Source organism: Rattus norvegicus, chromosome X (assembly GCF_036323735.1).
Source record: "Rattus norvegicus strain BN/NHsdMcwi chromosome X, GRCr8, whole genome shotgun sequence".
NCBI lineage: Eukaryota > Metazoa > Chordata > Mammalia > Rodentia > Muridae > Rattus > Rattus norvegicus.
Window position 1 is genome coordinate 3,898,710 of NC_086039.1, and position 72,089 is coordinate 3,970,798.

At 41.6% G+C, this 72,089-nt stretch overlaps 2 protein-coding genes and 1 pseudogene across 2 annotated transcripts; 1 reads left to right on the forward strand and 2 right to left on the reverse strand.

Moving 5' to 3' along the window:
- Positions 1 to 25,227: 25,227 nt before the first annotated feature.
- On the reverse strand, positions 25,228 to 46,170 carry LOC100911510 (zinc finger protein 157-like). The gene is given in 5 exon segments (XM_063280427.1): positions 25,228 to 34,714; positions 35,686 to 35,781; positions 36,063 to 36,189; positions 39,115 to 39,272; positions 44,759 to 46,170. Coding segments are annotated over 4 exon segments (1,500 nt in total). The 5' UTR covers positions 39,187 to 39,272; positions 44,759 to 46,170; the 3' UTR covers positions 25,228 to 33,509.
- On the forward strand, positions 41,004 to 41,673 carry LOC103690796 (60S ribosomal protein L9-like). The gene has a single exon (XM_039100279.2). It carries the CDS (start codon positions 41,004 to 41,006, stop codon positions 41,583 to 41,585), a length of 582 nt encoding a protein of 193 aa, XP_038956207.1. The 3' UTR covers positions 41,586 to 41,673.
- A 7,493-nt stretch (positions 46,171 to 53,663) lies between the features above and the next one.
- Positions 53,664 to 56,158, reverse strand: Gtpbp4-ps2 (GTP binding protein 4, pseudogene 2; annotated as a pseudogene).
- Between the last annotated feature and the right edge of the window lie 15,931 nt (positions 56,159 to 72,089).

The following is a 72,089-nucleotide window of genomic DNA, read 5'->3' on the forward strand; positions in this document are numbered from 1 at the left end:
AGGTAGATGAATGTTTGGGCATAAAGAATCTCCTTCTATTTACCACACTGCTGGCAGTAATTGTGAAGATCCCATAAAACTGAGGAATTTGTGAAACCATGTGGTTGATGAGGGCCTGTCTAAGTGATCCACGTGGCAAGAGCTGGCACTACGTGGTGAAACACAGAGGGCAGTGACTCATGCAGAAGACTGTATGTGCACCAGCTGCGTGGAAACTCACGTGGTGCAAGTCCTGAGTCTCACAGCAGCTAGCAGGTGGTGGTGTCCAATGGCACAATGGATGCTATGGATGTAACGGTGGGATGCGCAGCAGTGATCGGGCAGCACAGGGAGGCAGTGGCACGCATCTCCTCACCACAGCCCCACGCGAGCGACCTCGACCCTGCCGGCACCGGCACTGGCACCAGTGGATGATGCTGTCGGCTGCCACTGTGGCCTGCAGCACACAATGGCAGATTGGTGGGCTAGGTATTCACAGGGAGATAATAAACCCCGTCGGTATGGGCCACCAATGTTGGAGTTTAAATCTCGGCTCGCTTCCTGGACAGAACACACCAAACCAACATGGTTCCACATGGAGAGGTTTAATGAGAGGAGAAGAGTGGAAGAGGGGAGAAACAAAGGATGCCAGCCATGGGCATATGGAGGGAAGCAGGGGGATCAGGAGAGGAGGGACGGGGAAGAAGGCAAGAGACCAGAGAAGGGAGGAACAAAGAGCAAGAGAATGAGGAGGGGGCAAGCAGCCCCTTCTATAGTCAGGCACAGCTGACTGTTGCCAGTTAACTGTGGGGCAGAGCATACCTGGCTGTTGCCAGGTAGTTGTGGGGGTGGAGCTTAGACAGAATACCAACAAATGTGAGAAACAGTCTATCCCAAGGTGTCCATCACAATCCAATACAAGTAAAGACCAAACAACACATGAAACAGAATAGACAGGCACAAAATAGCTGTTCAGCCACTAAAAAACAAAAATGAATCCAAAGACTCAGACTCACAGACTCACAAATTTCCTGCTTCGGAAACTGAAAGTAACTGATGGTGGAGCTCTCTGTCCTCCACCAAAAATTCCTCCAACTGATGGTGTGTACTTCATCCACCTTGGAGCCAGGAACATCTTCCTGACTCCCCCAGCTGTGACCCTCCAGTACGTCCACTCTTAGCCACTCCTTGCTGCTTACACAGACATCTTGAGGCTTTTTTCAAAGAGAAAGAAAGAAAGGAAAGAAAGAAAGAAAGAAAGAAAGAAAGAAAGAAAGAAAGAAAGAAAGAAAGAAAGAAAGCGAGCAAAAACAGACACGGAAAATACACAAAGACAGATATTTACCCAATTGGTGCCAGACCCTCCAGGTTTGGGAGTCCTGGAAGTCTCTGGTTTCCCGGCCAATGCACCAAATGTGCCCAGATTGTAAAAACCCCAAAGAGACCACCATCTGAGGCATGGAAGCAACTAGTTTCCTATCACAACAACAGCAGAAGGAGAAAAGCTTTATTTTGGCTCATGGTTTCTGGCTATGGCTGTTTGTCCTATTTTTGGCCTGTGGTAAAGCAACACACCAGTAGGAGTATGTGGTAGAGGGGCTGCTCATCTCATGGCAGCCATGTAGCAAAGAGAATAATGGTGCTAGGGACCCGATGTTTCCTTCAAAGGCATGCCCACAATAGTCTAACTTCTTTCTACTAGTGCCCACCTCCTAAAGGCTCCACCTCCTCCAACTATCACAACTAGCCTGGTAGCAAACCTTTAACATGGTCCTTTTGAAAGACATCCAAAATCACAAACAAGACACAAGGAAGCTCGTGAAACTTCAATAAAACTAGAAGTAGCTGACATGGCTTGGAGTACCAGGTGCTCTGAAAAGTCTAGCATCACAGCTTCCTGAGACTGCCAAGTTGGGCCAGCAAAAGATCAGACAAAAAAAATCAGTACAGAGATATGGAAAAGGCAATAATGAGCATTGGTAAGCTCCCCTATATCTTAGGGAATGTGGAAGGCCTTGTGCATGATCACAAAATATTGAAGAGAGCCTGTTAGTGACTCATCTAGTGATAAGTTTCATGCCTTGTTATGGTTACTGTTGCTGTTATGAAACATCATGAGCAAAGAAAGTTGAAGAGAAAAGGGTTTATTTAGCTTATACCTCCATTTCACTGTTGATCATTAAAGGAAGTCAGGACAGGAACTCACACATGGTAGGGACCTGAAGGCAGGAGCTGATACATGGGTCATGCAGGGGTACTGCTCACTGGCTTGCTCGTCATGGTTTGCTCAGTCTGCTTTCTTAGAGCACCCAGGACTATCAGTCCAAAGATGGCATCACCCACAATGTGATAGGTACTCCCCCCACCACCTGTAAATCACTAATTAAGAAATGGCCTACAGATGAATCTTATGGAGACATTTTCTTAAGTGAAGCTCCCTCCTTTCAGATAACTCCAGCCTGTGTTGAGTTGACAAAAAACCAGCCAACACAGGCCTGTACAAGCTAAAATGAATACCAGTGCAGACATACTGGAACTTTCTCTTTTAGTGGAGGATATCCTGACTTGAGAATTATAGCCAAAACTTTGGGCCAATTATTGACTGATAATGAACTGTATTGACTCAAAGATGACCTCAAGGAAGCTAACTGGATGTTTTCTTTTTTCTTTTTCTCTTGACATGGTTTCTCTGTGTCCTGGCTGTACTTGAACTCACTATGTAGACCAGGCTGGTCTCGAACTTACAGAGATCTGCCTGCCTTTGTCTCCCTAGTACTGCCATCACCACCTGGCCTAGAATTTTTCAAAAAGAAAAGTGACATCAATTAAGGAGGGTTCCTTAGAAGGTAAGAGGAGACATCTGCAACAGGCTGGTCAGCAGCACTGTGCTATCTTATCACGTCTCATGCGTAACCAAATCTATCCCTCTCCCTTCTATATTTTACATGACTTGTAAATCCTGCTGCTTGGGGAAATTTTCCTCTTATGGGACAGTTCAACAAACTCTGGTAACAGGTTCAGAAAACCAATCAAATTATAAATTGTCTGTCAATACAAACAGAATCAGACAAATACTGTTTGATCATATATGAGACAGGGGACAATAAAAGTGGACATTTGGATGAGTTCAGCATTCGGCTTTTCAGACAGACTGTCTGATAAGCCTGTGTGTGTAAGGCATGCCCAATAAAATTTATTCCTGACCCTCAGCTTTGGTCTATAATCCCTTGGTACAATAAATGCACATGCTAAAGGGATGCTAAAATCCTACCAAATTAGCTCCTACAAATCCTTAAGCAAATGTACTACAGAAACCACAAAGCAACAGCAACAGCCACAAAGGAAGGATCATGACATAGAGTTGATAAAATATATTATATTATTTCTTTTTTTAATTGGATATTTTTAAATTTACACTTCAAATGTTATTCCCTTACCCAGTTCCCCAGACATAAATAAGCCCCTTGTCCCATCCCATTCTATAAGAGAGTTCCCCTCCCCAAACATCCCCCTCTGACATTCCCCTACTCTGGGGGGGGGGAGAGGGTCCAGCCTTGGCAGGAACAAGGGCTTCTCCTTCCACTGGTGCCCAACAAGGCCATCCTCTGCTACACATGGAGTTGGAGTCATGGGTCAGTCCATGTGTAGTCCTTGAGTAGTGGTTTAGTCCCTGGAAGCTCTGGTAGGTTGGCATTGTTGTTCTTATGGGGTTGCAAGCCCCTTCACCTGTTTCAATCCTTTCTCTAACTACTCCAACAGGAACCCCCTTCTCAGTTCAATGGTTGACTCTTAGCATTCACTTCTGTATTTGACATACTCTGGCTGTGCCCCTCAGGAGAGATCTATATCTGGCTCCTGAGCATGCACTTCTAAGCTTCATCAATCTTACCTAGTTTTGGTGGCTGTATATATATATGAGCTGTATACCCATGTCGGGCAGGCTCTGAATGGCCATACCTTCAGTCTCTGCTTGAAACTTGGCCACCATTTTTCCTCTTTTTTTTTTATTAACTTGAGTATTTCTTATATACATTTCGAGTGTTATTCCCTTTCCCGGTTTCCGGGCAAACATCCCCCTCCCCCCTCCCCTTCCTTATGGGTGTTCCATTTTTCCTCTTATGAATAGTTTTGTTCCCCTTTATAAGAAGGAGTGAAGGATCTGCACTTTGGTTGCCCTTCTTCTTGAGCTTCATGTGGTCTATGGATTGTATCTTGGGAAGTTTGAGCTTTGGGGCTAATATCCACTTACCAGTAACTGCATACCATGTGAGATTTCCTGTGATTTGGTTACCTCACTCAGAATGATATTTTCCAGTTCCTACAATTTGCCTATGGATTTCATGAAGTCATTGATTTTGGTAGCTAAGCAGTGTTCCATTGTGTAGATGTACCACATTTTCTGTATCCATTCCTCTGTTGAAGGGCATCTGGGTTCTTTCCAGCTTCTGGCTATTATAAATAACACTGCTATAAACATAGTGGAGCATGTGTCTTTGTTATATGTTGGAGCATCTTTTGGGTATATGCCCAAGAGAGGTATAGCTGGGTCCTCAGGCAGTTCAATGTCCAATTTTTTGAGGAACCTCCAGACTGATTTCCAGAATGGTTGTACCAGTCTGCAATCCCACCAACAATGGAGGAGTGTTCCTCTTTCTCCACATCCTTGCCAGCATCTGCTGTCACCTGAGTTTTTGATCTTAACCATTCTCACTGGTGTGAGGTGAAATCTCAGGGTTGTTTTGATTTGCATTTCCCTTATGACTAAAGATGTTGAACATTTCTTTAGGTGTTTCTCAGCCATTCGGCATTCCTCAGCTGTGAATTCTTTGTTTAGCTTTGAACCCCATTTTTAATAGGGTTATTTGTCTCCCTGCGGACTAACTTCTTGAGTTCTTTGTATATTTTGGATATTAGCCCTCTGTCAGATGTAGGATTGTTAAAGGTATTTTCCCAACCTGTTGGTTGCCGATTTGTCCTAATGACAGTGTCTTTTGCAGTTTTATGAGGTCCCATTTGTCAATACTTGATCTTAGAGCATAAGCCATTGGTGTTTTGTTCAGGAAATTTTTTTCCAGTGTTTTCTTCTATTAGTTTGAGTGTATCTGGTTTGATGTGGAGGTCCGTAATCAACTTGGACTTAAGCTTTCTACAGGGTGACAAGATTGGATGAATTTGCATTCTTCTACATGCTGACCAGTGATGGTGGTGCTGAGGGTACCTGGAAGAGAATGGGGAAGAGACATGAAGAAGGATGCCAAGACAAGAGTCTGATCAAGGCTACAATTTTATTTTTCCCAAGGCTGAATTTATACCATAACAGGGGTAACAGAGGGAGGGGGAGAAGTATGAAACATTTACACAAGCCAAGGACACAGTATTTGTGTGGTCAGGGAATCGGCTGATATTGACAGGATGTTAGAAAGGTCACAGGTTTGTCAGATCTATTTGTCAACAGGATGTTGTTTTTTCAGAAAGGTCATCACATTGAGCATCTTGTTGTCAGATGTATTTCTCAGCAAGGTCGCAACTTTATCATATCATTATTCATCTTGACCACCAGATTTGTGTTAGTCTTCTGCAGCTGACTGGGGATTTTCCACGAACCCAATCATACTTAACTCTAATCATAATAATAACATCAATAATGGAGGGCTTCAAGGGCATCGCTCCCAACAGACCTCCAGCACCATTTGTTGAAAATGCTATCTTTTTTCCACTGGACGGTTTTGGCTCCTTTGTCAAAGATCAGGTGACCATAGGTCTGTGGGTTCATTTCTGGGTCTTCAATTCTGTTCCATTGGTCTATCTGTCTGTCTCTGTACCAATACCATACAGTTTTTATTACTATTGCTCTGTAATACTGCTTGAGTTCAGGGATGGTGATTCCCCCAGAAGTTCTTTTACTGTTGAGGATAGTTTTAGCTATCCTGGGCTTTTTGTTATTCCAAATTAATTTGCAAAATGCTCTTTTTAACTCTATGAAGAATTGAGTTGGAATTTTGATGGGGATTGAATTGAATCTGTAGATTGCTTTTCACAAAATGGTCATTTTTACTGTATTAATCTTGCCAATCCATGAGCATGAGGCATCTTTCCATCTTCTGAGTTCTTCAGTTTCTTTCTTCAGAGACTTGAAGTTCTTGTCATACAGACCTTTTACTTGCTTGGTTAAAGTCACACCAAGGTATTGTATATTATTTGTGTTCACTATTGTGAAAGGTGTCATTTCCCTAATTTCTTTCTCAGCCTGTTTATCCTTTGAGTAGAGGAAGGCTACTGATTTGTTTGGGTTAATTTTATACCCAGACACTTTGCTGAAGTTGTTTATCAGCTTTAGTAGTTCTCTGATGGAACTTTTGGGATCGCTTAAATATACTATCATATCATCTGCAAATAGTGATATTTTGACCTCTTCTTTTCCGATCTGTATCCCCTTGATCTCCTTTTGTTGTCTGATTGCTCTGGCTAGGACTTTGAGTACTATATTGAATAAGTAGGGAGACAGTGGGCAGCATTGTCTAGTCCCTGACTTTAATGGAATTGCTTCAAGTTTCTCTCCATTTATTTAGATTAATGTTGAATACTGGTTTGCTGTATATTGCTTTTACTATGTTTAGGTATGGGCCTTGGATTCCACATCTTTCCAGGACTTTTATCATGAAGAGGTGTTGAATTTTGTCAAATGCTTTCTCAGCATCTAATGAAATGATCATGTGGTTTTGTTCTTTGAGTTTTTTTTTTTCGGAGCTGGGGACCGAACCCAGGGCCTTGCGCTTCCTAGGTAAGCGCTCTACCACTGAGCTAAATCCCCAGCCCTGAGTTTGTTATATAGTGAATTACGTTGATGGATTTCCATATATTGAAACATCCCTACATACCTGGGATGAGGCCTACTTTATCATGATGGATGATCATTTTGGTGTGTTCTTGGATTCAGTTTGCGAGAATTTAATTGAATATTTTGCATCAATATTCATAAGGGAAATTGGTCTGAATTTCTCTTTCTTTGTTGGGTCTTTGTGTGGTTAAGGTATAAGACTAATTGTTGCTTTATAGAAGGAATTCGGTAGCGCTCCGTCTGTTTCTATTTCATGAAATAGTTTGGACAGTATTGGTATGAGGTCTTCTATGAAGGTCTGATAGAATCCTGCACTGAACCCGTCTGGACCTGGGCTCTTTTTGGTTGGGAGACTTTTAATAAATGCTTCTATTTCTTTAGGAGTTATGGGGTTGTTTAAATGGTTTATCTGTTCCTGATTTAACTTTGGTACCTGGTATCTGTCTAGGAAATTGTCCATTTCCTGCAGATTTTCAAGTTTTGTTGAATATAGGCTTTTGTAGTAGGATCTGATGATTTTTTGAATTTCCTCTGATTCTGTAGTTATGTCTCCCTTTTCATTTCTGATTTTGTTAATTTGGATACACTCTCTGTGTGCTCTGGTTAGTCTGGCTAAGGGTTTATCTATCTTGTTGATTTTCTCAAAGAACCAGCTCCTGGTTTTGTTGATTCCATGTATATGTGGGATTTCTGTTGTTATTTTTGTTATTGAAGACGAGCCTTAGTCCCTGGTGATCTGATAGAATGCATGGGATTATTTCAATCTTCTTGTATCTGTTGAGGCCTGCTTTGTGACCAATTATATCGTCAATTTTGGAGAAGGTACCATGAGGTACTGAGAAGAAGGTATTTTTGTTTTAGGATGGAATGTTCTATAAATATGTGTTAATTCCATTTGGTTCATAACTTCTGTTAGTCTGTCTATGTCTCTGTTTAATTTCTGTTTACCATGATCTGTCCATTGATGAGAGTGGGGTGTTGAAATCTCCTACTATTATTGTGTGAGGTACAATGTGTGCTTTGAACTTTAGAAGGTTTCTTTTAAGAATGTAGGTGCCCCTGTATTTGGAGCATAGATATTTAGGATTGAGAATTCATCTTGGTGGATTTTTCCGTTGATGAATATGAAGTGGTCTTCCTTATATTTTTTGATGACTTTTAGTTGAAAGTCAGTTTTATTTGATTTTAGAATGGCCACTCCAGCTTGTTTCTTGGGACCATTTGCTTGGAAAGTTGTTTTCCAGCCTTTTACTCTGAGATAGTATCTGTCTTTGTCTCTGAAGTATGTTTCATGTATGCAGCAGAATGGTGGGGCCTCTTTATGTATCCAGTCTGTTAGTCTATGTCTTTTTATTGGGGAATGAGTCCATTGATGTTAAGAGATATTAAGGAATAGCGATTGTTGGTTCCTGTTATTTTTTTTTTATTTTTTAATAAATGTAATTCTTGTATCCGGGCAAACATCCCCCTCCCCCCTCCCCTTCCTTATGGGTGTTCCCCTCCCGACCCTCCCCCCATTGCCGCGCTCCCCCTACCAGTCTAGTTCACTGGGCGTTCAGTCTTAGCAGGACCCAGGGTTTCTCCTTCCACTGGTGCTCTTACTAGGATATTCATTGCTACCTATGAGGTCAGAGTCCAGGGTCAGTCCATGTATAGTCTTTAGGTAGTGGCTTAGTCCCTGGAAGCTCTGGTTGCTTGGCATTGTTGTACATATGGGGTCTCGAGCCCCTTCAAGCTCTTCCACTTCTTTCTCTGATTCCTTCAACGGGGGTCCTATTCTCAGTTCAGAGGTTTGCTGCTGGCATTCGCCTCTGTATTTGCTGTATTCTGGCTGTGTCTCTCAGGAGCGATCTACATCCGGCTCCTGTCGGCCTGCACTTCTTTGCTTCATCCATCTTGTCTAATTGGGTGGCTGTATATGTATGGGCCACATGTGGGGCAGGCTCTGAATGGGTGTTCCTTCAGTCTCTGTTTTAATCTTTGCCTCTCTCTTCCCTGCCAAGGGTACTCTTGTTCCCCTTTTAAAGAAGGAGTGAAGCATTCACATTTTGATCATCCGTCTTGAGTTTCATTTGTTCTAGGCATCTAGGGTAATTCAAGCGTTTGGGCTAATAGCCACTTATCAATGAGTGCATACCATGTATGTCTTTCTGTGATTAGGTTAGCTCACTCAGGATGATGTTTTCCAGTTCCAACCATTTGCCTACGAATTTCATAAAGTCGTTGTTTTTGATAGCTGAGTAATATTCCATTGTGTATATGTACCACATTTTCTGTATCCATTCCTCTGTTGAAGGGCATCTGGGTTCTTTCCAGATTCTGGCTATTATAAATAAGGCTGCAATGAACATAGTGGAGCACGTCTCTTTTTTATATGTTAGGGCATATTTTGGGTATATGCCCAAGAGAGGTATAGCTGGATCCTCAGGCAGTTCAATGTCCAATTTTCTGAGGATCCTCCAGACTGATTTCCAGAATGGTTGTACCAGTTTGCAATCCCACCAACAATGGAGGAGTGTTCCTCTTTCTCCACATCCTCGCCAGCATCTGTTGTCCCCTGAGTTTTTGATCATAGCCATTCTCACTGGTGTGAGGTGAAATCTCAGGGTTGTTTTGATTTGCATTTCCCTTATGACTAAAGATGTTGAACATTTCTTTAGGTGTTTCTCAGCCATTTGGCATTCCCTAGCTGTGAATTCTTTGTTTAGCTCTGAACCCCATTTTTTAATAGGGTTATTTGTTTCCCTGCGGTCTAACTTCTTGAGTTCTTTGTATATTTTGGATATAAGGCCTCTATCTGTTGTAGGATTGGTAAAGATCTTTTCCCAATCTGTTGGTTGCCGTTTTGTCCTAACCACAGTGTCCTTTGCCTTACAGAAGCTTTGCAGTTTTATGAGATCCCATTTGTCGATTCTTTTTTTTTTTTTTAGTTGAGAATTCTTTATTTAGCTCTGTACTAATTTTTTTTAAAGAGTATTTATTTATTTTTTTTTATTATTAACTTGAGTATTTCTTATATACATTTCAAGTGTTATTCCCTTTCCCGGTTTCCGGACAAACATCACCCTCCCCCCTCCCCTTCCTTATGGGTGTTCCCCTCCCAAACCTCCCCCCATTGCCACCCTCCCCGCATAGTCTAGTTCACTGGGGGTTCAGTCTTAGCAGGACCCAGGGCTTCCCCTTCCACTGGTGCTCTTACTAGGATATTCATTGCTACCTATGGGGACAGAGTCCAGGGTCAGTCCATGTATAGTCTTTAGGTAGTGGCTTAGTCCCTGGAAGCTCTGGTTGCTTGACATTGTTGTACTTTTGGGGTCTCGAGCACCTTCAAGCTCTTCCAGTTCTTTCTCTGATTCCTTCAACGGGGGACCTATTCTCAGTTCAGTGGTTTGCTGCTGGCATTCGCCTCTGTATTTGCTGTATTCTGGCTGTGTCTCTCAGGAGCGATCTACATCCGGCTCCTGTCGGTCTGCACTTCTTTGCTTCATCCATCTTGTCTAATTGGGTGGCTGTATATGTATGGGCCACCTGTGGGGCAGGCTCTGAATGGGTGTTCCTTCAGTCTCTGTTTTAATCTTTGCCTCTCCCTTCCCTGCCAAGGGTATTCTTTTTCCTCATTTAAAGAAGGAGTGAAGCATTCACATTTTGATCATCCGTCTTGAGTTTCCTTTGTTCTAGGGATCTAGGGTAATTCAAGCATTTGGGCTAATAGCCACTTATCAATGAGTGCATACCATGTATGTCTTTCTGTGAGTGGGTTAGCTCACTCAGGATGATATTTTCCAGTTCCAACCATTTGCCTGCGAATTTCATAAACTCGTTGTTTTTGATAGCTGAGTAATATTCCATTGTGTAGATGTACCACATTTTCTGTATCCATTCCTCTGTTGAAGGGCATCTGGGTTCTTTCCAGTTTCTGGCTATTATAAATAAGGCTGCGATGAACAAAGTGGAGCACGTGTCTCTTTTATATGTTGAGGCATCTTTTGGGTATATGCCCAAGAGAGGTATGGCTGGATCCTCAGGCAGTTCAATGTCCAATTTTCTGAGGAACCTCCAGACTGATTTCCAGAATGGTTTTACCAGTCTGCAATCCCACCAACAATGGAGGAGTGTTCCTCTTTCTCCACATCCTTGCCAGCATCTGCTGTCACCTGAGTTTTTGATCTTAGCCATTCTCACTGGTGTGAGGTGAAATCTCAGGGTTGTTTTGATTTGCATTTCCCTTATGACTAAAGATGTTGAACATTTCTTTAGGTGTTTCTCAGCCATTCGGCATTCCTCAGCTGTGAATTCTTTGTTTAGCTCTGAACCCCATTTTTTAATAGGGTTATTTGTTTCCCTGCGGTCTAACTTCTTGAGTTCTTTGTATATTTTGGATATAAGGCCTCTATCTGTTGTAGGATTGGTAAAGATCTTTTCCCAATCTGTTGGTTGCCGTTTTGTCCTAACCACAGTGTCCTTTGCCTTACAGAAGCTTTGCAGTTTTATGAGATCCCATTTGTCGATTCTTGATCTTAGAGCATAAGCCATTGGTGTTTTGTTCAGGAAATTTTTTCCAGTGCCCATGTGTTCCAGATGCTTCCCTAGTTTTTCTTCTATTAGTTTGAGTGTGTCTGGTTTGATGTGGAGGTCCTTGATCCACTTGGACTTAAGCTTTGTACAGGGTGATAAGCATGGATCGATCTGCATTCTTCTACATGTTGCCCTCCAGTTGAACCAGCACCATTTGCTGAAAATGCTATCTTTTTTCCATTGGATGGTTTTGGCTCCTTTGTCAAAAATCAAGTGACCATAGGTGTGTGGGTTCATTTCTGGGTCTTCAATTCTATTCCATTGGTCTATCTGTCTGTCTCTGTACCAATACCATGCAGTTTTTATCACTATTGCTCTGTAATACTGCTTGAGTTCAGGGATAGTGATTCCCCCTGAAGTCCTCTTATTGTTGAGGATAGCTTTAGCTATCCTGGGTTTTTTGTTATTCCAGATGAATTTGCAAATTGTTCTGTCTAACTCTTTGAAGAATTGGATTGGTATTTTGATGGGGATTGCATTGAATCTGTAGATTGCTTTTGGTAAAATGGCCATTTTTACTATATTAATCCTGCCAATCCATGAGCATGGGAGATCTTTCCATCTTCTGAGGTCTTCTTCAATTTCCTTCTTCAGTGTCTTGAAGTTCTTATTGTACAGATCTTTTACTTGCTTTGTTAAAGTCACACCGAGGTACTTTATATTATTTGGGTCTATTATGAAGGGTGTCGTTTCCCTAATTTCTTTCTCGGCTTGTTTCTCTTTTGTATAGAGGAAGGCAACTGATTTATTTGAGTTAATTTTATACCCAGCCACTTTGCTGAAGTTGTCTATCAGCTTTAGTAGTTCTCTGGTGGAACTTTTGGGATCACTTAAATATACTATCATATCATCTGCAAATAGTGATATTTTGACTTCTTCTTTTCCGATCTGTATCCCCTTGACCTCCTTTTGTTGTCTGATTGCTCTGGCTAGAACTTCAAGAACTATATTGAATAAGTAGGGAGAGAGTGGGCAGCCTTGTCTAGTCCCTGATTTTAGTGGGATTGCTTCAAGTTTCTCTTCATTTAGTTTAATGTTAGCAACTGGTTTGCTGTATATGGCTTTTACTATGTTCAGGTATGGGCCTTGAATTCCTATTCTTTCCAGGACTTTTATCATGAAGGGGTGTTGAATTTTGTCAAATGCTTTCTCAGCATCTAATGAAATGATCATGTGGTTTTGTTCTTTCAGTTTGTTTATATAATGGATCACGTTGATGGTTTTCCGTATATTAAACTATCCCTGCATGCCTGGAATGAAGCCTACTTGATCATGGTGGATGATTGTTTTGATGTGCTCTAGAATTCGGTTTGCCAGAATTTTATTGAGTATTTTTGCGTCGATATTCATAAGGGAAATTGGTCTGAAGTTCTCTTTCTTTGTTGTGTCTTTGTGTGGTTTAGGTATAAGAGTAATTGTGGCTTCGTAGAAGGTATTCGGTAGTGCTCCATCTGTTTCAATTTTGTGGAATAGTTTGGATAATATTGGTATGAGGTCTTCTATGAAGGTTTGATAGAATTCTGCACTAAACCCATCTGGACCTGGGCTCTTTTTGGTTGGGAGACCTTTAATGACTGCTTCTATTTCCTTAGGAGTTATGGGGTTGTTTAACTGGTTTATCTGTTCCTGATTTAACTTCCGTACCTGGTATCTGTCTAGGAAATTGTCCATTTCCTGCAGATTTTCAAGTTTTGTTGAATATAGGTTTTTGTAGTAAGATCTGATGATTTTTTGAATTTCCTCTGAATCTGTTGTTATGTCTCCCTTTTCATTTCTGATTTTGTTAATTTGGACGCACTCTCTGTCATTAGTCTGGCTAAGGGTTTATCTATCTTGTTGATTTTCTCAAAGAACCAACTTTTGGTTCTGTTGATTCTTTCTATGGTCCTTTTTGTTTCTACTTGGTTGATTTCAGCTCTGAGTTTGATTATTTCCTGCCTTCTACTCCTCCTGAGTGTATTTGCTTCTTTTTGTTCTAGAGCTTTTAGGTGTGCTGTCAAGCTGCTGACATATGCTCTTTCCTGTTTCTTTCTGCAGGCACTCAGCGCTATGAGTTTTCCTCTTAGCACAGCTTTCATTGTGTCCCATAAGTTTGGGTATGTTGTACCTTTATTTTCATTAAATTCTAAAAAGTTTTTAATTTCTTTCTTTATTTCTTCCTTGACCAGGTTATCATTGAGTAGAGCATTGTTCAGTTTCCAAGTATATGTGGGCATTCTTCCTTGATTGTTATTGAAGACCAGTTTTAGGCCGTGGTGGTCCGATAGCACGCATGGGATTATTTCTATCTTTCTGTACCTGTTGAGGCCCGGTTTTTGACCAATTATATGGTCAATTTTGGAGAAAGTACCATGAGGAGCTGAGAAGAAGGTATATCCTTTTGCTTTAGGATAGAATGTTGTATAAATATCCGTTAAGTCCATTTGACTCATGACTTCTCTTAGTCTGTCTACATCTCTGTTTAATTTTTGTTTCCATGATCTGTCCATTGATGAGAGTGGGGTGTTGAAATCTCCCACTATTATTGTGTGAGGTGCAATGTGTGTTTTGAGCTTTAGTAAGGTTTCTTTTACATATGTAGGTGCCCTTGTATTTGGGGCATAGATATTTAGGATTGAGAGTTCATCTTGATGGATTTTTCCTTTGATGAATATGAAGTGTCCATCCTTATCTTTTTTGATGACTTTTAGTTGAAAATTGATTTTATTTGATATTAGAATGGCTACTCCAGCTTACTTCTTCTGACCATTTGCTTGGAAAGTTGTTTTCCAGCCTTTCACTCTGAGGTAGTGTCTGTCTTTGTCTCTGAGGTGTGTTTCCTGTAGGCAGCAGAATGCAGGGTCCTCGTTGTGTATCCAGTTTGTTAATCTATGTCTTTTTATTGGGGAGTTGAGGCCATTGATGTTGAGAGATATTAAGGAATAGTGATCATTGCTTCCTGTTATATTCATATTTGGATGTGAGGTTATGTTTGTGTGCTTTCATTCTCTTTGTTTTGTTGCCAAGACGATTAGTTTCTTGCTTCTTCTAGGGTATAGCTTGCCTCCTTGTGTTGGGCTTTACCATTTATTATCCTTTGTAGCACTGGATTTTTAAAAAGATATTGTGTAAATTTGGTTTTGTCAAGGAATATCTTGGTTTCTCCATCTATGTTAATTGAGAGTTTTGCAGGATATAGTAACCTGGGCTGGCATTTGTGTTCTCTTAGGGTCTGTATGACATCGGTCCAGGATCTTCTGGCCTTCATAGTTTCTGGCAAGAAGTCTGGTGTGATTCTGATAGGTCTGCCTTTATATGTTACTTGACCTTTTTCCCTTACCGCTTTTAATATTCTTTCTTTATTTTGTGCGTTTGGTGTTTTGACTATTATGTGACGGGATGTGTTTCTTTTCTGGTCCAATCTATTTGGAGTTCTGTAGGCTTCTTGTATGCCTATGGGTATCTCTTTTTTTAGGTTAGGGAAGTTTTCTTCTATGATTTTCTTGAAGATATTTACTGGTCCTTTGAGCTGGGAGTCTTCACTCTCTTCTATACCTATTATCCTTAGGTTTGATCTTCTCATCGAGTCCTGGATTTCCTGTATGTTTTGGACCAGTAGCTTTTTCTGCTTTACATTATCTTTGACAGTTGAGTCAATGATTTCTATGGAATCTTCTGCTCCTGAGATTCTCTCTTCCTTCTCTTGTATTCTGTTGGTGAAGCTTGTATCTACAGCTCCTTGTCTCTTCTTTTGGTTTTCTATATCCAGGGTTGTTTCCATGTTTTCTTTCTTGATTGCTTCTATTTCCATTTTTAATTCCTTCAACTGTTTGATTGTGTTTTCCTGGAATTCTTTCAGGGATTTTTGCGATTCCTCTCTGTAGGCTTCTACTTGTTCTCTAAGGGAGTTCTTCACGTCTTTCTTGAAGTCCTCCAGCATCATGATCAAATATGATTTTGAAACTAGATCTTGCTTTTCTGGTGTGTTTGGATATTCCATGTTTGTTTTGGTGGGAGAATTGGGCTCCGATGATGCCATGTAGTCTTGGTTTCTGTTGCTTGTGTTCCTGCACTTGCCTCTCGCCATCAGATTATCTCTAGTGTTACTTTGTTCTGCTATTTCTGACAGTGGCTAGACTGTCCTATAAGCCTGTGTGTCAGGAGTGCTGTAGACCTGTTTTCCTCTCTTTCAGTCAGTTATGGGGACAGAGTGCTCTGTTTTAGGGCGTGTAGTTTTCCCTCCCTACAGGTCTTCAGCTGTTCCTGTGGGCCTGTGTCTTGAGTTCACCAGGCAGCTTTCTTGCAGCAGAAAAGTTGGTCTTACCCGTGGTCCCGAGGCTCAAGTTCGCTCGTGGGGTGCTGCCCACGGGCTCTCTGCGGCGGCAGCAACCAGGAAGACCTGTGCCGCCCCTTCCGGGAGCTTCAGTGCACCAGGGTTCCAGATGGTCTTTGGCTTTTTCCTCTGGCATCTGTCCGAGATGTGTGTACAGAGAGCAGTCTCTTCTGGTTTCCCAGGCTTGTCTGCCTCTCTGAAGGTTTAGCTCTCCCTCCCACGGGATTTGGGTGCAGAGAACTGTTTATCTGGTCTGTTTCCCTCAGGTTCAGGCGGTGTCTCAGGCAGGGGTCCTGCCGCTCCTGGGCCCTCCCCCAGGGGAGCCCAGAGGCCTTATACAGTTTCCTCTTGGGCCAGGGATGTGGGCAGGGGTGGGCAGTGTTGGTGGTCTCTTCCGCTCTGCAGCCTCAGGAGTGCCCACCTGACCAGGCAGTGAGGCCTCTTTTCCAAGGGGTCTGGGAGCAGAGAGCTGCTGCCGGCTGGGATCCGCGGGCGTGGGACCTCCGGCAAACACAGGACGTTCCCGGTCCTAGATGAACTCTGCGTCTGTGTGTCCCGATCTCACCAGGCAGCTCTCTTGCAGCAGACAAGTTGGTCTTACCTGTGGTCCCGAGGCTCAAGTTTGCTCACGGGGTGCTGCCCACGGGCTCTCTGCGGCGGCAGCAACCAGGAAGACCCCTGTTATTTTTTCTGTTAGAGGTGGAAATATGTTTGTGTGTCTCTCTTCTTTTGGTTTTGTTGCAAGGAAATTACTTTCTTGCTTTTTCTAGGGTATAGTTCCCCTCCTTGTGTTGGAGTTTTCTATCTATTATCCTTTGTAGGGTTGGATTTGTAGAAAGATATTGTGTAAATTTGGTTTTGTCATGAAATATCTTGGTTTCTATATTAATTGAGAGTTTTGATGGATATAATAGACTGGTCTGGCATTTGTGTTCTCTTAGGGTCTATATGACATCTGTCTAGGATCTTCTGACTTCCATAGTCTCTGGTGAGAAATCTAGTATAAATGTGGTAGTTCTGCCTTTACATGTTACTTGACCTTTTTCCCTTACTGCTTTTAATATTCTTTCTTTATTTTGTGCATTTGGTGTTTTGACTATTATGTGATGGGAGGAGTTTCTTTTCTGGTCCAATCTATTTGGAGTTCTGTAAGCTTCTTGTATGTTTATGGGCATCTCTTTCTTTAGGTTAGGGAAGTTTTCTTCTATAATTTGGTTGTAGACATTTACTGGCCCTTTAAGTTGGGAGTCTTCGATCTGTTCTATACCTATTATCCTTAGGTTTGATCTTCTCATTGTGTCCTGGATTTTCTGAATGTTTTGGGGTAGGAGCTTTTTGTGTTTTACATTATCTTTGATGGTTGTGTCAATGTTTTCTATGGTATCTTCTGCCCCTGAGATTCTCCCTTCTGTCTCTTGTATTCTGTTAGTGATGCATCTATGACTCCTGATCTCTTCCCTAGGTTTTCTATCTCCAGTGTTGTCTCCCTTTGTACTTTCTTTATTGTTTCTATTTCCATTTTTAAATCCTGGATAACCGGTTTTGTTCAATTCCTTCACTTGTTTGGTTGTGTTTTCCTGTAATTCTTTAAGGGATTTTTGTGTTTCCGTCTTAAGGGCTTCTACTTGTTTACTTGTGTTGTCCTGTATTTCTTATACAGGGAGTTACAGGGAGTTATTTATGTCCTTCTTAAAGTCCTCTATCATCATCATCAGATGTGATTTCAAATCCAAATCTTGCTTTTCTGGTATGTTTGGATATCCAGTATTTACTTTGGTAGGAGAATTGGGCTCTGATGATGCCAAGTAGTCTTGGTTTCTGTTGCTTAGGTTCCTGCTCTTGTCTCTCACCATCAGGTTGTCTCTGGTGCTAGCTTATCTTGCTGGAAAGAACCCAGATGCCCTTCAACAGAGGAATGGATTCAGAAAATGTGATAAATCTACACAATGGAGTATTATTCAGTGATCAAAAACAATGACTTTATGAAATTCATAGGCAAATGGTTGGAACTGGAAAATATCATCCTGAGTGAGGTAACCCAATCACAGAAAAACACACATGGTATGCACTCCTTGATAAGTGGCTATTAGCCCAAATGCTTGAATTGCCCTAGATGCACAGAACACATGAAACTCAAGATGGATGATCAAAATGCAAATGCTTCACTCCTTCTTTAAAAGGAGGAACAAGAATACCCTTGGGAGGGAATAGGGAGGCAAAGTTTAAAACAGAGGCAGAAGGAACACCCATTCAGAGCCTGCCCCACATGTGGTCCATATATATACACATACATACGCACAACCACCAAGACTAGATAAGATTGATGGAGCTAAGAAGTGCTTATATTATTTGACAACCATAGCATGTCAAATACAGAGGCGAATACTAGCAGCAAACCACTGAACTGATAATGGTCCCCCTGTTGGACCAATTAGCAAAAGGATTAAAATAGCTGAAGGGACTTGCAACCACATAACAACAACAATTCCAACCAACCAGAGTTTCCAGGGACAAAACCACTATCCAAAGACTATACATGGCCTGACCCAGGGCTCCAATTGTATATGTAGCATATGTAACTGTACATGGCCTTGTTGGGCACCAATGGAAGGAGAAGCTCTTGGTCCTGCCAAGGTTGGACCCCCAATGTAGGGGAATGTCGTGGGGGGTGGTAAGAAGTGGTGGATTGGGGGGGAACACCCTTATGGGGGAGGGGATAGATGGCTTATGGACAGGAAACGGGGAAAGGGAATAAAATTTGAAATGTAAATAAAGAAATATATCCAATAAAAATTTTTTAAAAATAAATAAAATAATTCTATGTAATTTTGGTGTTCACATTTATTGTATTTTTCCATTTAATTTGTCATCTTTCTGATTTGTAGTAAGATACTATGATCTTTTTATTATCATTGCTTTAAAGAGGATACAAATATTGGTTTTTATGGCATTTTCACACATTACTACCATTGTATCTCCTAAGCACCTTCTCTCATAACTTCTGCCATGTCTGGTCCTCTTTCTTCCCTCAAACAGTCCCCCTCCTGCTTTCATGTTACACCAACACACACACACACACACACACACACACACACACACACACACACACCCTACATGTTTTTTAAGGTTGTCAAGGCCATAACAGTCATTTTAATTGAAAGGTACTGAGGAGGACTACAAAACAATCAAGCATTCAAAGAACAGCCAGAATACAAAACAAAAAGTTTCACAAACAAACAACAACAACAAAAACAGACAAACCAGTCAGGAATAGCATAATCCCAATATAGAACCAGGAGAATAAAACATGAAATCTGAGTGATGGTACATGCCTTTAATCCCAGCACTCAGGAAGCAGAGTCAGGTGGATCTCTGTGTTTAAGGCTAGCCTGGTCTGTAGAGTGATTTCCAGGACCTCCAACACTACACAGAGAAACCCTGTCTTGAAAAACAAAGAAAAAAAAAAAACAACCAAAAAGAAAGGAACACAATACAGATATTTTAATTAAGAAATATGAGACAACCAATATGTCAAGTCTAATAGGCAGTGGGAAGGTGTGAGGTGGGGAGCATGTTCCCTGCTAGGACACTATCTACTACATTTGTAATTGGGCTTATGAGAGTCAAAGACCTTTTATCTAATGGCTATTGGATGACCAGCTTGGTGAGGCTAATATGAACTCTACTATGGGGCTGAGAGATTGTGGAGATCAAAAATCTCTACTCTGAAGAATGGGGATGTAGCTCAGTTGGTAGTTTGCTAGCCTGGTAGGCACAAAGGCCTAGGTTTGATCTGCAGAATCACATGAAAACTGGGTGTGGTGACACATGCCTGTAATCCCAGCAATTACGAGGTAGAGGCAAAAGGAACTGAAGTTCAAGGTTGTCCTCAGCAAGTTTGAGGCCAGGAAACCCTGTCTCAAAAAAAAGTTGGGGAACCAGCCATATGGCTCAAAAGATAAAGGTGTTTGCTGCCAAGTCTAATAATATGAGTTCAAACCCTGGGACCCACACAGTGGCAAGGGAGAGCCAATTCTCTTTGTTCCCTAACCTGTGTCTTGTGGCATTCACTCCCTGTCGCGCGCCTAACATCTCGCCAGCAAGAACGACGCGCGGACACCAGGATCCTTCTGCAGCAAAGCGTTTATTGCATCTTAAAGAGGAAGAGAGCGAGCCCCAGAATGGCGCTGCTTATATACACCCTAATGTGGCGCCTGATTGGTCGCTTACCCATGATCTCATTGGCACGCCCCGGGATGGGCAAAGACTTGGCGCGAACACACTCTTGCACATGCGCACACAGCTAGTTTCCTGAAAGGAAGTCGGGCTGGCACAGTGGAAGCCAGCGCCATCTTGTAATGGCGAATGTTATCGCGGCTTTCCACGTGGGGTACAGCGGAAGCCGGCGCCATCTTGTAATGGCGAATGCTATCACGGCTTTCCACAACTCCCCAACACAATAAACAGATATTTGTTGGCTAGTACATCAGTAGAATGAAGTAGGAAATACAATAGCCTTAATAACTCTAAAATAGACCAAATCAGGGGCTAGAAAGATAATTCAGTGGTTTCTAGCATTAGCTGCTCTTCCAGAGGACCCAAGTTCAATTCTTTGCACTTTCATAGTGACTCACAGGTAGTCCCAGGGGATTTTTTTTTCTTTTTTCTTTTTTTTTTTCGGAGCTGGGGACCGAACCCAGGGCCTTGCGCTTGCTAGGCAAACGCTCTACCACTGAGCTAAATCCCCAATCCTAGTCCCAGGGGATTTGATGCCTTCTGGCCTCTGAAAACAATATGTGTTAAGACATAGAGATGCAGCTCCCAGGCAGGGTCAAGGAAAGACTGGTGACAGGTGCAAGTAGGGTCTGGAATGCCGCCCTTCAGAAGAAAATGTTTTTCTCACTTGGCCTTAAACTATGTTCTGCTGTGTCTTGTTTCTGTGGAAGCGGTTCTCACGCTGTCTTGGTAATGGCGAGTATATTTTGTTAATAAGAAGAGGGGTGATTTGTTATGTGAATATTTTGAGAAGAAACCTTTGTTTAGTCGTATTTCTTTGTTTATTCTTGCCTCAGTTGTTCCTGATATCGTGGGAATAGTGATCTTATGGTATCTTGCCAAAATGGAAATTGTGGTAATGTATATTTATATCTATATAAGGATTAATAAACCTTGCAACTGCGTGCAGTTGCTTCTGCCTTTGCTCTGTACCCTCTGTGTCCTGGTGGTGTGCGGCCATACCCAGGGTCCCCAATGCACTAGATGTTGACAAATATGCACTCATGTGTTATGTAGATACACATGAAAGCAAAGCCCTAATATACATGAAATTTAAAAAAACTCTTTTAATGAATCATTACTTTTGCAGAAAATCCATATTTAAATCATGAGGTAGCTACTATGGCTCACAACTAACCAATCATAAAGAATCCTGTCATCATGGGACTGGATAGCAGCAACCTCAAGCTTCACAAGGCTTGGAGACAACTGAAATGGACAGATATAGATTGAGATATAGCAAAGATAATATGAATACATTTGGAACAAACAGAAAGGTACCAGACATTTGGGGTGGTGTATTGTCATCTAACCAGACAGGTGCTGATGATAGTAACAGACAAAACTGTGACAATACAGATACCTACATATGCACAGCACTAAAATTTATAGGATTATTTGAGCACTGAAAACAACACATACCTCATTGAAACTTCATACTAAGGCCTATACATAAAATTATAAGGATCTTCCTTTGAAGAAAAGGGCAGGAATGGGCACTAAAAACACTAACGATTATGCCCATACCTAGCAAAACCTGCATTACTCAGCACCTAATGCCCAATTAAGATTAGAGATCATGGTTATGACACCTAGTCATTATGGAGCCCACATAAAATAATTATGTTCCACTAAGATTTTGAACAACTAAATTGCAATATGCAACCAAAATATGCCTTCTCAGAAAGTATGCTTGGCTAACCTATAAGATATGTGAGGGGTTGGGGATTTAGTTCAGTGGTAGAGCAAGGTCCTGGGCTCAGTCCTCAGCTCCGGAAAAAAGAGAGAGAGACAGAGACAGAGACAGAGAGAGAGAGAGAGAGAGAGAGAGAGAGAGAGATCCAAGATATGTGATGAGACTTATTACAATCAAGTGCATGCTACCTTTGTTTCCCTTGATAAAATTGAGTCCCAAACAACTGGCAGGAAGCCAAACGAGAAACCTGGCTACACACAAGGTACACTCAAAGCAGAAGCACTGGCTTTAAAAGCTAATCACACTCTGCATATAGGAGAGGCACAAGATGGAGGACGATTTGCTGATATTCATGCTAAAGGCAGAGTATATTCATGCCAGCTTTGGGAAATGCAGTCCTGCCTGGTCAAATAATCCACACAATGCCTGGTTCCCACATAAATCAGCCTCTGTGACCCAAAGAAAAACATAATGGAAAGCAGTGAGTGAATACCCTAGGACAACATGGTCCTCAACAACAAGGTACTTCATCATCTGATGAAAGGTACACGCTCACCTGAGCCCTATAAAAAGGACACAAAACACTGTGATGGCTCTGCCAATCCAATCTGACCAACTAGTGTGTCTATTAAAGCACTTACAGGTTTCTGCTCACCTTGGTCCCTATTGCTGATATGGATCACTCAAATTACCATTCACCTGTCCATCTTTCCAGACTCAATCCTACACCTAGCCTCTAGAGCTTGTCTCAACCTTGTACCCCTAACTGAAACCAGAGGCTCCAGCTTTGCACTGTGTATGCCTATTACTCTTCTTTAATCACCAGTAGTGAATTCCTTTGCATAAATGTCAACACTTAGCTGTCTCCAGTAAAGCCACTGTGGACTCTGTTGCAGACTCTTCAAACTTTCTATAGCCAACCTATAACCTACACACACACACACACACACACACACACACACACACACACACAAAACCTTTCTGTAGTCATTCTGCAACCTATACAAACATGCTTATCTATTGTATGCTCTAAGAATTAATATTAGTAATTAAAACCAGTAAAATGTAACTTTTATAGTCCTGATGTAATTGTCTAGGAGGTTTATTGCCTCCATTTGTGAACCTAGGTCTGATCCTGGAAGCTTCTAGCATCTACAATCTAATCTAGGCCTAAAATCTTTTCAGCTTCTGAGACTTACTACTGAGCAAGCTCACCCCTTTCTAGCTCTTTCTGAACTCTGGTTGGCTAGTCAATTTAGCTGTTCTGGCTCAAACTCCTCTCCAGACTGACTGATTCAATCTAGCTTCTTTCAGCTTCTGACTGAATTGCTCCTCTTGGCCTCTTAGTAACTCTGGCAATCTGTTCTAATCTTCTGGCTCCTACTCATTTTCTGGCTCATTCTGTCTTCACTTGTGTCTAGTTCATTCTCTCTCTCTGCAACCTGTCTCTGTACAACTGTCCCAGTAAAAAACTGCCTCCTTTTGTTCTTCTCTCTGCACTGCCTAAGTAGCTTCCCTTCCCTCTCTCTTCTCCTGAAAGTTAGCATATTCTATTCTGTCAAATCTTCCTCTGATCCATTTTAAGGGTCTGTGATTCACCAAAAAATGATACCCCAGACTCAAATAGTATCCAAAAGCAAAGAGCATTTATTCTTCAGAAATTGCCAGAATGCAGGGATCTTTATCCACCAAATGGAGATATTGAGTGAATTTTTAAAGCCTGTTAGGGGAATTCCAGGGAAGAGTGTGTGACCCTTTCTTTACCTTTCTCTACCTTGATTGGTTGGTTCTATTTCCAGGGGTATGGGTGCCCCCAGGATTGGCTAGGGCTCTGAGGAGTTTTAAGGAGTTCCAGAACCATTGCTGATTAACTATTCTTGGCTCAGGCTAGGTGGTGGGACAGCTGCTGGCAGCTCCTGATCAGCTGCCTGTGAGGGGTGACTTTTCCTAGAATTGACTTGTTTTGAACTTTTTCAGTTCTGGAAAACAGAAACTCAGGCTGGTCTTCCTAACTGCCAGTCTGTAGCCAGTCGTGGAGTCAGCCTGGATCTCTCTGACTCAGTCCTTGCATCATCACTGTGTCTGCCACTCAATTAGACATCACTTTCAAACATGGCGGCTTCCTTCTACAAACTAATTTTAACTTTACAGTTTGGTATTAAAGTTATGTAGCAAGGGCTTGTCTGTAGTCTAGCCAGAGGAATTAAAGGTGTGTGTTAAGGGCTGGGCTGCAACTAGAAGAAGGGTTTTTCAGTAAATAATATAATCTAAGGACTCACAGTGTGACCAAATATCCTGTAACAGTAAAAAAACTGTTTGCCACCTATAAAGAGGAATTGAGGCTATATAGTAAACTGCAGCATGCATAATGCATATGTATATATGTATGTATGTATGTATGTATGTATGTATGTATGTATACACACACACCATGAATTTATTATTACTCAAATTCAGGCATGGTAGAAAGACATGGATGTGTCTATGTCTCTGTTTCTGGTGTAGCACTCATGACAGTTTCTATATTAAAGCAAGGTCTGTATAATAATTTTTCAAGAAGAAAATGATTCTTGATGAAATGTAAAAAATAATGAAGAGGATCAAGATTGTGATTTTTGTATGTAAAAGCAAAGGAATATTGCTCACATAAATGGTTTCATGGGTCAGTGAGGTGGCTCAGCAGGTAAAAGTGTTTGCTGTACAAGCCTGGCATCCTGACTTCAAGTCCCAAAATCCACACACAAGTAGAAGAAAGGAGAGCCTCTACAAAGATGTCCTGACTTCCACATGATTTCTATGGCACATCTACCCACTCACCCATATAAACACACACACACACACACACACACACACACACACACACACACACACACACACAATTTTTGAAATGGAGTGTGCAAACACATACCATATCATGTCATTCTATTTTGAAATATCTATACACAGTCATGTAAATAAGAAAACATGTTTAAAATCTTAGAGGACTGACCAGACACCACCCGGATCTGAAGGGACCCAATCAAACAGCTCTCTGTACCCAAATCCCGTGGGAGGGAGAGCTAGACCTTCAGAGGGGCAGATATGCCTGGGAAGTCAGAGGACACTACTCTCTGCTCACATTTCTGACACTAGAGGAAAACGCCAAATGCCTAGCGCCATCTGGGCCCCCTGTGCACAGGGTCCCAAGCAAAGGCGGGGCAGGTGCTTCTGGTTGCTGGCCTCACTGAGAGCTGGAACCCGGATTTGAGAAGGGACTCCAGGCTTGAGACCAGAGGTAAGACCAAATTTCTTTTCTTTTTCTTTTTCTTTTCTTCTTCTCTTTCTTTCTTTCTTTCTTTTTTTTGTGGCACATACTAGTTTGTCATTCAAAACAAATCTTTTTTATTTTTTTTATCTTTATTAACTTGAGTATTTCTTATTTACATTGAGATTGTTATTCCCCTTCCCGGTTTCCGGACCAACATCCCCCTAGCCCTCCACCTCCCCTTCTATATGGGTGTTCACCTCCCCATCCTTCCCCCATTACCCCCGCCCAACAATCGTGTTCACTAGGTATTCAGTCTTGGCAGAACCAAGGGCTTTCCCTTCCACTGGTACTCTTACGAGGATATTCAATGCTGCCTATGAGGTTGGAGCCCAGGTCATTCCATGTATAGTCTTTGGGTAGTGGCTTAGTCCCTGGAAGCTCTGGTTGGTTGGCATTGTTGTTCATAAGGGGTCTCAAGCCCCTTCAAGCTCTTCCAGTCCTTTCTCTGATTCCTTCAACGGGGGTCCCGTTCTCAGTAAGACCAACTTTTCTGCTCCAAGTGACCTGCCTGGTGGACAGACACAGTACACACTCCCACAGGAACACTTGAAGACCAGTAGACAGGAACGACTACACACATGAAAGCAGAACACTCTGTTCCCATAACAGGCTGAAAGAAAACAGCAAAACAGGTCTACAGCACTCCTGACACACAGGCCTATAGGACACTCTAGCCACTGTCAGAAATAGCAGAACAAAGTAACACTAGAGATAATCTGATGGCGAGAGGCAAGCGCAGGAACCCAAGCAACAGAAGCCAAGACTACATGGCAACATAGGAGCCCAATTTTCCCACCAAAGCAAACACTGAATATCCAAATACACCAGAAAAGCAAGATCTAGATTTAAAATCACATTTGATCATGATGATGGAGGACTTCAAGAAAGACATAAAGAATTCCCTTAGAGAAATGCAAGAAAACACAAATAAACAAGCAGAGGCCTATAGAGAGGAAATGCAAAAATCCCTGAAAGAATTCCAGGAAAACACAATCAAACAGATGAAGGAATTAAAAATTGAAATAGAAGCAATAAAGAAAGGACACAGGGAAACAACCCTGGATATAGAAAACCAAAGGAAGAGACAAGGAGCCGTAGATACAAGCATCACCAACAGAATGCAAGAGATAGAAGAGAGAATATCAGGAGCAGAAGTTTCCATAGAAATCATTGATTGACACAATGGTCAAAGATAATGTAAAGCGGAAAAAGCTACTGGTTCAAAACATACAGGAAATCCAGGACAAAATGAGAAGATCAAACCTAAGGATAATAGGTATAGAAGAGGGTGAAGACTCCCAACTCAAAAGACCAGTAAATATCTTCAACAAAATCATACAAGAAAACTTCCCTAACCTAAAGAAAGAGATGCCCATAAACATACAAGAAGCCTACAGAACTCCATATAGACTGGACCAGGAAAAAAAACTCCTCCTGTCACATAATACTCAAAACACCAAATCTGCAAAACAAAGAATGAATATTAAAAGCAGTAAGGGAAAGAGGTCAAGTAACATATAAATGCAGACCTATCAGAATTACACGAGACTTCTCACCAGAGACTATGAAAACCAGAAGATCCTGGACCGATGTCATACAGACACTAAGAGAACACAAATGCCAGCCCAGGTTACTGTATCCAGCAAAGCTCTCAATTAACATAGATGGAGAAACCAAGATATTCCTTGACAAAACCAAATTTACACAATATCTTTTTAAAAATCCAGTGCTACAAAGGATAATAAATGGTAAAGCCCAACACAAGGAGGCAAGCTACGCCCTAGAAAAAGCAAGAAACTAATTGTTCTGCAACAAAACAAAGAGAAGACAAGCAGAAACATAATCTCACATTCAAATACGAATATAACAGGAAGCAACAATCACTATTACTTAATATCTCTCAACATCAATGGACTCAATTCCCCAATAAAAAGACACAGATTAACAAACTGGATACACAGTGAGTACCCAACATTTTGCTGCCTACAGGAAACACACCTCAGAGACAAAGACAGACTCTACTTCAGAGTGAAAGGCTGGAAAACAATTTTTCAAGCAAATGTTCTGAAGAAGCAAGCTGGAGTAGCCATTCTAATATCGAATAAAATCAATTTTCAACCAAAAGACATCAAAAAAGATAAGGAAAGACACTTCATATTCAAAGGAAAAAGCCACCAAGATGAACTCTCAATCCTAAATATCTATGCTGCAAATACAAGGGCACCTACATACATAAAAGAAACCTTACTAAAGCTCAACACACACATTGCACCTCAAACAATAATAGTAGGGGATTTCAACACTTCACTCTCATCAATGGACAGATCATGGAAACAGAAATTAAACAGAGACATAGAAAGACTAAGAGAAGTCATGAACCAAATGGATTTAACAGATATTTATAGAATATTCTATCCTAAAACAAAAGGATATGCCTTCTTCTCACCACCTCATGGTACTTTCTCCAAAATTGACCATATAATAAGTCATAAAACAGGCCTCAACAGATACAGAAAGATAGAAATAATTGCATGTGTCCTGTCAGACCACCACGGGATAAAGCTGGGCTTCAATAATAATAAGGAAAGAATGCCCGCATATACAGGGAAGTTGAATAATGCTCTATTCAATGATAACCTGGTCAAGGAAGAAATAAAGAAAGAAATTAAAGACTTCTTAGAATTTAATGAAAATGAAGATACAACATACCCAAACTTCGGGGACACAATGAAAGCTGTGCTAAGAGGAAAACTCATAGCTCTGAATGCCTGCAGAAAGAAACAGGAGAGAGCATATATCAGCAGCTTGACAGCACACCTAAAAGCTCTAGAACAAAAAGAAGCAAATACACCCAGGAAGAGTAGAAGGCAGGAAATAATCAAACTCAGAGCTGAAATCAACCAAGTAGAAACAAAAAGGACCATAGAAAGAATGAACAGAACCAAAAGCTGGTTCTTTGGGAAAATCAACAAGATAGATAAACCCTTAGCCAGACTAACCAGAGCACAAAGAGAGTGTCCAAATTAACAAAATCAGAAGTGAAAAGGGAGACATAACTACAGAATCTGAGGAAATTCAAAAAATCATCAGATCCTACTACAAAAGCCTACATTCAACAAAACTTGAAAATCTGCAGGGAATGAACAATTTCCTAGACAGATACCAGGTACCCAAGTTAAATCAGGAACAGATAAACCATTTAAACAACCCCATAACTCCAAAAGAAATAGAAGAAGTTATTAAAAGTCTCCCAACCATCTCATAAAACTGCAAAGCTTCTATAAGGCAAAGGACACTGTAGTTAGGACAAAACAGCAACCAACAGATTGGGAAAAGATCTTTATCAATCCTACAACAAATAGAGGGCTTATATCCAAAATTTACAAAGAGCTCAAGAAGTTAGACTGCAGGGAAACAAATAACCCTATTAAAAGTGGAGTTCAGAGCTAAACAAAGAATTTGCAGCTGAGGAATGACGAATGGCTGAGAAACACCTCAAGAAATGTTCAACATCTTTAGTCATCAGGGAAATGCAAATCAAAACAACCCTGAGACTTCACCTCACACCAGTGAGAATGGCTAAGATCAAAAACTCAGGTGACAGCAAATGTTGGCAAGGATGTGGAGAAAGAGGAACACTCCTCCATTGTTGGTGGGCTTGCAGACTGGTACAACCACTCTGGAAATCAGTCTGGAGGTTCCTCAGAAAATTGGACATTGAACTACCTGAGGACCCAGCTATACCTCTCTTGGGCATATACCCAAAACATGCCCCAACATATAACAAAGACACATGCTCCACTATGTTCATAGCAGCCTTATTTATAATAGTCAAGGAGCTGAGGAAAGAACCCAGATGCCGTTCAACAGAGGAATGGATACAGAAAATGTGGTACATCTACACAATGGAATATTACTCAGCTATCAAAAATGATGACTTTATGAAATTCATAGGCAAATGGATGGAACTGGAAAACATCATCCTGAGTGAGGTAACCCAATTGTAGGGAGCCGTATTGGATTTGGGCCTGGCCGTTTTGTGACTGTATAGCTCAAAGTGGTTACGTGACTCTGGGCCACACATACTCCTCTAAGATGACTGCCATAAAGCCTCGAGATTGTGGGAGAAAAGCCTCTCCCATGAATTTACGGCACAGGAAGATAACATTCACGGGATGCTTCAGCCTAAGGAAAAATCAGTTATCTCCTGAGTCAACACCGGGTGTCTCCACTGCCTGACCTCATCGTCTACCACCTGACCTCTTTGCCTCCAGCTATCACTGCCTATACCCTCATCTCCTTCTCCTTCGTGTTTCACAAAGGTCACTCCCCCTACCTGAAAGCCTTAAAAGCTGTAACATTCATCCCAATAAACGAGATCTTGACAATAGAATCTTGCTTGGTCTCCTTCTTCTCTCGCCCCCCATTGGCTCAAGGGTAACACCCCTTCGAAACCCTTAATAACTGGACCTGCTGGATGGGTCACCCAATCACAGAAAGACATACATGTTATGCACTCATTGATAAGTGGATATTAGCCCAAATGCTTGAATTACCCTAGATGTAAGAGGGATGACCAAAATGCGAATGCTTCATTCCTTCTTTAAAAGGGGAACAAGAATACCCTTGGCAGGGAATAGGGAGGCAAAGTTTAGAACAGAGGCAGAAGGAACACCCATTCAGAGCCTGCCCCCATGTGGCCCATACATATACAGCCACCCAATTAGACAAGATGGATGAAGCAAAGAAGTGCAGGCCGACAGGAACCGGATGTAGATCACTCCTGAGAGACACAGCCAGAATACAGAAATACATAGGCAAATGCCAGCAGCAAACCACTGAACTGAGAACGGGACCCCCGTTGAAGGAATTAGAGAAAGGACTGGAAGAGCTTGAAGGGGCTCGAGACCCCATATGAACAACAATGCCAAGCAACCAGAGCTTCCAGGGACTAAGCCACTACCTAAAGACTATACATGGACTGACCCTGGACTCTGACCTCATAGGTAGCAATGAATAACCTAGTAAGAGCACCAGTGGAAGGGGAAGCTCTTGGTCCTGCCAAGACTGAACCCCCAGTGAACGTGATTGTTGGGGGGAGGGCGGTAATGGGGGGAGGATGGGAAGGGGTTAGGGGGATGTTGGCCTGGAAACCGGGAAAGGGAATAACAATTGAAATGTAAATAAGGAATACTCAAGTTAATAAAGATGGGAAAAAAATGTGTGCCCTTCCCTCCTGCTTTGAAAACAAGGATCCTAAAACAGTGGACCCCCAAGAGCCCCATGCTGAGAGAAGTTTAAGACTCAAAGGCACTGGCACCCAAATGCCAGAGGAGGAACTTTACTTTGAGGAAGTGATTTCATCAAGTTCTGAGAGCTTATCTCACATTTAACATGTGCATATTTTCTAGCTTTTGTTTCATTTCTTTTACAAAACTACAGTAATGGTAGAGGAATGGTAGAGGGAAAGTAGGGGTCTTTCTTGTTTTGGGATTTGCTCAAACATTGATTAAATCTGTTTCCTTTACAGTCTCTTGAAGTGGAAACTTCTGGTTTGTTTGGAAAGTCCATTATGTCAAATGTTTTGCTGGGGTACATAGGTGAAAGGATGTGTTGTTAAAGCAAACAAGTGAAAGAATGTTTTCCTGAAGCAGACACAGGTGAAAGGATGCTGCAATAGACATATGAAAGGACCCATGTTGAAGGAGTATAAATATGACCCCACAGACACTGGGAACTGAGCTTTGTTTTGGTTTGCTATTCTTCGTTAAGGACACACATGTATTGGTTCACCTTACATAGCATTGTTGAGCTCTGTTTGTGGTAATGTGCCTATTGAGAGAAACTTGCCAAAGAATTGCTCCTCGTGAGGTTCCTGCAGGTAGTTTCCCCCTTCAGCCACCTTGGGCTGGCTAGTGAGCCTTGTGGTTTCTTCAGGCTTGAACTGCAGCTGCTGGTGTGTGTGTCTGACTGCCAAGAAGAATGGCTCCAATTGCTGGTTTGTGTGTGGCATCTGCCTGCCAAGAGGACTGAATTGCAGCTGCTGATTCATATTTGGTGTTTGCTACTGTACTGAACTGCTGACAAAAATGATTGAGCTCACCCCCAAAGAACTATTGCTAAATAGGTCCACTTTCCCCATATCCTAATAACTTTTCTCTTCCCCTACCTCTGATGGGTGGTAGACTAGAGGAGAGGGTGAACACTTACTAAAAGTAGGTTGCAAAAAAATTATGCCTACAGGATCTAGTTTCTTTTTAAATACATGCAAACCAAGGCATCAGGTTTAAGGGCCAAACTGCTTAGTAACACTTTGTTCTTTGTAGTTTTATTGAAAAGGCATCCTTTAAAGATGACATGGATCTTGGACATGAAGGCAGTGAGCTCTACCCTTTGGGGCCAACCAAGGAGAAAATGTTTGACCTTAATGTCACTTGGGTTAACCTTATAGTCAGCTAAGAGTTGCTTTGGGCCACCTAGAATTCATGATATTTCTAAAATAAAAACTACCTGCATTTATTGCCAGTGTCCCTTCTAGTTTCCTTATCTTTAGATAAAGAAGGAATAAATGATATCTGTTGCTGTCTGCCTACCTTTTGGTTTTATTAGCTTTGGAACAGTTTAAAGCCCCTGCCTGTCACTGGTTCACCCTTAGCTTTGCAATTCATTACAAGCAGGTGATGGATTGTTATCCGTTGTTGAAAGGCCATGCTCATTGATGTTTTGTATACAAGTGGAAAGCCAGTGCTTGAAAATGAATGACAAATACCTTAGAAATTTTTTATTATAATCTCTATGAGTTCAAGTAAAGCTTGGTCTATATCATGAGTTTCAGACCAGCCAGGGCTACATACTGAGACCCTGTCTCAAAAAATTTTTTTTTAATTCCTCAGCTACCAGGCAATTACTAACCAGTGACCATGACATTTTAACAGAGGGAGCCAGCATGTTCTAATGTCTGAACTGGTGCCTGGAAAGTAGACACTGCAGAGGACCTTTACTTTCACTTTCTTCCAGCCTAGCATCACTTATCAGTAACAAAGAATGAACTCAGAATTATTTAAAAGTAAAAGGAACAAGCTTGTGATACCAAGATGTGGAAGAGAGATGGTTATAAGAAGATTGTGAGCTCTAAGTAAGCCTGGGTTATATAATGAAGATTCCCATTTTTAATAAAAAATAATTAGAAGGGCATGGGAGGGGTTGCACATGATAGGGCTTGAAGCCTTAAGGAGGTGACATCAGCCAGCTGACCCTTATCTCAAGAAGTCGAAATACCACAAGGCTGGTTCTTTCAAGGATTGAACATCTAATGAAACTGCCAACAGGACTCTACTATCACTGTGTAGAAGTGATGTTGGAAAGACATTTGGATGAACAAGGAAGTCATGAGAATGAGAAAAGATTAAGTCCCTTCATCTTTAGCCTAAACCATATATCTAGTATCTTTTTTCCTTTAGAGACGGTTTCTCTGTGTAGCCTTGGCTGTCCTGGAAATTGGTCTGTAGACAAGGCTGGCCTTGAACTAGAGATCTACCAGACTCTGCCTCCCACATGCTGGGATTAAAGGTCTGCACCACTACTACCCAGCTATATATAGTTTCTTATTAGCCAAATTCCAGTTGGGAGCAGCTGACAAGGCAGAATGTTTTAAGAGTCACAAAGTACAATCTAGTAGAGTAGGCTTACAGTAAGAACAGAATAGCTTAATAACTGGCACAAGACCTGTAGTTAACTACCAACAGGGACAGATCTTAGGAAGCTAACGACACTTGAAAACAAAACAACTACCAAGATTTTACCTACAGTGTGACACCATTTCTGTAAAATTTAACAGTATAGTATTATACATTGTAGGCTCCATATGATATCAAAAATATTTCACAGTAGATTCAAATTTAAAATGTTTAAAAACAATCTTAACTTTTGAGGAAAGTATACATAAATATCATCACCTTGAAACAGACAATATGTGAAACATAAAAGTTCAGTACAGTACAAGAAAAAAGTTAGCAAACTTAAAGAACCAGCTATAGTCTGAGAGAAGATATTGTAACATATGAATGAATAGCTTTATATTGCTTACATATAAAGCAGTAACAACAATGACAACATTTAAACCAGACTGTGATAATATTTAAATCAGAATATAAAAGATAAACATCTCATTAGGAAACAGTAAAGAATCTGAGCAGTCAGTACACATTAGAAAAATATTGAGATAGCTAATTATCAGACAATGTGTTTGACTTCATCACTAAATAGAGACATATAAATGAAACCAGCCAGGCAAACTGCCTACCTTTATCAAAGTACCAGGAGACCAAGGCAAAAGTTCAAGGCCAACCTGGCCTACAAACTGTCTCAAAAAAAAGTAAACAATAATGAGATGGAATATTGGCATAAAGAGATCAAGACACATTTTAATATGAGTCTAAGTACCATACTGTGGCAAATGTGCATTGAATGTTCTGCTTCATTAGATGCCCCTGGGGGCTTGACCCAGTTGTGGGGATCGAGGGAATTGTCAAGAACTTTTCTCCAATGCACAGAGCAAGGATTGGCCCAAATGTGTTCTCTGGTGTTCTGTGAGGTGGGCTTTCCGACAGAAGCCCTTTCCACATTTCCGACATTCAAAAGGCCTTTCTCCTGTATGAATTCGCTGATGCTCAAAGAGGCGCACTTTCACATAAAAGGCATTCCCACACTCATGGCATTCATAAGCCTTCTCACCAGTGTGAGTTCTCCTGTGTTGACGAAGGGATTTTTTCATGCTAAAGATCTTTCCACAGTCATTTCATTCATAGGGTTTCTCTCCTGAATGCACACGTTGATGTTCAATGAGCCGGGCTTTCACATAGAAAGCATTCCCACATTCATTACATCCATAGGGCTTCTCTCCAGGATGGATTCTCTGATGGATTCCCAGAGATGAGTGTACCCGGAAAGCTTTCCCACAGTCACTACAATGATAGGGCTTTTCCCCTGTGTGGGTTCTCCGATGATTATTGAGAGTCATTTTGATTCAAAAGAATTTCCCACAGTCTCCACACTCATAGGGCTTCTCACCTGTGTGAATCCTTTGATGCTGGTTTAGGGATTTCTTGGCATGGAAGTTTTTCCCACAGTCCCCACATTCATAGGGTTTCTTCCCCGTGTGAGTTCTGAGGTGTTGGGTGAGGGATATCTTGACACAAAATGTCTTACCACATTCATTGCATTTATAAGGCCTCTCACCAGTGTGAGTCCTCTGGTGGATTGTGAGAGTTGCCTTCTCAGAAAAGGTTTTCCCACATTCAGTACATTTGTAGGGCCTCTCTCCCGTGTGTGTTCTGCAGTGTAGAATGAGTTGTGACTTTCTGCCAAAAGATTTCCCACATTCATGACATTCATCAGTTTTCTGATGAGCAATGAAGTGGGATCTTGCACTGAAGGTCTTTGCACATTCACCACACTCATAGGGTCTCTCTCCCATGTGGGTTCGCAGGTGCTCAACAAGGTTAGATTTCCTGCAGTACACTTTTCCACATTCATGATATCCAAAGGTTTTATCTCTGGTGGGAATCCTTTGATGTTGAACAAAGCCTTTTTCCTCATGGAAATCTTCCTCACATCTATTATAAAAAAAATTTCTATTCACAGTTTGAATACTCTGATGCTGAAAAATGTTGTTCTCTGGCACAAGGGCATTACTCTCAGTTGAACTGTTGCCACACAGCAAAGACACAGGTCCTTTAAAAACAAAAAGTGTGTCATTCTTTTATGTAAAATCCCCAAATGGCTTCCCCTCTCATAATATAAAATAATTAACATAACCTTTATAACTCTATAATTTGCACCTATTCAGTAATACACACTGGAAATCCCAGTAATTGGGAGACTGAAGCAGGAGGTTCATGAGTTTCAGGCCAGCTTGGCTGTACAGTGAGACCTGTTCCAGACAAACAAAAGAAAAAGAAAAAGAAAAAGTCTACCTAAAATGTGCCCCCTTGCTAATTCACAGACCTCTTCACCAGTCCCAGGATGAATTTCTCAGATAAGGATCAGCAATCATGGTTCTCTGTCCAGAGCACACTTAATCTATGCAGCTCTGTCTCTTGATTCACTGATATTTGCACACTAATGTTGACCCTCCCCTTTTAAAAACCTTTCCCTGGATATAGTCCCTAAAAGTGCACATCAGTGGCTGACTTTCTTGAATTGGTTTTCTTTTTACCACCTAATCTACTACATATCTGTTTGTTTCTAGATTCCTTCCCTCACTAGATTGCAAACTCCAAGAGAACAGAGTTATGTATTTACTGCTGGATTCCAATACCTAGAATGTATTTCTACGTGTCAGCACATATTTGACACTCCTTTAATTTTTAGTGTATAACTAAGAGAATATGTGTACAGATGTCTGATATCATAAGCATCCACTTCAATGAAGAAACAGAAGAATAAATTTCTAACATGATGCAAGGCTATTAAGTGCAGCAGATACCACTGTAAACATTAAAATATACTAGTACTAAAATGTGAGCATAAAATTTGTGTAGATAATTTAGTTTTCCGAAACATGTAGACCTCCTGTCCTTATTTGAAAGAGCCTAAGGCTCTAAAAAGACTCCTGGAAACTATTACATAAGGATGCCTTTTGACCTAAATTCCTGGGGTCTGGCTTCCCACGTATTCAATCTATCCAGTTCTTGCTCACTCGCCTGAGTAAGCCCGGCCTGAGGATTCCTCTTCTAATAGCCACAGTTCTTCTCCCTGCTCCAACTTGAAGATCATGTCTGGTTTGGCAATGCAGAAGCCTGTTAATAGGAAATGACACAGATATGGGCCAAGAAGTTTGAGTTTTAGGACACCTGATGGAGGAAGAAGGTACATCTTTCATGAGCTGTATAAGGAAAGGGCCCATTTAAACCTTATATTTGGGGTTGTGAGAACACACATTCTTCCCAGAGCCCTAAATTGATCAGTCAACTATAATTCTTAAATCTCAAAGTAAAATATCACTAAACTGCAGTGGTGGCCCATTTTATGACAGTCACCACATGCTCCCAGGGATAACCCCAGACACATTCATTCTCACCTACTGATGCCAAGTGACTATAGGTCTCCAGCATCACATCCTTGTGCATAATCCTCTGGGTAGGGTCCAGTCTGTGCCACTCCTGTCGGGTGAAATCCACAGCCACATTTTCAAATGACACAGAGCCCTTGTAATAACAGTCTGCAGTGATCAGAGCAGGGTACATGAGGGAGAACGCATAAGCCCCCTCGGGAGGCGAAGAGAAAGAGCCATGCCAGATACCTTGTTTCATGTCTTACTTGATTCTATACTTTAGAGAGGACCCCTTGAAAAGCTCTAGAACCATGTTAATTTACCACTTATTAGACTGACAGTACTTAGGAGGAGGAGGAGGTGGGAAGATTAGGCCCTTCCTTGGCTATGTATCAAGTTCCAGGTCAGCTTGGGTCACATGAAAACTTATCTGAAAGAAACAAGACTAGACGACTAAGTTATAACTCTGTACCTGGATCTACACAGGTTTCTGTAGAAACAGAAATGAAGAACTGCAAGATATACACTGAAGTAGTTCGTGTATGCAAGAGACGCTGGACACGAAGACAGAAGCACTGGCCTTTCACAAGAAGAAGCTTCAAATTCTACTTGGTGTTATCTGACTGTACTTCACTGGGTGAAACAGTTTTAAAACCTCATAACAAAAATATTATGTCCAGGCTTGTGATGCAGCTTAGTGGTGAAGTGCCTGCGTTAGCACGTGCAAGGTCTCTGAGTTTCATTCTTAGAACTGCAGGAAAAACTTTTTACAGAAAGATTACCCATCTAATTGTGTTTGGGTACCTGCTATGCAATTTCCAATTATATCCTCATCGCTGTACCTTCCCAGACTCTAGTAATCACTATTGTACATTCCAATTAATCTTTATAATATCCACACATGAGAGACTAGGTAGAATTTCTACATTTTGACCTATTTGTTTAATATAATGTCCTTTGCCTGTACATCTGAATTTTGCATTTTAGCACTTGCACTATTATTCAGCAGCAGTAACATGGTAACATTAAAATGGTTTTCAGGGACCTCCAAAGACTAAAAACTGGCAAGCCGTCCAGGAGTCCTGGGGTAAGGTACTTGTCAATGGCATGGTTTTGATCCCTTTTTTGCACTTGTTAAAGACTTACTGGTCATAGAAGACTTTCAGTGTTGAGTAGCCTTTTGTTTACCAAGTTTATGGTATGACATAGCTCTAGATAGTTATTTGCTATAAATGAAGTTTTAGAAATAAACTACTTGGCAAAGAAAAAAATAAATATATATACATATACATACATATATATATATATATATATACATATATATATATATGTAGTGTCCTTTGGTTCCACCCATTTTGCTGCAAATGACAGGACAATTTTTTATGTCTCCTCAGTACTCTAGCTCAGGTAGTCTACTGCTCCCTTGCAGTGTACCCTGTACTGTCTCTTTAAATAAAACATCTAGATGTTTTGAAAAAAAATCCTTTTCTGGCTAAATAACATTACACTTTGTATATATACATTATTTTATCTATTCGAGCACTAATGATTGTTACATCCCTTATGTGTGTGTGTGTGTGTGTGTGTGTGTGTGTGTATCTATCAAATTATCACATACCAAGTACCAAATTTTATAGTCTTATGATATGTAAGGCTCCAAGTTTAAACCATAGCCCTACAAAAAATATACAGAAAAAAGTATAAAGAAAGAGGGTTAGCAGGCTGGAGAGATGGCTCAGTGGTTAAGAACACTGACTGCTCTTCCAGAGGTCCTGAGTTCAATTCCCAGCAACCACATGGTGGCTCACAACCATCTGTAATGGGATCTGATGCCCTCTTCTGGTGTGTCTGAAGACAGCAACAGTGTGCTCACATACATAAAATAAATAAAATCTTTAAAAAAAAAAAGAAAGAGGGTTGGTAAGATTGCTCTCAGCACTTAGGAAGCAGAAGCAGAGGCAGGTGGGTTTCTTTGAGTGTGCGACCAGCCTGTTCTACACAGTGAGCTCCAGGCCAGCTAAGACTACACATAGTAAGATGCTGTGTTAAAAAAGAAGAAAAAGAAAAAGAATTTTAAAACAATGGGGAAAACAAGCGGTACAAACAATAAAGATGTTCGCTAACCAATGAATGCAAAAATGTGTTCCATACACCAAGGACTACTACTTAGAAATAAGAATGAACAAACTATTATGTCACATACAGCAATCTGGATAAATTTATGGAGAATTATGCTGAGTGAAAAGAGAGAATCCTCAAAAAGCATGGTCTGATTACATAACATTCTTTAACTGATTCACCTGTACTGTATTAGAGAACATATGAATGGTTGGAAAAGATTAAGGGGGAAGTAGGAGAGAAAGTGGTCTTCGCTTTTAAAGGTAAAATAAGAGACACTGGTGCAGCTCAATAATAGTATTTGCATAGTCTGCACAAGCCCCAGATTCCCTCCCCCAACAAGGAAAAAAAGGAGTGATTCTGTGGCCATAAAAGTGCTCTCTATATGAGAATCCAAGAAATGATCTACAAAGATTTCATGGAATTGCCACTATGGGAAACTGAGTAAACCACACTCAGATGAATCTATAATTACTTCAAAAGAAACACAAACCCAGATATGGTGGCACACACACTGGTGATCCTAGAACATTAGAGACTAAGGCAAGAGGACCGCCATGAGTTCAAGGCTAGCCAAAGCTACATAAGATGATGCTATCTCAAAACCCCCAAACAATTTTCTCCATTGTAATCCTTCCCACTCTTGGGAATCCTTTCTCACTTTTCCTTAATAAACCTATGCTCAGCTCTACTTAAAAAAATAAAAAGAGGGGTTGGGGATTTAGCTCAGTGGTAGAGCGCTTGCCTAGGAAGCGCAAGGCCCTGGGTTCGATCCCCAGCTCCGAAAAAAAAAAAGAATCAAAAAAAAATAAAAAGAAAGACATCTAAAGAAGTAACAAGTCCAAGAAAGCAGCATAGTTATAAAGCACTTCTAGAACCTGCCTGGGACCCTGGGTTCTGCCCCCACCACTGCAAAAAAGGGTAAAAGAAAAAAAACAAACAAATGGAAGGGGATTCTTACCTCAATTGATCTGCCAGGTTCTTCTGGAATCAAAGCAGGAAATCTCTGAGGTGATTTCTCATTCGATGGCATGTTCACCTGGGGCTTCAACCCCTTCTTCCAAAGCTGAAGAGTGTATAAGATTCTGCACCTCTAGTAAGGTGTGAGGTTCAATGGCTCTACAGAGACAGAAAGAACCCCTAAAATAATAGTATTACCCATCTATTACTGTGAGGAGACACCATGACCAAGGCAACTTAAAGTGGAAATTTCTGGTTTCTTTGGAGACCATCTTTGGTTATAATGATGTTTTGCTGGGAAAGACACAGGTGAAAGGATGTATTACTATAGCAAATGCATGAAAGGACTAATGTTGTTTACAAAGAATATAAATATGACCTCACAGACACTAGGAGCTTGAGCATTGGTTAGCTTTGCTCTGCCTTATTATTCTTCATTGATGACACGCATGTATTAAACCAATACATTTTATTAAGCCTTACATTGTGTTGCTGAGCTCCACTTCTCTTTATGAAGAGAAACTCACCAAAGAACTTCTCGTGAGGTTCCTGAAGCCTCCAGCCACTTCCTCAGACTTGGGCTGATTGGCAAGCCTTGAGCCTTGTGGTTTCTTCTGGATTGAACTGCCCTTGCTGATTCATGTGTGATGTCTGCCAAGTGAACTGAGTGGACTACAGCTGCTGATTCGCGTGGTGTCTGCTAGCAGACTGGACTGAGAACAACAAAGATTGGAATTGCCCCCAAAGAACTATTTCTAAACGAGTCCACTTTCCCTGTGTTTTAATATCCTTTCTTTTCCACTACCTCAGGTAGATGGTGAGCTAGAGGGGAGGTTGAACCCTAATTAAAGTAGGTTGACAAAAATCTATGCTTACAGCAATATAGAATAAAGCATTTAACTGGGGCTTGCTTACAGTTTCAGAGGACTAGTCCATGATCATCACAGTGGAGAGCAAGGCACAGCATGTGAACAGTCACTGAAAGCTCACATCTGATCTGAAAGTTGCCTGCAGAGCCAGAGGCTGGGCCTGGTGTGGAAACCTCAAAGCCCATCCCTAGTGACACACCTCCACTGAGGCTACACCTAGTCCAGCAAGGCCATGCCTCAACTGGGAAGCAAACGGGCAAATAAAACTACCATACCATGTCATTTCACACACTGACCTCACACCAAGAGGTGTGGCCCAGATTTACAGAGGATCTTGTGACCTCAAATTAGCTGGATTTAGAGTGGGTATTGTACCACAAATATAATCCAAAAAAGAAAAATCCAACACGGGTATGCTCAGCTGCTTGGATTTTTATTAATTCCAGATATAGTCATGTTGACAACTAAGAGGCTATCACAACCTCTTTCCAAACATTAATGTTATTGTCATTATATCAACAAATCAAGGGGAAATGTGAAACTATTAACTGAGACCAAATAAAGCATCTCATACAATTCAGCAACCATTACTAATAAAAGTTCAAACTAAGTCAGGCATAGTAATCCTTCCTAGCACCAGGGCGGCAGAGGCAAGCAGATCTATGAGTTCAAGGCCAGCTTGGTCTACAGAGAGAGTTCTGAGACAACCAAAACTACATAGAGAAATCCTGTCTCGAAGGAGGAGGAGGAAGAAGAAAGAAAACAAAAGTTCAAAATAAAAGCTAAGTAACTCACATGAGGCAAAAATCACTTATGAAACATTGCCCAAAAAGCAGAATGATTAACCTGCTGTTAGTGACATTAATTAAAAAAAAAGGGCTGAAGGTATAGGTCAGTCAGCATGAGGCTCTGGATTCAATCCCTAACAAAACACACACACACACACACACACAAGTACATGCAAGCACACACACACACTTAAAAAAGTCTAAAGGAGCTCTTTGCCCCATCTACTGGGAGAATGAAGACCACCATTCTCAGCAATGAGACTGTCGACATTCCAGAAAATGTCGACATCACTCTGAAGGGGTGCACAGTCATTGTGAGGGACCCCAGAGGAACTCTGCGGAGGGACTTCAATCACATCAATGTAGAGCTGAGTCTTCTTGGAAAGAAAAAGAAAAGGCTCTGTGTTGACAAGTGGTGGGGTAACAGTAAGGAACTGGCCACTGTCAGAACCATCTGCAGTCACGTTCAGAACATGATCAAGGGTGTGACACTGGGCTTCTGTTACGAGATGAGGTCTGTGGATGCTCACTTCCCTATCAACGTCATTATTCAGGAGAATGGGTCTCTGGTTGAAATCCGAAATTTCTTGGGTGAAAAATACATCCGGAGGGTTCGGATGAGGACAGGTGTTGCTTGTTCTGTCTCTCAAGCCCAGAAGGATGAGTTAATCCTTGAAGGAAATGATATTGAACTTGTTTCAAATTCAGCGGCTCTGATTCAGCAAGCCACAACAGTTAAAAACAAGGATATCAGGAAGTTTTTGGATGGCATCTATGTTTCTGAGAAGGGAACCGTGCAGCAGCCTGACGAATGAGACCTCAGTTTCCTAGCTTCAGAAACAAGATCCTGATCACAAGTACAGTTTGGGCTCTGTGGGAACAATAAAAGACTTATATATTGAAAAAAAAGTCTAAAGGAGCTGGACATATACATTTTAAAAATGATTTTTTGTTTGTTGTTTGTTTTTAATGAGCTGAGATGCAGTTCAATGGGGCCCTGGGTTTTATCCACATCACTGAGGTTCATTAACAAGTTAGTTAATGAATCAATGTCCAGGCCAGATATGGTGGCACATGTCTTTAATCAAAGCTCCCAGGAGGCAGAGCTAGATTTCTATAAGTTTGAGACAGGTCTGATTCATGTAGTGAACTGTAGACCAGCCAGGACTGTATAATGAGAACATGTCTCAAAAAGAATCAATTAAAAAAGAGATGTCCACTAGAACTTAACATTGTTATGTAAATTCTATATGATATTTTCAGAGTAAATATTGAGAAGAAATGATAATTGTTTCCTTGCCAATGATATTATTTATTAAAATTATTTTTATATTATGAGTATTTACCTACATGTATGCACGTGCACCGTGTGTGTGCAGTGCCACAGAGGTTAAGAGAGGATATCAGAACTCTCAACTCAGGTCTTCTACAAGAACAGCAAGTGCTTTTAACAGCTGAACCATCTCTTTAGCTCAATGATTCTTTTCTTTTTTTCTATTCTTCTTCTTTCCTTTCTCTTTTTGTTTTTGAGACAGGGTCTTTAATACATAGCCCTGGGTAACCTACTTATGTAAACCAAGCTGGCCTAGAACTTGTGGTGATCTTCCTGAATTTGCCTTCTTAGTGCTAGGATTACCTAGCAGGCTCTAAGTTGGGATTCCTAATTTAGATACATAATGAACTGGATTACAAGATAACATTAGAAAAGCATTTTTCCTCTATAATAGCAATGGGAATATATAAATGACTTTCAAAATCTATTTATAAAATAGCAATACATATGTTGAAGTATTATAACATTTATTATAAATAATAAAATAGCAATAAACTTGCAGTGCTGGAGAGAAGATTCAGCAGTTAAGAGCACTTGCTCTTAAGATGGCTGTTAAAAGCACACTCGCTGCTCTTCTAGAAGACCTAAAATCAGTTCCTAGCTCACAATTGCCTGCCAATCCAGCTGGCCTCTGAGGGCACACATGACATACACTTACACAGACAAATATACAGACATTTTAAAAATCCATTTTTAAACCTAAAAAAGAATAAACTTGTTAAAGAAGCTAGACCTATGCAATTAAAGAAGTCTGTTCTTTTACAACAAAAACAGGCTTGGGGCTGGAGAGATGGGTCAGAATTAGGAACACTGGCTGCTCTTCCACAGGGAGCACCATACAGCAGCTCCCAACTGCCTGTAACTAATCCCTAGGGATCTAGTCTTCTGGACTCTTAAGGCCCCAAAGATGCACATGGTCCACAGACATACATTCAGGCAGAAGATTCATACACATAAAAATAAATAAACAAAACTGTTTAAATGGCCTTGGGATGTAGTTTAGTGGTACTAGTTTATTATAAGTACACAAGGCCTTGTGATTAATTAATGAGTTAATTAACCAATTAATCAGTTAATAACACACAAATTAATTCACTAATTCACTAACTTTAAAAGATAAAATATGGGTTGAGGAGATGACTCAGCACTTATTGACAACCCTGAGAACCTGAATTCAATCCCCAGAGTCCACATGGTAGAAGGAGAGAATTGACTTCCTAAAACTACACATACACACACACACACACACACACACACACACACACACACACACACACAAGTAAACAAAATGTAACTGAAAAGAGGCCAGAAATGGCAACCATAGTGGTGTACATTTGCGTATCTGTAATCCCTGTACTACAGAACAGCCTGGGGTACATGGAAAGGCCCTTTCTATTAACTTTTCTATTAAATTTAAAACAAAATCTTAAAACACCAAAATTGACACATGTAAAATAGCAGTCCAATAGACATAGCATAAGTTGATTTGTAAAAAACCATCAAGTCTTAGCAAGGCAAATGTCTGGAATCCTACCTGCAGGGGAGGCTGAGACACAGGAGGACCACTTGAACCAGTAGACCAGCAAAATTCCATGCCAATGATAATATGATGATAATAATAGTCAACTTTCCCAAAAGTGAATTAAAGAGTCAATCAGGGTAGATGAGGGATGATGAAAGTCTAACGACCCAAATTCAACCTGAAAACCCATGTAAAGGCAGAAAGAAAGAACCAACTCAATAAAGTTGTGCTCTGACCTCCACACCTGCCCTTTGACAGGAACTCCCCTCTCTACAGAAATAAGACAAACTTTAAAAAGAATCAGTCAATAAAACTGACCATAAAACTCAATAATAAGATGATATATATAAAATATTGCTAGAGATTTTGTTTTTATTTTTTTGTTTCCTGAGACAAGGTCTTGCTGTTTAGCCTTAAACAGCAAGCAATCCCCCTGCCCCAGCCTCCCGAGAGCTGGGATTGTAGGCTAGAAAGATTAAAGGAGAAAGTATTTTTTTAAAAAAATAAAAATTGAACATTAATGAATTTATAAGTTAGCAAAAAATAAAATAGTAGAGCTATGAGTCAAAATGTAGAGAAATAGAAAATAGAAGCTTGGCAGATGTAGTGGCACTGAGAACCAGTCTCAAGAAGAAGGAAAAAAGGGAGGGAAGGAGGGACAGAAGAAAACAAAAGCATGTCAAAGAGGAGCAAGAAAACCAAAGCCGAAAATTTGTTATTTGGACCAAGTCATAAAATTAGCATGCTTCTGTAGAGACTGATAAGGGAAAATCCCAACACTATCAACAAGACAAGGTGTTGGAAGTAATCCCAACACCCCAGAGGTCCTTATTCCTGACGAGCACAAACTCCCGTTCCCTTTCATTTACCACCAGTGTCACCCAAAACGGGCAGTTTCTCATCCCCCGCCCGACCCCAAACGCAACAAAGACATCATTTGAAAATCAGCTGAGCGACTGTCACACCAGATAACCTCTAGCACTAGCTTTAGAGATGCGCGCCAAGAGACTTAAACCCCCGGGGCGGGGGGGGGGGTGGCTTTTCTGCTTCCTGTCCTTGACCGGCTATTGCACTTTCTAGAGCCTTTGATTTTGCACACAATCGTAAGGGTTGAGTGGTTGCAGTCTACTCACACTGAACAAGGTGCAGTGAAGGATCTGCAGAGACTTTGGCTGTGGGTAATGCTGTCAGGAGACCAGCATGGCGGTGCCAAGACAGTTCTTTGTGAGGGCCGCCATCTAGACACCCATTCCGTACAACGTGCTGGTCACAGAAGGCGGGGCAAGAGAGGGCGGTGGGGTAGAGGCATCTCTCCTGGAGGCAAGCTGCCAGAAGAACACTGCACTCTGTGGGTCTGTGCATGTGCAGAGTTTAGCGAAGCAAAACGAATCCCCTTAACCACGGGCACCGAGGTGTATCATAATCTAAAAGGGAGGCAAATGGAGCAAGTGCAGGTAGGAGTCAAGGTGTTACAATCCTCTCCTTGAAGCTACCACTGGGATGAGGGGGTAAAGTCAGGTTAAAACAGTATTGGTTCATGCGGACGATACCACTGAAGACGGAGACAGGGGTCCAGATGATAAAATACCCTCTAATTGTGCCAGAACTGCTAGGGAAAAAAAAAGACTAGAATCTCCTGCAGTCTCCACAACCACCATAAAAGAGAAAAGCCAAAAGTGATAAAATGCTAACAGCCTCTGATATAAATAACTTGCATTTCCCAGCACACTGCTGATTAGAAAAAATAAATGTTATAAGCATACTTTGATGAAAATAAGCAACAAACCACACTTCTTTATTCCCCCTTTCTTCCTTCCTTTCCTTCTTTGTTCCTTTCTTTCTTTCTCTCTCTTTCGTCCTTTCTTTCTTTCTTCCTTCCTTCCTTCTTTCTTCCTTCCTTTCTTCGTTTTTTTCTTTCTTAAACTTCTTCTTTTGGTTTTAAAGACATTTACCTGATCCTGCCTTGATCTTGTGATCCTCCTGTCTTCCTCGATGCTCCCTAGTGCTGGGATTGGAGATAACGGCCATCATGCTGTGAAAATCTTTTGATTAGATATTCACAGTCCTCTTTTAGCAGATGTCTGGGTTTTGAGTTTAAACCCTATCTCAGGGTTCTTATGCTCTCTTATCAGAAGCATCAGACAAAGACGCGGTTCACAGAAACAAGGTCTTTTAGTCTTATGATCCAGTTCAAGGGAGAAAGCACGTCAAAGGAAATGTCTCAAAAGCTGTCTGAAATGAGAGAAAAAGAAATAAAGATTTTTTTTTTTTTACAGTTTTTCCCAAGTGGAAAGGACCTAGTTCTTGGAACCATTGAATATACAGGTAAAGTTCATCTGAGCCTGCACTCACTTCTTACTGTAAGACATGTCTCAATATAATGTTAAACCCTACCTTGGGTGTGATTTTTATTATTATAAGGTGAATTTACTACAATACTGGTAATTATTCTACACATGGGTGTGACTTACCCAGGAAAATGTCCTTAATTTCTTTGTTGCCATTTTCTTTTCCTATATAAAACAGGCTGGACCTAAATACAGAAGCCAATAATCCTAACTACTCAGGAAACAGATGGATTAGAAAATTATAATTTTCAGATCAACCTAGGATACAGAGTAAATTCAAGACGAGCCTGAACAACTTACTAGGACCCAATCTCAAAAATAACAAAGGGGGGGGTGGTTCAGCAGTTAAGAACATTGGCTGCGGGGCTGGAGAGATGGCTCAGTGGTTAAGAGCACTGACTGCTCTTGCAGAGGTCTTGAGTTCAATTCCCAGCAACCACATGGTGGCTCACAACCATCAGTAATGGGATCTGACACCCTCTTCTGGTGTGCATGAAGACAGCTACAGTATACACATAAAATAAATAAACCTTTTAAAAAAAAAAGAACATTGGCTGCTCTTCCAAAGGACCTAAAAGACCCAGCTCCCACATGGCAGCTCACATCCATCTATAATTATATACCTTCATCCAGTCTCTGTAGGCACTGCATACATGCAGACAAAACACCCAAACAAATAAAAATAAAGAAAAAACAATTTTGAGCTCTGCAGTGGTGGTACATGCCTTTAATCCTAGCACATGGGAGTTCAAGGCCAGCCTGGTCTACAGAGTAAGTTCCAGGACAGCCAGGGTTACACAAGGGTTACACAGAGAAAATCCTGTCTCAGAAAGAAAAAGGAGAAAAAGATTCTTTTTATAACTTTATTATGTGTATGAGTTTTTTGGCTACATGTATGTCTGTGCACCATGTGTGTGCCTGGTGCCCACAGAAGCCAGAAGAAAGCATCAGATCTTGTGGAACTGGAATTACAGATGGTTGTGAGCTGCCATGTGGGTGTTTCATGTGTCTATAGACAAATAATATGTGTGTTTGGGGTTGCATGTACTACTACAGTGTGCATGTGGAGGTCAGAGAATGACTTTATGGCATTGATTCTCTCCTACCTTCATGTGGCTTCCAGGACTTGAACTCAGGTCATTCAGTTTTGAACTTGATGAGCTATTTCACTGGCCCTTAAATTTGTTTTTATGTGTGGATATATGTACATATTGTTACCCATGCTTATGTTTACATATTGTTTACATGGCACTAAACTGACTTATAAGTAAATGGTCATATACATTTTTTTTAATTTGGACATTGTTTATGGACGTGTCTTTATTTAAATCAAGTCTGATTTTCTGAAATCAGAGAGCACAGAGGTAAAAACACAACTGTCATCTCAAAGAAGGTAAGAGGCTGTTTATTCTGGAGCCAAACTAATTGACTATGTCCTGGGAACATAGGCTCAACTCCAAATCAGTTCCGTGATGTTTTATGTAACAAAACAAATCATAAAACACTTTAAAATGCATTGATGGGAACATCAAGAAGGCTGCAGGTCCCTGCAAAGCTGGGGAGTCTACACCATAGACCCTGATGCTGTCTGAAGACCTGCTTAGGGTGGTAGGAGCCAGGGGTCTGGAAGGTTATATACAGAGGTGGGTAATAAATGGCTGGGGCAGAGGGCTACAGGTAGCCTACGATAACTTTCCATTTGAACTTGCAACACTGCAGTGTCTCCACACCACTGAAGTTCTTATCAAGTCAGTAGTTGTGGTTGCAGCTTCTTTTCTGCAACTTTGTCCTGAGGGAAAAGATCCACTGACCATTGCAGATTTGTTAAGACCAAATCCAAACACCCGTTCAGAGTTCCGGAAGCAAAAGCTGACAGGAAGACTATACAGGCAATGGAAGGAGGAGGGACAGACTCAGGATGTCAGGGCTGTAAACAGACTGCATCTCTGTCCTCACATCCCCATGGCGAGCACAAACACAACACTTTTGCCCATGTTTGTGGAGACAGCCTTACTGTTCATACTGTACTAGAACTCACTGTGGAGTACAGATTGGCCTCAAACTCAATACTGCTGTCCTAGACTCTAAAGCACTGAGATTACAGGCTACACACCACCACCCCGACGCACACACATTATCCTAGCTTTACCCCCCTCTCCTGAAGGCCGAAGGCTGCATGTATGTTCCTGCTTATCTTCTTTGATGAGCTGTCCCTTGGGGAAGTGAGCACCCTCCATATTTTCAGCAAGTCCTGGAACAGATCCACACTCCTGGCTTCTACTCTAGGGAACCATCTAAAAATTGAATAAGCTAACTCTCACTGTGCACCTTCCCAACCTGGCTCAGAGAACACGCGAGGCAACCTCAGGAGGCAGACACCCAGTACTTGTAACTAAGAGATAATGGCAAAGATTCACTGACCATCTGAGGCAGATGTAACTTGAAGTTTTTCAAAACCTATTTTTATTGATGGTTCTTAAATGACTTAACCTCCTTTTTAGCCTACCACCCACCAGAGGTAGTGAGAAAGAAAGGATACAGGGGAAGTAGACCTGTTTAGAAAGGTTCTTTGGAGCAAACTGTGCTGTCTGGAAATCAGCAGTTCAGTTTACAGGTTGGCAGCGGCAGCTCGATCCAGTCGTTCAGATACACCTAGCAGTCCGTATCAGTAGAGTTGGGATAGTAGCACGAATCAGCAGCCTAGGCACAAGTCAGCATGAGGACGAGGAGGGATGCCGGCAGTTCTCCGCTGTGCTTCTCTTAGGGAAGCAAAGATCAGCAAAGATTCGAGATCCAAAGCGTTACACAGTGAGCTCTAAGCAAACCAAGCTCAGGCTCTATCACTGTCTGTAGAGTCCTAATTATACCCTTCAGATACCACGTGTCCTCCACAGGTCTTGCCTCAGGTGACATCACTCTGTCAATCACCCTGAGCCCACAGAAGCAGCAAGAAACCGCAGCACAGCACCTGAGGTTTTTGGGCATGCTTCTCTCTAGAGTCCTGACAAATGCAGATCAACTGCAGTGTAAGGTGGACCAATACATGTGTGTGGTTAGCACAGAATCCTTCGTCACGTGTCCTTTCATGTGCTTGCTTTAGCAGAACGTCCTCTCTGTGTCTGCTTCAGTGAAACATTCCTTCACGAGTCTGCCTTAGTCTTTCACATGTGTCCACTTCAGGAAAACACTCCTTCACATGTTTGCCCCAGCAAAACACCATCCAACTGACTTTCCAAAGAACTTAAGTTTCCACTTCGGGCAGAAGGTCAGTCGCCATTGTTCCATAATGGGTGGGTATTAAAGGGCTTAACCAAGTCTCCCATACCCAAGATTCTTTCCTGGGAACAGATCTTTACCAATTTAAAATGAGGACTTAGCAGCTTCCTTCTTTAAATTTATCTAATTATAAAAATTTCCAGCTACTTATACACGAGATCTGACCTTTGTAAAAGTTTTGGCACTACTTCTTGGAATTTAGAACAAAAGTCTCACCACCCAGGGACCAATCACTACTGCCCATTCCTTCTGAGACAGGCAGAAAACACCCATAAGTGAGGCTTCTATTCATCTGATCTCCAGGTCTTTTTAAAGTTCTATTTTACTTATGTGCACGTATGAGTATATGCCACATGGGTGCAGCAGACCAGAAGAAGGTATCAGATCCCATGGAGGCGGGGTTACAGACAGTCATAAGCTGCTGGATGTGGATTCTGGAAACTGAATTCAGGTCCTTTCAAAGATTTGAAGAACTGTTGGGAAGCATTTCCTGCATCCTGCTGTCTATAAAGTACTAACCACTAGACCACAGGGAGGTCATATACATTTTAAAAAATTAAGTTAGCCCACAAATTTTTAGTTCACAGCATAAGCAAAGTTTGAAGACAGAACGTATGCATAAACTCTTAGTTGAGATGTTAATTCAAACAATCCCAGGAGTGGTCTAAAATAGTCCCTATTGCCTATGAAACAAACTGGCTCCCAGGACAGGAAGGGTCTTGTCCAGGGTTTATAGCCTCACTCTCATGGACAATAGCCTTCATTTGCAAGATGATCCTATAAGCTCTGTGAGTCCTAGAACCCAAAAATAAGGAAATCACTTAACTCCAACTTTCAGTTTTATTTAATTAATATGATTTATAAAAGATTTTATGTTTCATCAAGATAACTGCTTAGTTTCTACTAAGTGTTTCAGGCATCTAATTAAAAAACGGGGGTCTTAGGCTGGAGAGATGGCTCAGTGGTTAAGAGCACTGACTGCTCTTCCAGAGGTCCTGAGTTCAATTCCCAGCAACCACATGTTGGCTCACAACCATCTGTAAAGGGATCTGATGCCCTCCTCTGGTGTGTCTGAAGACAGCAACAGTGTGCTCACATACATAAAATAAATAAAATCTTAAAAAAAAAAAACCCACGGGTCTTGTGAAAGTCAAGATTTATTTAAAGTTCTGTCTCTATCAAGCTTTAAAAGGTGTTTTACAGCAATTAAATCTGTTTATATAATTTTAAAATTGTGTGAGAGAGTGTGTGTGTGTGCGTGCGTGTGTGTGTGTGTGTGTGTGTGTGCGCGCGCGCGCGCGCGTGTGTGCAAAAGGGAGGGTGCCTGCAGGGGCCAGAGGTGTTGAATTTCCATAGATCTGTAGTAATAGGTGGTTACTATCCTGGTCGCTGAAGCTGACCTGGTCATGGTAGTGCTTACTACTGTAGTCCCAGCACCCCATGTCTGAATAATGCAGTGATCCAGGGACTGATAACAATGGTTTTTCATGCAAGGCAATCATGTTGTCTCTCTACCACTTCTTCCTGAACGTGGAGGACAATTATGCATTTGATCCATCCCTGTGGAATTATTTCAGTTCCTTTAATCTAAAAATTGTATAACAGGACGCTATGTGCTTAATTTAAAAATATAGTGCCTCTGTTGGCAAATCTATTAATAAACTTAGTGAGCAAAAACATGGCTCAACTAGGAGAAATGAAGCAGGCAACCATCAAACAAGTTCATGATGTGCTTAACTGGAAGAAAGCCCAGCAGACCCAGATCCAGAAGGACACTGACTTTCAGAGGAAGAACAGCATCAAAGCCTTGGAGGTCAGTAGCTAGGAAAGGCTATGTAGAATATATAAGAAAGTAGAGAATTGCAAGGACTACCATATTTATGTGCAGGATATGATGAATTAAAAGGAACAGGTCCATTACACAAAAAAATTCTGTCTCATAAATACTAAATAAATAAATAAGGACACAACTGGCTAGAGGACCAGGTAGCACAGAGTATCTGGCACTACAAATAAGGGAGACAACTGCTTAACTGCATTGCAGATCTGAAGCTGCTCCCAAAAATGGTTGGAGGACAGCCAGTTACGTAAATGTATCTATCTCAACTGAGACAGTAGTCACCTGGCTAAGTAAATGAGAAAGAGTCCATGTGGCAAAAGTTCCCTATATTGCTATCTATATTACAGTGTAGTTTCTCTAAGAAATGATGCCCAGATTGATTTCATGAGTTAAATCTATTGGCCAGTTGGACAGTTTTGAGCCTTACTACTCATCTGGACTTTGTTTGGTGATCACTTTTTTTTTTCAAACTTTTTTTTATTTTTATTAATTTGAGTTTCTTATATACATTTCGAGTGTTATTCCCTTTCCCGGTTTCCGGGCAAACATCCCCGTAACCCCTCCCCCTCCCCTTCCTCATGGGTGTTCCCCTCCCCATCCTCCCCCCATTGCCGCCCTCCCCCCAACAATCACGTTCACTGGGGGTTCAGTCTTAGCAGGACCCAGGGCTTCCCCTTCCACTGGTGCTCTTACTAGGCTTTTCATTGCTACCTATGGGGTCAGAGTCCAGGGTCAGTCCATGTATAGTCTTTAGGGAGTGGCTTAGTCCCTGGAAGCTCTGGTTGCTTGGCATTGTTGTACCTATGGGGTCTCGGGCCCCTTCAAGCTCTTCCAGTCCTTTCTCTGATTCCTTCAACGGGGGTCCCGTTCTCAGTTCAGTGGTTTGCTGCTGGCATTCGCCTCTGTATTTGCTGTATTCTGGGTGTGTCTCTCAGGAGCAATCTACATCCGGCTCCTGTCAGCCTGCACTTCTTTGCTTCATCCATCTTGTCTAATTGGGTGGCTGTATATGTATGGGCCACATGTGGGGCAGGCTCTGAGTAGGTGTTCCTTCAGTCTCTGTTTTAATCTTTGCCTCTCTCTTCCCTGCCAAGGGTATTCTTGTTCCCCTTTAAAGAAGGAGTGAAGCATGCATATTTTGATCATCCGTCTTGAGTTTCATTTGTTCTAGGCATCTAGGGTAATTCAAGCATTTGGGCTAATAGCCACTTATCAATGAGTGCATACCATGTGTGTTTTTCTGTGATTGGGTTACCTCACTCAGGATGATATTTTCCAGTTCCAACCATTTGCCTATGAATTTCATAAAGTCATTGTTTTTGATAGCTGAGTAATATTCCATTGTGCAGATGTACCACTTTTTCTGTATCCATTCCTCTGTTGAAGGGCATCTGGGTTCTTTCCAGCTTCTGGCTATTATAAATAAGGCTGCGATGAACATAGTGGAGCACTTGTCTTTTTTATATGTTGGGGCATCATGTGGGTATATGCCCAAGAGAGGTATAGCTGGATCCTCAGGCAGTTCAATGTCCAATTTTCTGAGGAACCTCCAGACTGATTTCCAGAATGGTTCTACCAGTCTGCAATCCCACCAATGATGGAGGAGTGTTCCTCTTTCTCCGCATCCTCGCCAGCATCTGCTGTCATCTGAGTTTTTGATCTTAGCCATTCTCACTGGTGTGAGGTGAAATCTCAGGGTTGTTTTGATTTGCATTTCCCTTATGACTAAAGATGTTGAACATTTCTTTAGGTGTTTCTCAGCCATTCGGCATTCCTCAGCTGTGAATTCTTTCTTTAGCTCTGAACCCCATTTTTTAATAGGGTTATTTGTCTCCCTGCGGTCTAACTTCTTGAGTTCTTTGTATATTTTGGATATAAGGCCTCTATCTGTTGTAGGATTGGTAAAGATCTTTTCCCAATCTGTTGGTTGCCGTTTTGTCCTAACCACAGTGTCCTTTGCCTTACAGAAGCTTTGCAGTTTTATGAGATCCCACTTGTCGATTCTTGATCTTAGAGCATAAGCCATTGGTGTTTTGTTCAGGAAATTTTTTCCAGTGCCCATGTGTTCCAGATGCTTCCCTAGTTTTTCTTCTATTAGTTTGAGTGTATCTGGTTTGATGTGGAGGTCCTTGATCCACTTGGACTTAAGCTTTGTACAGGGTGATAAGCATGGATCGATCTGCATTCTTCTACATGTTGACCTCCAGTTGAACCAGCACCATTTGCTGAAAATGCTATCTTTTTTCCATTTGATGGTTTTGGCTTCTTTGTCAAAAATCAAGTGACCATAGGTGTGTGGGTTCATTTCTGGGTCTTCAATTCTATTCTATTGGTCTATCTGTCTGTCTCTGTACCAATACCATGCAGTTTTTATCACTATTGCTCTGTAATACTGCTTGAGTTCAGGGATAGTGATTCCCCCTGAAGTCCTTTTATTGTTGAGGATAGTTTTAGCTATCCTGGGTTGTTTGTTATTCCAGGTGAATTTGCAAATTGTTCTGTCTAACTCTTTGAAGAATTGGATTGGTATTTTGATGGGGATTGCATCTCTTATGAAGGGTGTCGTTTCCCTAATTTCTTTTTTTTTATTTTTTATTTTTTTTTATTTTATTTTTTTTATTTTATTTTTTTTTTTTGCTAGATGTTTACTTTGGATAAAATGTTTGAAGTTACAATGATGCATTGTACTACAGATGTAGAAAATAATTTAAGATTGTAGTTTAAGTTCTGATACACGCTAAATGTAAGACCTCCCAGCAGGAATACTTTCTTAACAAAAATAGGTATTTTGCGTGTCAAAAGATCTACTACAAAACAGTTTTCCCCCACCAAAGCAGCCTCCTTACACCAATACATCTTTTCTGCAAAATGAGTCCCGCGGCTGTGAAAGAAGCGCGTCATCCAGTACAGAGCGCTCTGCAGGTAACATCTGACTGCGCAGGGCCAAGGCACCACAAGCTTACTCGGCTTTACCAGTTTTCAGCACAGCAACAAGCATTTAAAAGTCATTTCCATCGTTTCTTTGGTTAACAGATGTTGATCCCAAATTCTATAAAACACACCATCACACACTCAGAAATAATCACGGGTCTAGTTAAACTACTCCGACTGAAGAGGACATTATCTCCTGTCCTTTTTACCAGCTTTCCTCTTCCCAGAGAGTAGGTGCTTGGGCTTCATATCAAACACATGCCTATCTGCTTCCCCCTTCTTCCCCAAGCGATTCATCTTCTTCTGGGCTTTCTTCATCATGGTCTTGGCTTTCTTCACCATCTTGACATCCCGAAGACCAGAAACATCACGTGGCGTTTTAGAGCAACTCCGACTGCGACTGCGGGCTATGGAAGAGGGAGGAACAGACTCTTCTCGTTTTCTTTTCCTGGTGACACTCCGAGATCTTCTGGCCTGGACTGCATAGTGGGCATTGTCTTTATCATCCATGTCCACGCCAAGACTACGCATCTCATTCTCTAAATCTGCCCGTTGAACCTTCTTAGCAGTCCGGGGCATCCGGGGTCCCTGTGTGTTCTTTTCTTTGGACTGTAGAATTTTCAACTTCTTCTTCTCTCTAATTTGTTTTGCCAGCTGTCGGATTTCCACCATTTCCTCGTCTTCACTCTCAGACTCACTGTCATACTCCCCAGCAGCTGTTCTGAGCTCTTCTTCCTTTTCCAACTCTTCTAATTTCTTCATGATAGCAGGATCGATATAATCAGCAACATTGTGGCCTTCCCAAATCTCTGGTATCTTATCATACTTCTCAGATGAATTCATTAAGTCCCAGTATTTCTGAAGATCCAAAATATAATCATCTCCCATTTCCAGCTCAAGATCTCGTTCCCTCTTCTTCTTGGGTTCTGCGATCTCCATTCTCTTCCGACGAGCTACCACTCCTTCTGGGATGAAAGGGGGTCTCTCCTTGTCATCTCTCTTGTTGGGCACAGCTAAGTGCAATCTGTTCAGAACCTCATTCACTTTATTTCCTTTCATTTTCGTTTCTACTCGGTGAGCCAAAAGCCTATCACAAGCCTCCGTTTTAACTTGAATGACACCTTCCTCAGTCAGGGTGCTGGTCTCGATGACAGGAAATCCTTCAGCCTGCAAGTCTAGAAATATTTTCTGATCTTCTTCAGAAAGTTCAGCTATTCTCTTCACATCACATTTGTTTGCTACAACAATAAGAGGCTTGTTGATAAACAGGGGTCTGATATTCTGGAAGAGTTCTAATTGCTCCTTCAACCCATGTCCACACTGCTCAGACAAATCCATCACATACAGAACTGCAGCTCGGAGGTGGGCCAGGGCTGTGATGGCCTGCATCTCAATGGTGTTCCGATCTTCCAAAGGATGATCCAAAATCCCTGGGGTATCTACAACCTGCCAGCGCAGATACTTATAATCCATGTGCCCGACAAACAGAGACTTGGTGGTAAATGCATAGGGCTGAACATCCACATCTGCTCTTGTCACCTTATTGATGAAGCTGGATTTCCCAACATTTGGATACCCACACAAAAGTAGAGTCCTTGTATTTGGATCAATGGTTGGCAAGCGGGATAGATGTTGACGTACTTGTTCCAAGTACTCCAAACTCTGCCTCTGCTCTTGATAATCGTACACATTCGCCCCAGGGCAGCGCACTTCAGCTGCTTGCATCGGTAGAGAGAATCACCATACTTCATAAGTCGCACGTAATCTTTAGCAACATTGTCCACCAAGTTTTTGGCAATATTTATTTGTCCTAGAGCCAACTTGTAGTGATCCTTGTCATAGAGAATATTCATCAAGTCAGCATAAAATGGATGGATATCATCCAATTTGGGGAAATCGGACAGAATCTGTGACAGTCTGTCATGATAATTCTGTTGAGTAAATTTGACTTTTCTCATATAAAAATGTCGAATTCGATAATGTTTATGAATAACCGTTGGAGTCTTTCGTTGTGTCTTGGATAATGTCAGGTCAATAAAGTCCTTGGCTGACGGCACCACCGTAATCTTCTTGAAGTTGTAATGCGCCATGCCGGCGGTGGAACGCACGAGGAAACCTGGAGAACTTATTTTTTTTTTATTAACTTGAGTATTTCTTATATACATTTCAAGTGTTATTCCCTTTCCCGGTTTCCGGGCAAACATCCCCCTCCCCCCTCCCCTTCCTTATGGGTGTCCCCCTCCCAACCCTCCCCCCATTGCCGCCCTCCCCCCATAGTCTAGTTCACTGGGGGTTCAGTCTTAGCAAGACCCAGGGCTTCCCCTTCCACTGGTGCTCTTACTAGGATATTCATTGCTACCTATGGGGTCAGAGTCCAGGGTCAGTCTATGTATAGTATTTAGGTAGTGGCTTAGTCCCTGGAAGCTCTGGTTGCTTGGCATTGTTGTACCTATGGGGTCTCGGGCCCCTTCAAGCTCTTCCAGTCCTTTCTCTGATTCCTTCAACGGGGGACCTATTCTCAGTTCAGTGGTTTGCTCCTGGCATTCGCCTCTGTATTTGCTGTATTCTGGCTGTGTCTCTCAGGAGCGATTTACATCCGGCTCCTGTCGGTCTGCACTTCTTTGCTTCATCCATCTTGTCCAATTGGGTGGCTGTATATGTATGGGCCACATGTGGGGCAGGCTCTGAATGGGTGTTCCTTCAGTCTCTGTTTTAATCTTTGCCTCTCCCTTCCCAGCCAAGGGTATTCTTTTTCCTCATTTAAAGAAGGAGTGAAGCATTCACATTTTGATCATCCGTCTTGAGTTTCGTTTGTTCTAGGGATCTAGGGTAATTCAAGCATTTGGGCTAATAGCCACTTATCAATGAGTGCATACCATGTATGTCTTTCTGTGATTGGGTTAGCTCACTCAGGATGATATTTTCCAGTTCCAACCATTTGCCTACGAATTTCATAAACTCGTTGTTTTTGATAGCTGAGTAATATTCCATTGTGTAGATGTACCACATTTTCTGTATCCATTCCTCTGTTGAAGGGCATCTGGGTTCTTTCCAGCTTCTGGCTATTATAAATAAGGCTGTGATGAACATAGTGGAGCACGTGTCTCTTTTATATGTTGAGGCATCTTTTGGGTATATGCCCAAGAGAGGTATAGCTGGATCCTCAGGCAGTTCGATGTCCAATTTTCTGAGGAACCTCCAGACTGATTTCCAGAATGGTTTTACCAGTCTGCAATCCCACCAACAATGGAGGAGTGTTCCTCTTTCTCCACATCCTCGCCAGCATCTGCTGTCATCTGAGTTTTTGATCTTAGCCATTCTCACTGGTGTGAGGTGAAATCTCAGGGTTGTTTTGATTTGCATTTCCCTTATGACTAAAGATGTTGAACATTTCTTTAGGTGTTTCTCAGCCATTCGGCATTCCTCAGCTGTGAATTCTTTCTTTAGCTCTGAACCCCATTTTTTAATAGGGTTATTTGTTTCCCTGCGGTCTAACTTCTTGAGTTCTTTGTATATTTTGGATATAAGGCCTCTATCTGTTGTAGGATTGGTAAAGATCTTTTCCCAATCTGTTGGTTGCCGTTTTGTCCTAACCACAGTGTCCTTTGCCTTACAGAAGCTTTGCAGTTTTATGAGATCCCATTTGTCGATTCTTGATCTTAGAGCATAAGCCATTGGTGTTTTGTTCAGGAAATTTTTTCCAGTGCCCATGTGTTCCAGATGCTTCCCTAGTTTTTCTTCTATTCGTTTGAGTGTGTCTGGTTTGATGTGGAGGTCCTTGATCCACTTGGACTTAAGCTTTGTTCAGTGTGATAAGCATGGATCGATCTGCATTCTTCTACATGTTGACCTCCAGTTGAACCAGCACCATTTGCTGAAAATGCTATCTTTTTTCCATTGGATGGTTTTGGCTCCTTTGTCAAAAATCAAGTGACCATAGGTGTGTGGGTTCATTTCTGGGTCTTCAATTCTATTCCATTGGTCTATCTGTCTGTCTCTGTACCAATACCATGCAGTTTTTTTATCACTATTGCTCTGTAATACTGCTTGAGTTCAGGGATAGTGATTCCCCCTGAAGTCCTTTTATTGTTGAGGATAGCTTTAGCTATCCTGGGTTTTTTGTTATTCCAGATGAATTTGCAAATTGTTCTGTCTAACTCTTTGAAGAATTGGATTGGTATTTTGATGGGGATTGCATTGAATCTGTAGATTGCTTTTGGTAAAATGGCCATTTTTACTAAATTAATCCTGCCAATCCATGAGCATGGGAGATCTTTCCATCTTCTGAGGTCTTCTTCAATTTCTTTCCTCAGTGTCTTGAAGTTCTTATTGTACAGATCTTTTACTTGCTTGGTTAAAGTCACACCGAGGTACTTTATATTATTTGGGTCTATTATGAAGGGTGTCGTTTCCCTAATTTCTTTCTCCGCTTGTTTCTCTTTTGTGTTGAGGGAGGCTACTGATTTATTTGAGTTAATTTTATACCCAGCCACTTTGCTGAAGTTGTTTATCAGCTTTAGTAGTTCTCTGGTGGAACTTTTGGGATCACTTAAATATACTATCATGTCATCTGCAAATAGTGATATTTTGACCGGAAGTGTCCGGTCCTTGAGGAATTTTGCCTCTGTGTGTCCTGAGACCACCAGTCAGGTCGCTTGGAGCAGAAAAGTTGGTCTTACCTGTGGTCCCGAGGCTCAAGTTTTCTCTTGGGGTGTTGCTTATGAGCTCTCCGAGAGGGCAGCAACCAGGAGGACCTGTGCCGCCCTTTCCGGGAGCTTCCGTGCACCAGGGTCCCAGATGGCATTTGGTGTTTTCCTCTGGAGTCAGAAATGTGGGCAGAGTGTAATATATATATATATATATATATATGTATATATATATATATATATATATATATTCTTGAACTCATGTTTTCAGAGTTCTTTCCCATAACCTCAGGGGCTGTCCTGAAGGTGACAGCCAACATATTGTTGAGGATCACCAGACACATTCTTGCTTCCAGGAATCCTGCTGTTTCTGATTATCATGGAGTCATTAATCTTGGTAGGGAGAGAATTCCCTGAAGGAGGAACATGAAGTAAAATATATGCATTATTATGCAAACAAGTGTTATGCCTACAGCAACCTTCAGGACTATGGAGACCCACATCTTGCTGGCTCTGTTCCAGCTGTGGAAACCATGTCATACCACCCCTTCCTCAGCCATAGCAGAACTGGTATTAATTCTTTGAGAATTTCATGCAATGCATTTTCCTATTCCTCTTAGATCCAGCCCCAGCTCTCTACCTCTCCCAATTTTACGTCCATTTTAAAAATTTATACTGATTTTGAGAATGAGTACTGTATTTACATTATTTTAACTCTCCCCTCTCCCTGTTCCAACTCCTTCTGTGTCCTCACAATCCCTCTTAAATTATTGGCTTTTTCTTAGTTAATTAATTCTCTAATTATTTAATGTATATGAATATATGAACCTCTGAGTCCATTTAGGGTTGCTTGTATGTTATGTGTTTAGCTCTAACCACTTGGGATTAAATAATCTTTCAGGGGGAACATCCCTTGCAGAAATTGATCATATCTCTCTCAGTAGAACCTTGTGAGATATTCTCCATCCATGTTGGCATGTCAACTAGTACTGTCACTATGCAGGCATTGTTTAAGCAACCATGTTGCTGAAATTTCATGAGTACAGATTTCCTGTTGTATATATTGGTCACTGTCTCACAGAAAGTGTCCTGGTCCTTTAACTGTTACAATATTTTTGTCTCCTCTTTTTTTTTTATTTTTTTATTTTTTTATTTTTTTCGGAGCTGGGGATCGAACCCAGGGCCTTGCGCTTGCTAGGCAAGTGCTCTACCGCTGAGCTAAATCCCCAACCCCTTTGTCTCCTCTTTTGTAATATTCCCTTACTCATGTTATAGATTGAGATTGGGCACCATGTGGTATGTTGTCTACATTTTGACCAGCTGTAGCTTTCTATAATGGTCTCTATCTGCTGCAAAAAGAAGTTTCTTTGATGAGCGGTGAGAGCTGTAAGATAAACATTTAGAATGCAGCTAGATACTATACTAATTTAGGAACATGGCAGTAGTAGGTTGTCTTCTAAGGTGCATAGTCCAGGTGTCCCTCCTCCTCCTCCTCCTCCTCCCCCTCCCCCTCCCCTTCTTCCTCCTCCTCCTCCTCCTCCTCTTCTTCCTCTTCTTTTGGTTTTTTCCTAGACAGGGTTTCTCTGTGCAACAGTTCCTGTCCTGGACCTTGCTCTGTAGACCATGCAGGCCTCAAACTCATAGAGATCCACTAGTCTCTGTCTCCCAAGTACTGGCATTAAAGACATGTGCCACAACTGCCCAGCACAATTTGGACTTCATGGGTTTGTGGATATCCACAGGAGTGTGGTCAATCTACAAGGGGCCACACCCTTAAAGAAAAAATCTCTCCCAGCATCCTTCAAATATCAATCGCTCCTTAGCTAGGGGAGGGGACTTGTGAACCACTCCTCTCTCCACACTACAATGTTGAATGGCTTGATCTTGTGCAAGCCTTATGCAGGCAAAAATCTGCTGTGAGTTTATGAGTACAACAGTTCTGTCCTGTGCAGAAGATACTGCTTCCCTCTAGTCTCCCAAATGTCTTCCTCTTATTGTCTTTCTACCCATCTTTTGTGATGGTCCCTGAGCCTTTGTGGGAGAGGGGACAGAAACACACAAAGATATTATATGTCTCTATATATGTATCATAACCTTTTTGGATGACTGAACACAAATTGCCCCCCTCTACACACACACACACACACACACACACACACACACACACACACGAATAGATCCATGTGTTTGAATGGTTGGCCCACAGGGAATGGCACTACTAGGGATAGTGTGTCACTAACGGTGGGCTTTGAGGTTTTATATGCTCAATATATGCTTAGTGAGGCACACAGTCTCCTCTGTAAGATGTAGACCTCTCAGCTCCTTCTCCAGCACAATGTCTGCCTGTTCGCTGCCATGACAATGGTCATGTTGTCTCTCCTAGCAATAAAACCCTAACTAAGATAGCCTTGATAAGAACTTTACATTTAACATTTGTATAGCGAGAATGTACCTGGGCCAACAAAATTGCTCAGTGGGTAAAAGGGCCTGCCAGGCAAGCTGACAACCTCAATTTCACCAGTGAATCTCAGAGTGGAAGGAGAGAATAAACTCCCAAAAATTGTCTTCTGACTTCCACATGTGAGTAGGGTTTGTACACATGAACACACATTAATGCTGCTGCTGCCACTGCTGCTGATAATGATAATAATAATAATAATAATAATAATAATAATAAATCTTTGGTTTTTTAAACTTAAATTTTTCACACAGTATATTTTGATCATATCTTTTTCCCTCTTCCAACTCCTCCCAGATTCTCCCCACCTCCTCCCTATCCACCCAACTTCATCATCTTCTTCTCCATTTTCTCTCCTTTCTCTCTCTCTCTCTCTCTCTCTCTCTCTCTCTCTCTCTCTCTCTCTTTCTCTCTAATATTATAGGAAAACCCACAAAAACAAAAATAAAATAGACAGATTAAAAAAGATAGAAAGAAAATGAATCAAACAAAAAATACCAAAAGAAAATAATAACACACACACCACCACCACCACCACCACCAACAACAACAACAACAACAACAGCAACATGGAGTTCATTTTGTATTGGCCCACCACTCCGAGGCATGGGGCCTATGTTCATAACAGCCTTGTTTGTGGTAGCTGGAAGCTGGAAACAACCCAGATATCCCACAACAGAAGAATGTAGTTCATTTATACAATGGAATACTACAGTTATTAAGAACTAGGACATCCTGAGTTTTGCAGGCAAATGGATGGAACTAGAAATTGTCATCCTGAGTGAGGCAACTCAGACCCAAAAGGAGATGCACAGTATGTTATCACTAATAAGTGGATATTAGCAAAAAAGTAAAAGTACAGAATACCCAAGATACAGTCCACAGAACTCAAAAAGGTCAAAGAGCTGAAGAACCCAAGTAAGGATGCCTCAGTCCCACCTGGGAGGGAGAAGAAAGCAACCAATGAGGATGAGGGAGGGAAGGAGGGACATGGGAGGGAAAGAGAATGGGGGTGGGAGAGAGGGGAATATGATCAGGTATTGGGTTGGGGGAAAGGACTGAAGCCCTGAGGACCTGCAGAAAGAATGAAAACAGGCAACCTCGAAAGGTAGGGGGTGGGGGGACTCTCCAGAATGTACCAGTGACCTGGGAGGTAAGAGACTCTCAAGACTCAAAGGAAGGGACCCTAAATAAAATGCCCAACAGTGAGGAAAGGAAACTTGTAAAACCCACCTCAAGCAGAAAGACAGGTCATTAAGTGAAGGATGGGGTGACTATCCCACAGTCAAAATTCTGACCCATAATCCTTCCTTTCTGAAAGAACTGCAGAGATGGAAATGGAGAAGACCCCACGGAAAGGAAGGTCCAGCAACAGGCCCAAAGTAGGATCCATCTCAAGAGGAGGCCAAGACCTGACACTACTACTGAAGTTATGGAGCACTCAGCAAAAGGGACCTATCATGACTGCCCTCTGAAAAACCCAACAAGCAGCAGATGCAGATATTTGCACCCAACCAATGAACAGAAGCTGCTGACCCAACAGAAGTTGGAAGAAGTTGAGGAGGAGGGCCACCCTGTAGGAGGACCAGTCTCAATTAACTGGCACCCCTGAGATCTCTCAGACACTGGATCACCAACCAGGCAGCATACAGCAGCTGAGATGAGGCCCCCAACACACATACAGCAGAAGACTCCTGAGTCTGGGTTCAGTCAGAGAAGATGCACCTAACCCTCAAAAGACTAGAGGCCCCAGGGAGTTTAGAGGTCTGGTGGGGGTGGGGATGGGGTGATCATCATGGAGACGGGGTGGGGCAGAGAGGAGCTATGGGATGTGGAACAGTCAGAGGGTGGTCCAGGAGGGGGATAAAATTTAGAGTGTAAAAAAAATTAAATAAAAAGAAGGAAAAAAGAAAGAAAAATTTGTAATGCATTTTCTTAATTATTGATCATCGAGGGAGGAACCAGTCCATTGTGAGTGGGATCACCCCTGAGTTGGTAGTCTTGGGTTCTGTAAGAAATCAGGTCGAGAAAGTCACAAAGAGCAAGCCAGTAAGCAGTGTTCCTTCATTGCCTCTGCATCAGGAACCTCTAGGTTCCTGTCCTGCTAGAGTTCCTGTCCTGACTTCCTTAGGTGATGAACAGCTATGTCAAAGTGTAAGCCAGATAAACCCTTTCCTCCCCAACTTGGTTTTTGATCAAGGTATTTCATCATAGCAATAGAAACCCTAATTAAGACTCACTCAATTGGGGCAGGGAGGACTGATTTTTCCTTTCCCAGAAAGTATCAATTGCAAATAGCTTCTTGATTAGGGATGGAACTTAGTGCCCATTTCCCCTTCTCTGTGCTTGGATTTTATTTGGTCTGGTCCTATGCAAATCTTAGGTATGCCGTCAGTTTCTGTGAGTTCTAACATGAGTCCATCGTGTTGTGTCTGGAAGATGTTTCCGTGGAGGCACCCCCCACTTCTGGCTCTTTTTTTCCAGACAAGGTTTGTCCGTGTAGTTCCCTGTCCTGAACACCCCCCAGCTCTTAAAATCTTTCTACCTCCTTTTCCACATAGATCCTTCAGCCTTGAAGGGAGAACGTCTCTGCACATATAAATCTCTTTGTTAATTCCCATTTACTGCAACAAACGAGTGGAGCAAGGCAACAGTATATGTGTAAAATGTCATTAGGAGCCATTTTATGCCATTGTCCTTTATCAGAATACGTAGCTACATAGAATACGTAGCACACGTCCATGGCCTATCTAGTCTCAGGTTTTGGCCACTTTATCAGTGTCAGGTATGGGTTCTACCTCATGGAGTAGGCCTTAAGTCTAATTTTTAAAAAGTGGTGAGTTACTCTCATGACATTTATGCTACTGCTATGCTACTTGTCAGCAGTACTGACAAGGATTTTTAACATACATTACTTACAGGTATTTTTAGTAACAGAAAGCATTTTTGTTTTATTTTAAAAAGAAAGTTATATGACTCAGTCCTTCAATCTCCATTTTTAAAAAAAATCCTCTGTGTTAAAATTTTAAAATGTTAAATTTTTGAACCTAATTAAAATTTTATCTTATTATCTCAACGAAAGTTTTATATAAAGAAGTACCATTTAAAGTTACTAGGACTGGAGAGGCGGCTCAGCGATTAAAAGCTCTGGCTGCTCTTTCAGAGGACCTAGGTTCAAGTCTCAGCAACCACATGGTGGCCAACACCTGTCTATAACTCCTGTTTGAAGGCTTTTGGCATAGACATGCATGCAGGCAAAACACCAATGAACATAAAATAAAAATAAATTATATAATAAAATATAGTTTTCTGAAATATTTAATAAGACAGTTATTAGACATATCAATACATTCCCAAAACACATTGACTCATGTTCACATATTTTTTCCCTTTTCTTGAAAATGGATTTTCTCATGCTATATATCCTGATTACAGTTTTCCCTTCCTCTAGTCCTCCCAGTTCCTCTCCTCTCCCTCCACCTCCTCTTTCTGTCTCTCATTAGAAAAAAACAGACTTCTAAGAAATAACAACTAAACATGACAATATAAAATAAGATAGAGGAAAAATCATCACATCAAGTCTGGTAACCCTACAGAACAGAGTCCAAAAAGCAGGCACAAGAATCAATGACCTACTCATTCACACACTCAGGATTCCCATAAAAATACTAAGCTGAATACTATAATGTGTTGGCAGAGGACCTGGTACGGACCTGTGTAGACCCTCTGCTTGCTGCTTCAGTCTCTATAGTTAATATGAGCCTTCCTCAGTTGTTGCAGAAGGCCTTATTCTCCTGGTATCCTCCTTCATCTCTGGCTCTTATGCTCCTTCTTACTCCTCCTCCAAGAGGTTCCTTGAGCTCTGCAGGGAGGGACTTGATAAGGACATCTAATTCTGAGGACTCTCTATGGGTGTAATGTAATGTCTGACTGTGTCTCTACATTTGTTCCCAGCTGCTGCTGGAGGAAGTTGCTTTATTTGTGAATTTTTCCAACCTACTTTAATAAGGATTCAACCTCTTCTCTAGCCCACCACCCACCATAAGTAGTGGAAGAGAAAAGTTCTTTGGACACAGGGGAACATAGACCTGTTTATAAATAATTCTTTAGGGGCAAGTCCAGTCTTCGTTGCCAAGATATCAGCAGCTCAGTCCAGTAGCAAACACTAAATATGAATGAGTAGCTGCAGTCTAGTCCTCTCAGCAGTCACCTAGCATGAACCAGCAAGGGCAGTACAATCCATAAGAACCCGCAAGGCTCACCAACTGGCCCAAGGCTGCATGTGGAAGCAGCAAGAAGCTGCAGGAACCTCATGAAAAGTTCTTTGGCAAGTTTCTCTCTATAGTATCACCACAAGCAGAGCTCAGAAACACAATGTAAGGTGAACCAATACATGTGTGTCGTTAGTGAAGAATAGTGAGGAGGAGCAAAGTAAACCAGTGTTTGAGCTCCCACTGCCCGAGGGATCATATTTATATTCCTTCTGAACATCACGCATCTTCACTTGTTTGCTATATAGTAAAACATCCTTTTACCTGGTTCTGCTTCAGGAAAACATTCTTTAACATGTGTGCTTTAACAAAACATCTTTTCACCTGTGTGCCCCAGCAAAACATCATTTGACAGAACTGACTTTCAAAGGAAACCAGAAGTTTCCACTTCAGGCTTCTCTGAGTGATGACTGACTAAGGCACAGATCTATGAATACAACAGAATAGCCATATGAGTAATTTTATTGATGCCCTCCCCCCTTTTTAGACCAGTAGTGTTTGGTTTGCTGACCTATGCAGTATCTGGTTCCTGATCACCCAAAGAGTGGCCAGTGTGGATTCTATCTCATGGAGTGGACCTCAAGTCAAATTAGATGTTGGTTGGTTACTCCCACAAACATTGCACCACCATTGCTCTAGCATGTATTGTGGGTGGGACAGATTGTAGGTCAAAGGTTTTGTGGCTGGGTTGGTGTTCACATTTCCCTTTTGGTAACCTGCAGAGTACTGAAGGCTTCATGTAGGCACCAGCTCGACTTTTCCATGTACAATGAGCTGTTGGGTGTTGTCCTGAGCAATAGAGCCCAGCTGTCAGTTTTCAGAGAACAACCCACAATCTTTTTTTTTTCTGGGAGATGAGGACCGAACCCAGGGCCTTGCGCTTTCTAGGCAAGCGCTCTACCACTGAGCTAAATCCCCAATCCCACCATCCACAGTCTTCACAAGAGTCCGGGTTGTTTGGGGATTTCTATGGGACTCCTTTGGCAAAGAACCCAACTAAATGCAACCCACTCCTAGTACCAGAAGCCTCCTTTGGTGACAAGAGATAGCTAGTTGGAACTCCCATCTCCACCAATATTGGGAGTCCTCGACTCCATATATTTTAGAAAATCTCCACTGCACTAGGTTTTCATTACCATCCTTCAACTGCCCCTCCATTCCAGCTGTTTCTCCCCACATTCCTTCCCTCAAACTTACCTCCCCTCCCACTCCCCAATGTGATCATTCTGTCCCCCTAAGTCTACCCATAAAATCTATTCTATTGCCCCCTCCCAGGGAGATCTATGTGTTCCCCCTAGTTCTTCCCTCTATATCTAATCTCTCTGGGTCTACAGACTATAGATAGGTTGTCATTTGTTTAATGTCTAATACCCATTTAAGTAAAAGTTACATATAAGTAGTTACTTCACTCAAGATGATTTTTCCCCAGTTCCTTCCGGTCTCTTAGGGTTTCATTGCTGCAAAGATTATGACTATCATGGTTTGTATATGTTTGTACCAGGAATGCTTTTCTTTATGAGTTGTCTTGGTCATTCTCTTAGTTAGGGGTTTGCTGCTGTGAACAGACACCATGATCAAGGCATTTAGTTGGGACTGGCTTACAGGTTCAGAGGTTAAGTCCATTACCATCAAGGTGGGAACATGGCAGCATCCAGGCAGGCATGGTGCAGGAGGAGCTGAGAGTTCTACATCTTCATCTGAAGGCTGCTAGCACAATACTGACTTCCAGGCAGCTAGGATGAGGGTCCTAAGTCCATGCCCACAGTGACACACCTACACCAACAAGGCCTCATCTTCTAATAATGCCACTCCCTGGGACAATCTTTGCAATGTTGCTTCATTTCCCCTTTTCATTGGGTAATTAAAGAATAAGATAAATAACATTTTATTACATTGTGTGTGTGCCATGATATATGTGTGGCAGTCAGAGGAGAGCTTGTGGGAATTTATTCTCTTCTTCCACCATGTGGGTCCTGTTAAAAATTCAATTCATGACGGCGGCGCAGATCTTCCTGGTTGCTGCCGTCGCGGAGAGCTCGTAGGCAGGACCCCACGAGCAAACTTGAGCCTCGGGACCACAGGTAAGACCAACTTTTCTGCTGCAAGAGACCTGCCTGGTGAACTCAGGACACACAGAGGCAAAATTCCTCTAGGACCGGGCACTTCCTGTGTTTACTGGGAGTCCCAAACCCGCGGATCCCGGCCGGCAGCAGCTCTCTGCTCCCAAACCCCATGGGAGAGAGACCTCACCGCCTGGTCAGGTGGGCACTCCTGAGGCTGCAGAGCGGAAGAGACCACCAATGCTGCCCACCCCTGCCCACATCCCTGGCCCAAGAGGAAACTGTATATGGCCTCTGGGTTCCCGTGGGGGAGGGCCCAGGAGCGGCAGGACCCCTGCATCTGAGACACTGCCGGAACCTGAAGGGACAGACCAGATAAACAGTTCTCTGCACCCAAATCCCACGGGAGGGAGAGCTAAACCTACAGAGAGGCAGACACGCCTGGGAAACCAGAAGAGACTTCACTCTGCACACATCTCTGACGCCAGAGAAAAACACCAAACTCCATCTGGAACCCTGGTGCACGGAGGCTCCCGGAAACGGCAGCGCAGATCTTCCTGGTTGCTGCCGCCGCAGGGAGCTCGTAGGCAGCACCCCACAAGCAAACTTGAGCCTCAGGACCACAGGTAAGACCAACTTTTCTGCTGCAAGTGACCTGCCTGGTGAACACCAGACACAGGCCCACAGGAACAGCTGAAGGCCTGTAGATAGGAAAAACTACACCCGAAAGCAGAACACTCTGTCCCCATAACTGGCTGAAAGAAAACAGGAAAACAGGTCTACAGCACTCCTGACACACAGGCTTATAGGGCAGTCTAGCCACTGTCAGAAATAGCAGAACAAAGTAACACTAGAGATAATCTGATGCCAAGAGGCAAGGGCAGGAATCCAAGCAACAGAAACCAAGACTACATGGCATCATCGGAGCCCAATTCTCCCACCAAAGCAAACACGGAATATCCAAACACACCAGAAAAGCAAGATCTAGTTTCAAAATCATATTTGATCATGATGCTGGAGGACTTCAAGAAAGACGTGAAGAACTCCCTTAGAGAACAAGTAGAAGCCTACAGAGAGGAATTGCAAAAATCCCTGAAAGAATTCCAGGAAATCATAAAGAAACAAGTAGAAGCCCATAGAGAGGAGTCACGAAAATCCCTGAAAGAATTCCAGGAAATCATAAAGAAACAAGTAGAAGCCCATAGAGAGGAGTCACAAAAATCCCTGAAAGAATTCCAGGAAAACACAATCAAACAGTTGAAGGAATTAAAAATGGAAATAGAAGCAATCAAGAAAGAACACATGGAAACAACCCTGGATATAGAAAACCAAAAGAAGAGACAAGGAACTGTAGATATGAGCTTCACCAACAGAATACAAGAGGTGGAAGAGAGAATCTCAGGAGCAGAAGATTCCGTAGAAATCATTGATTCAACTGTCAAAGATAATGTAAAGCAGAAAAAGCTACTGGTCCAAAACATACAGGAAATCCAGGACTCAATGAGAAGATCAAACCTAAGGATAATAGGTATAGAAGAGAGTGAAGACTCCCAGCTCAAAGGACCAGTAAATATCTTCAACAAAATCATAGAAGAAAACTTCCCTAACCTAAAAAAAGAGATACCCATAGGCATACAAGAAGCCTACAGAACTCCAAATAGATTGGACCAGAAAAGAAACACCTCCCGTCACATAATAGTCAAAACACCAAATGCACAAAATAAAGAATATTAAAAGCAGTAAGGGAAAAAGGTCAAGTAACATATAAAGGCAGGCCTATCAGAATTACACCAGACTTTTCGCCAGAAACTATGAAGGACAGAAGATCCTGGACTGATGTCATACAGACCCTAAGAGAACACAAATGCCAGCCCAGGTTACTGTATCCTGCAAAACTCTCAATTAACATAGATGGAGAAACCAAGATATTCCATGACAAAACCAAATTTACACGATATCTTTCTACAAATCCAGCACTACAAAGAATAATAAATGGTAAAGCCCAACATAAGGAGGCAAGTTATACCCTAGAAGAAACAAGAAACTAATTGTCTTCGCAGCAAAACAAAGAGAAGAAAAGGACACAAACATAACCTCACATCCAAATATGAATATAACAGGAAGCAATAATCACTATTCTTTAATATCTCTCAACATCAATGGCCTCAACTCCCCAATAAAAAGACATAGATTAACAAACTGGATACGCAACGAGGACCCTGCATTCTGCTGCCTACAGGAAACACACCTCAGAGACAAAGACAGACACTACCTCAGAGTGAAAGGCTGGAAAACTACTTTCCAAGCAAATGGTCAGAAGAAGCAAGCTGGGGTAGCCATTCTAATATCAAATAAAATCAATTTTCAACTAAAATTCATCAAAAAAGATAAGGAACGACACTTCATATTCATCAAAGGAAAAATCCACCATGATGAACTCTCAATCCTAAATATCTATGCCCCAAATACAAGGGCACCTACATACGTAAAAGAAACCTTATTAAAGCTCAAAACACACATTGCACCTCACACAATAATAGTAAGAGACTTCAACACCCCACTCTCATCACTGGACAGATCATGGAAACAGAAATTAAACAGAGACATAGACAGACTAAGAGAAGTCATGAGCCAAATGGACTTAACAGATATTTATAGAACATTCTACCCTAAAGCAAAAGGATATACCTTCCTCTCAGCTCCTCATGGTACTTTCTCCAAAATTGACCATATAAGTGGTCAAAAAACGGGCCTCAACAGGTACAGAAAGATAGAAATAATCCCATGCGTGCTATCGGACCACCACGGCCTAAAACTGGTCTTCAATAACAATAAGGGAAGAATGCCCACATATACGTGGAAATTGAACAATACTCTACTCAATGATAACCTGGTCAAGGAAGAAATAAAGAAAGAAATTAAAGACTTCTTAGAATTTAATGAAAATGAAGGTACAACATACCCAAACTTATGGGACACAATGAAAGCTGTGCTAAGAGGAAAACTCATAGCGCTGAGTGCCTGCAGAAAGAAACAGGAAAGAGCATATGTCAGCAGCTTGACAGCACACCTAAAAGCTCTAGAACAAAAAGAAGCAAATACACCCAGGAGGAGTAGAAGGCAGGAAATAATCAAACTCAGAGCTGAAATCAACCAAGTAGAAACAAAAAGGACCATAGAAAGAATCAACAGAACCAAAAGTTGGTTCTTTGAGAAAATCAACAAGATAGATAAACCCTTAGCCAGACTAACGAGAGGACACAGAGAGTGCGTCCAAATTAACAAAATCAGAAATGAAAAGGGAGACATAACAACAGATTCAGAGGAAATTCAAAAAATCATCAGATCTTACTACAAAAACCTATATTCAACAAAACTTGAAAATCTTCAGGAAATGGACAATTTCCTAGACAGATACCAGGTACGGAAGTTAAATCAGGAACAGATAAACCAGTTAAACAACCCCATAACTCCTAAGGAAATAGAAGCAGTCATTAAAGGTCTCCCAACCAAAAAGAGCCCAGGTCCAGACGGGTTTAGTGCAGAATTCTATCAAACCTTCATAGAAGACCTCATACCAATATTATCCAAACTATTCCACAAAATTGAAACAGATGGATCACTACCGAATACCTTCTACGAAGCCACAATTACTCTTATACCTAAACCACACAAAGACACAACAAAGAAAGAGAACTTCAGACCAATTTCCCTTATGAATATCGACGCAAAAATACTCAACAAAATTCTGGCAAACCGAATCCAAGAGCACATCAAAACAATCATCCACCATGATCAAGTAGGCTTCATCCCAGGCATGCAGGGATGGTTTAATATACGGAAAACCATCAACGTGATCCATTATATAAACAAACTGAAAGAACAAAACCACATGATCATTTCATTAAATGCTGAGAAAGCATTTGACAAAATTCAACACCCCTTCATGATAAAAGTCCTGGAAAGAATAGGAATTCAAGGCCCATACCGGAACATGGTAAAAGCCATATACAGCAAACCAGTTGCTAACATTAAACTAAATGGAGAGAAACTTGAAGCAATCCCACTAAAATCAGGGACTAGACAAGGCTGCCCACTCTCTCCCTACTTATTCAATATAGTTCTTGAAGTTCTAGCCAGAGCAATCAGACAACAAAAGGATGTCAAGGGGATACAGATCGGAAAAGAAGAAGTCAAAATATCACTATTTGCAGATGATATGATAGTATATTTAAGTGATCCCAAAAGTTCCACCAGAGAACTACTAAAGCTGATAGACAACTTCAGCAAAGTGGCTGGGTATAAAATTAACTCAAATAAATCAGTTGCCTTCCTCTATACAAAAGCAAACAAGCCGAGAAAGAAATTAGGGAAACGACACCCTTCATAATAGACCCAAATAATATAAAGTACCTCGGAGTGACTTTAACAAAGCAAGTAAAAGATCTGTATAATAAGAACTTCAAGACACTGAAGAAGGAAATTGAAGAAGACCTCAGAAGATGGAAAGATCTCCCATGCTCATGGATTGGCAGGATTAATATAGTAAAAATGGCCATTTTACCAAAAGCAATCTACAGATTCAATGCAATCCCCATCAAAATACCAATCCAATTCTTCAAAGAGTTAGACAG

What these genes read in the sequence shown, in the direction of transcription:
- LOC103690796 (XM_039100279.2), top strand. Translation starts at nt 41,004, where the DNA reads ATGAAGACCACCATTCTCAGCAATGAGACTGTCGACATTCCAGAAAAT.